Source organism: Mustela lutreola, chromosome 5 (genome assembly GCF_030435805.1).
Source record: "Mustela lutreola isolate mMusLut2 chromosome 5, mMusLut2.pri, whole genome shotgun sequence".
NCBI lineage: Eukaryota > Metazoa > Chordata > Mammalia > Carnivora > Mustelidae > Mustela > Mustela lutreola.
Window position 1 is genome coordinate 166,182,151 of NC_081294.1, and position 72,089 is coordinate 166,254,239.

General features: G+C 37.5%; 2 protein-coding genes across 2 annotated transcripts; both read left to right on the top strand.

Annotated features, from left to right (window-relative positions):
* Window positions 1-26,183: 26,183 nt before the first annotated feature.
* On the top strand, window positions 26,184-27,131 carry LOC131831280 (olfactory receptor 2W3-like). Its single transcript, XM_059173423.1, has one exon. It carries the CDS (start codon window positions 26,184-26,186, stop codon window positions 27,129-27,131), a length of 948 nt encoding a protein of 315 aa, XP_059029406.1.
* A 32,497-nt stretch (window positions 27,132-59,628) lies between these two features.
* LOC131832711 (olfactory receptor 2AK2-like) lies at window positions 59,629-60,513 on the top strand. Its single transcript, XM_059176072.1, has one exon. The coding sequence runs from the start codon at window positions 59,629-59,631 to the stop codon at window positions 60,511-60,513; it is 885 nt and encodes a 294-aa protein (XP_059032055.1).
* Window positions 60,514-72,089: the final 11,576 nt, after the last annotated feature.

Genomic DNA, 72,089 nt, shown 5'->3' on the forward strand with positions numbered 1-72,089 from the left:
TCTATTCTAATTGAGAAATTACTTGGGATATACATATAATGAACAGAGAAAGATTATTAGATATTTGAAGAGATGCATTTTCATGAAGAATATAAACCCAAATAATCAAAATAGTGAAACTGTGAAGAAATGTATATGGAGCGAGAAGAAAAATGAATCTTAGAGAAATGAATTGTAGACATATCAAAGAAAATATAAAGGGATATAATAGGATAATTGAATTATTAATTCATAATCAATATATATTCTTGCTAGTTAAAAATGTGATGATCAGGGGAGCCTGGGTGGCTCAGTGGGTTAAGCCTCTGCCTTCGGCTCAGATCATGATCTCAGGGTCCTATCATCAGGCTCTCTGCTCAGTGGGGAGCCTGCTTCCCCCACCTTTCTCTGCCTGCCTCTCTGCCTACTTGCAATCTCTCTCTCTCTCTCTCTGTGTCAATTAAATAAATAAATAAATCTTTTTAAAATGTGATGATCAATTTTAAAAATGTCAATAGAAGAGTTAAATGATCAAAATGAGGAAATATTTAGGATCATAGTATAAAAACACAAAATAATGAAATTTTTAAAATAGAAATTTAGTATAGGAAATCCAACACTGAGTAATAGCAGTTTTATAATTTGAGAACAGAAAAAGTAGAGGAAAGTTATAATTAATGAAATAAATAAAGAACATTTCTTCTAGCCAAAAGTCTTGTGTGATCACATTAAAGGATTTCCTGAAACCCTTCAGGTGAGTTGATGAAAGTATTATAGTATTTGGTATGCTCAAAACATATAACAAGTTCACAAGTTTCTCTGAAGTAAAAAAAAAAAAAAAAAAAAAAAAAAAAAAAAAAAAAAGTGTCATAATCCAGAATGACTTTCAGCTTCTCAATAACAAACCAAAAGAAAATTGAGCAATTTTCAAAATTGAGTATTATTGTTATCCACAACTTCATTCATGGAGACAGTTAAAACAAATCTATCTTCTGTCTCAATAATTTGATCTCTCAGCAAACTTTTTAAAAGAGTATATACTTCCCTAAAAATAAATTGTAAACAATGGAGGAAGAAGTTAAGAGTCATCGAAGACCCAAGACAACAAGTAAAGGTGGAGTTTGGAGTTCACTGACAACAGTTTTGCATCTGAAATGGAGAAAACCAGTTTGTATTGGAGCAGATCAACTCTCCCCAACCAGACACAGATGTCTCAAAGGTTCTATGCAAGATGGCTGTTGACTTATATCATACTTCGGGGCATATAAAAGTTGTTCAATATGTGTTTTCTAAATTTCTTGCAAGCAAGGCATGACTTTAGGAAAAATATGTTTGTCATAACTAATATGAGAATCTCATTTCTCTCTGTACTAAAATAACAAAATAATACATTCTCCACCATCATTATACAGGTTGGTTTACTTTTCTTTTTATTTTACTTTTTTTTTAAAGATAGAGTTTTAATATGCAATTGAAGGCAAGTTGTTATCAGTTTACAGTAGACTGTTTTTTCTATAATATGTTTTATGCAAGTCTTATGGTAACCACAAAGCTAAAACCTATTGTAGACACACAAAGATAGAAATGGGAATCAAAGAATGCTATTACAGAAAAATCATTAACAAATACAGAAAGATGGACACCTGGGTGGCTCAGTCAGTTGGGTGTCTGCCTCTTTTCTTTTTAATGTGTTTTTATTTATTTATTTATTTTTCATTTTATTTTAATTTTTTAAAGATTTTTAATTTATTTATTTGAGAAAGAGAGAGAGAGCAAAGCAGGGGATGGGCAAAAGGAGAGGGAGAATCAGACTCCCCACTGAGAAGGGAGCCCAATGCAGGGCTCAATCCCAGGACCATCAGGTCATGACCTGAGCTGTAGCAGATGCTTAACCAACTGAACCGCCTAAGTGTCCCTTTGTTGTTATATTTTCATTTTTGAATCCTCTATTTCATAAAATTCAATTCTCCATTTTTGCATATTCTGACCATTTCTTATTGATATTAATATTTATTTTATCTCTGATTTGAACTTTTATAAATTTTTTATTTATTTTTAATTCTTTTCAGTGTTCCAGAAATCATTGTTTATGTACCACACCCAGTGCTCCATGCAATATGTGCCCTCCATAATACCCACCACCAGGTTCAACCAACCTCCCAATCTTAATATATTTTATTAATATTGCTACCATTTTTCTATACCCTAACTTCAGTAGAAATGGAGATGGACTTTGGATTTTCCTAAATTATGCTGTAGCTCTTTGCTATCAAGTTTACCAAGGAAAATAAAATGGAATAGATCATTTACATGAGAAAAGGTGGAAATATTTGTAATATTTGTTTGAATTAAATAAAATAATCAATTACATTTCATTGTGGGAACTTTAGTCAACAGATATAAGGGTGGCCTGCTATGTGTGATCCTGTATGGGGAGAGTAAGTTAAGATTGTTTCTTTAAGGAGAGAATATGCTGAGCAAGTTTAGAAACTTGAATGGGCATGCTCCTGGGCAGAACTGCGAGCAGTGGGACTCATTAAAATATTCTGGCTTCGGGGCGGAGTCAAGATGGCGGAGAAGTAGCAGGCTGAGACTGCTTCAGCTAGCCAGAGATCAGCTAGATAGCTTATCTAAAGATTGCAAACACCTGAAAATCCATCAGCAGATCGAAGAGAAGAAGAACAGCAATTCTGGAAACAGAAAAACAACCACTTTCTGAAAGGTAGGACCAGCGGAGAAGTGAATCCAAAGCGACGGAAAGATAGACCCCAGGGGGAAGGGCCGGCTCCCAGCAAGTGGCGGAGCAATGGAGCACAAAATCAGGACTTTTAAAAGTCTGTTCCGCTGAGGGACATCGCTCCAGAGACTAAACTGGGGTGAAGCCCACGCGGGGTGGGCGTGGCCTCAGGTCCCACAGGGTCACAGAAAGATCGGGGGTGTCTGAGTGTCGCAGACTTGCGGGTATTGGAACAGGAAAGCCGGCTACAGAGACAGAGCCAACAGTAAGCTCACCGCTCGGTGTTACCTTGAACCGGTCGCAGGCTCGGTGAGCTCAGAGTGCGGCAGGAGGTCAGGCAGACGGGAGTAACTGGGCGCTGTTCTCTGAGGGCAAACTGAGGAGTGGGGCCCTGGGCTCTCGGCTCCTCCGGGCCAGAGACCAGGAGGCCGCCATTTGTATTCCCGTCCTCCGGAACTCTATGGAAAGCGCTCAGGGAACAAAGGCTCCTGAAAGCAAACCCCAGCGGATTACTCACCCCGCCCCAGGTAAGGGCGGTGCAATTCCACCTGGGGCAAAGACACTTGAGAATCACTACAACAGGCCCCTTCCCCAGAAGATCAACAAGAAATCCAGCTGAGACCAAGTTCACCTACCAAGGAGTGCGGTTTCAATACCAAGTAGAGCAGCAGAATTCCAGAGGAGGAGAAAGCAAAGCATGGAACTCGTGGATTTTTCCCTGTGATTTTTTTTTAATCTTGCAGTTAATTTGATTTTTTTCTTTTTCATTTTTTTGTTTTTTTTTTTCTATTTTCTCGCCTTCTGGTAAATTTTTTTTTAACTTTTAACTTTTTCTTTTTTAACGTTTTTTAACTAGTTGATCCAATATATATATTTTTTCTTTTTTATATTTTTCTTATTTGTTTTCTTTGTTTTAATTCTTTTCTTTTCTTTTTTTTTCTTTCTTCCTTTTTGAACCTCTTTTTATCCCCTTTCTACCCCCTCACGATTTGGGAACTCTTCTAATTTGGTTAAAGCATATTTTCCTGGGGTTGTTGCCACGCTTTTAGTATTTTACTTGCTCCTTCATATACTCTTATCTGGACAAAATGACAGGACGGAAAAATTCAACACAAAAAAAAAGAACAAGAGGCAGTACCGAAGGCTAGGGACCTAATCAATACAGACATTGGTAATATGTCAGATCTAGAGTTCAGAATGACAATTCTCAAGGTTCTAGCCGGGCTCGAAAAAGGCATCGAAGATATTAGATAAACCCTCTCAAGAGATATAAAAGCCCTTTCTGGAGAAATAAAAGAACTAAAATCTAACCAAGTTGAAATCAAAAATCTATTAATGAGGTGCATTAAAAAATGGAGGCTCTCACTGCGAGGATAAAGGAGGCAGAAGAAAGAATTAGTGATATAGAAGACCAAATGACAGAGAATAAAGAAGCTGAGCAAAAGAGGGACAAACAGCTACTGGACCACGAGGGGAGAATTCGAGAGATAAGTGACACCATAAGGCAAAACAACATTAGAATAATTGGGATTCCAGAAGAAGAAGAAAGAGAGAGGAGAGCAGAAGGTATACTGGAGAGAATTACTGGGGAGAATTTCCCCAATATGACAAAGGGAACGAACATCAAAATTCAAGAGGTTCAGAGAACGCCCCTCAATCTCAATAAGAATAGGCCCACACCCCGTAACCTAATAGTAAAATTTAGAAGTCTCAGTGACAAAGAGAAAATCCTGAAAGCAGCCCGGGAAAAGAAGTCTGTAACATACAATGGTAAAAAATATTAGATTGGCAGCTGACTTATCCACAGAGACCTGGCAGGCCAGAAAGAGCTGGCATGATATTTTCAGAGCACTAAACGAGAAAAACATGCAGCCAAGAATACTATATCCAGCTAGGCTATCATTGAAAATAGAAGGAGAGATTAAAAGCTTCCAGGACAAACAAAAACTGAAAGAATTTGCAAACACCAAACCAACTCTACCGGAAATCTTGAAAGGGGTCCTCTAAGCAAAGAGAGAGCTTACAAGTGGTAGATCAGAAAGGAACAGAGACCATATACAGTAACAGTCACCTTACAGGCAATACAATGGCACTAAATTCATATCTCTCAATAGTTACCCTGAATGTGAATGGGCTAAATGCCCCTGTCAAAAGACGCAGGGTATCAGAATGGATAAAAAAACAAAATCCATCTATATGTTGCCTCCAAGAAACTCATTTTAAGCCCGAAGACACCTCTAGATTTAAAGTGAGGGGATGGAAAAGAATTTACCATGCTAATGGACATCAGAAGAAAGCAGGAGTGGCAATCCTTATATCAGATCAATTCGATTTTAAGCCAAAGACTATAAGAGATGAGGAAGGACACTATGTCATACTCAAAGGGTGTGTCCAACAAGAAGATTTAACAATTTTAAATACTATGCCCCCAAGGTGGGAGCAGCCAACTATATAAACCAATTAATAGCAAAATCAAAGAAACACATCAACAATAATACAATAATAGTAGGGGACTTTAACACTCCCCTCACTGAAATGGACAGATCACCCAAGCAAAAGATCAGCAAGGAAATAAAGGCCTTAAATGACACACTGGACCAGATGGACATCACAGATATATTCAGAACATTTCATCCCAAAGCAACAGAATACACATTCTTCTCTAGTGCACATGGAACATTCTCCAGAATAGATCACATCCTTGGTCCTAAATCAGGACTCAACCGGTATCAAAAGATTGGGATCATTTCCTGCATATTTTCAGACCACAATGCTCTAAAGCTAGAACTCAACCACAAAAGGAGGTTTGAAAAGAACCCAAATACATGGAGACTAAACAGCATCCTTCTAAAGAATGAATGGGTCAACCAGGAAATTAAAGAAGAATTGAAAAAAATCATGGAAACAAATGAGAATGAAAATACAATGGTTCAAAATCTGTGGGACACAACAAAGGCATTCCTGAGAGGACAATATATAGTGGTACAAGCCTTTCTCAAGAAACAAGAAAGGTCTCAGGTACACAACCTAACCCTACACCTAAAGGATCTGGAGAAATAACAATAAACCCTAACCCAAGCAGGAGAAGAGAAATCATAAAGATCAGCAGAAATCAATGAAATAGAAAACAAAAAGACAATAGAGCAAATTAACGAAACTAGGAGCTCGTTCTTTGAAAGAATTAATAAAATTGATAAACCCCTGGCCTGACTTATCAAAAAGAAAAGAGAAAGGACCCAAATAAATAAAATCATGAATGAAAGAGGAGAGATCACAACTAACACCAAAGAAACAACAACTATTATAAGAACATACTATGAGCAACTCTACGCCAACAAATTTGACAATCTGGAAGAAATGGATGCATTTCTAGAAACATATAAACTACCACAACTGAACCAGGAAGAAATAGAAAGCCTGAACAGACCCATAACCAGTAAGGAGATTGAAACAGTCATTAAAAATCTCCAAACAAACAAAAGTCCAAGGCCAGACGGCTTCCCGGGGGAATTCTACCAAACATTTAAAGAAGAACTAATTCCTATTCTCCTGAAACTGTTCCAAAAAATAGAAATGGAAGAAAAACTTCCAAACTCATTTTATGAGGCCAGCATCACCTTGATCCCAAAACCAGACAAGGATCCCATCAAAAAAGAGAGCTATAGACCAATATCCTTGATGAACACAGATGCGAAAATACTCAACAAAATACTAGCCAATAGGATTCAACAGTACATTAAAAAGATTATTCACCACGACCAAGTGGGATTTATTCCAGGGCTGCAAGGTTGGTTCAACATCCGCAAATCAGTCAATGTGATACAACACATCAATAAAACAAAGAACAAGAACCATATGATACTCTCAGTAGATGCTGAAAAAGCATTTGACAAAGTACAGCATCCCTTCCTGATCAAAACTCTTCAAAGTGTAGGGATAGAGGGCACATACCTCAATATCATCAAAGCCATCTATGAAAAACCCACCGCAAATATCATTGTCAATGGAGAAAAACTGAAAGCTTTTCCGCTAAGGTCAGGAACACAGCAGGGACGTCCATTATCACCACTGCTATTCAACATACTACTAGAGGTCCTAGCCTCAGCAATCAGACAACAAAAGGAAAATAAAGGCATCCAAATCAGCAAAGAAGAAGTCAAATTATCACTCTTTGCAGATGATATGATACTATATGTGGAAAACCCAAAAGACTCCACTCCAAAACTGCTAGAACTTATACAGGAATTCAGTAGAGTGTCAGGATATAAAATCAATGCACAGAAATCAGTTGCATTTCTCTACACCAACAGCAAAACAGAAGAAAGAGAAATTAAGGAGTCAATCCCATTTACAATTGCACCCAAAACCATAAGATACCTAGGAATAATCCTAACCAAAGAGACACAGAATGTATACTCAGAAAACTATAAAGTACTCATGAAAGAAATTGAGGAAGACACAAAGAAATGGAAAAATGTTCCATGCTCCTGGATTGGAAGAATAAATATTGTGAAAATGTCTATGCTACCTAAGCAATCTACACATTTAATGCAATTCCTATCAAAGTACCATCCATCTTTTTCAAAGAAATCGAACAAATAATTCTAAAATTTATATGGAACCAAAAAGACCTTGAATAGTCAAAGGGATATTGGAAAAGAAAGCCAACGTTGGTGGCATCACAATTCCGGACTTCAAGCTCTATTTCAAAGCTGTCATCATCAAGACAGCATGGTACTGGCACAAAAACAGACACATAGATCAATGGAACAGAATAGAGAGCCCAGAAATAGACCCTCAACTCTACAGTCAACCAATCTTCGACAAAGCAGGAAAGAATGTCCAATGGAATAAAGACAGCCTCTTCAATAAATGGTGCTGGGATAATTGGACAACCACATGCAGAAAAATGAAATTGGACCATTTCCTTACACCACACACAAAAATAGACTCAAAATGGATGAAGGACCTCAATGTGAGAAAGGAATCCATCAAAATCCTTGAGGAGAACACAGGCAGCAACCTCTTCGACCTCAGCCGCAGCAACATCTTCCTAGGAACAACGCCAAAGGCAAGGGAAGCAAGGGCAAAAATGAACTATTGGGATTTCATCAAGATCAAAAGCTTTTGCACAGCAAAGGAAACAGTTCACAAAATCAAAAGACAACTGACAGAATGGGAGAAGATATTTGCAAACGACATATCAGATTAAGGACTAGTGTCCAGAATCTGTAAAGAACTTAGCAAACTCAACACCCAAAGAACAAATAATCCAATCAAGAAATGGGCAGAGGACATGAACAGACATTTCTGCAAAGAAGACATCCAGATAGCCAACAGACACATGAAAAAGTGCTCCATATCACTCGGCATCAGGGAAATACAAATCAAAACCTCAATGAGATATCACCTCACACCAGTTAGAATGGCTAAAATCAACAAGTCAGGAAATGACAGATGCTGGCAAGGATGCGGAGAAAGGGGAACCCTCCTCCACTGTTGGTGGGAATTCAAGCTGGTGCAGCCACTCTGGAAAACAGCATGGAGTTTCCTCAAAATGTTGAAAATAGAACTGCCCTATGACCCAGCAATTGCACTATTGAGTATTTACCCTAAAGATACAAACGTAGTGATCCAAAGGGGCACGTGCACCCGAATGTTTATAGCAGCAATGTCCACAATAGCCAAACTATGGAAAGAACCTAGATGTCCATCAACAGATGAATGGATCAAGAAGATGTGGTATATATACACAATGGAATACTATGCAGCCATCAAAAGAAATGAAATCTTGCCATTTGCAACAACATGGATGGAACTAGAGCGTATCATGCTTAGCGAAATAAGTCAAGCAGAGAAAGACAACTATCATATGATCTCCCTGATATGAGGAAGTGGTGATGCAACATGGGGGCTTAAGTGGGCAGAAGAAGAATCAATCAATGAAACAAAATGGAATTGGGAGGGAGACAAACCATAAGTGACTCTTAATCTCACAAAACAAACTGAGGGTTGCCGGGGGGAGGGGGTTTGGGAGAAGGGGTTGGGATTATGGACATTGGGGAGGGCATGTGATTTGGTGAGTGCTGTGAAGTGTGTAAACCTGGTGATTCACAGACCTGTACCCCTGGGGATAAAAATATATGTTTATAAAAAATAAAAAAAATAAATAAATAAATAAATAAAAATTAAAAAAAAAAAAAAAAAAGAAGATGTGGTATATATACACAATGGAATACTATGCAGCCATCAAAAGAAATGAAATCTTGCCATTTGCGACAACATGGATGGAACTAGAGCGTATCATGCTTAGTGAAATAAGTCAAGCAGAGAAAGACAACTATCAAATGATCTCCCTGATATGAGGAAGTGGTGATGCAACATGGGGGCTTAAGTGGGTAGGAGAAGAATAAATGAAACAAGATGGGATTGGGAGGGAGACAAACCATAAATGACTCTTAATCTCACAAAACAAACTGAGGGTTGCTGGGGGGAGGGGGTTTGGGAGAAGGTGGTGGGATTATGAACATTGGGGAGGGTATGTGCTTTGGTGAGTGCTGTGAAGTGTGTAAACCTGGTGATTCACAGACCTGTACCCCTGGGGATAAAAATATATGTTTATAAAAAATAAAAAATTAAAAATATATATATATTCTGGCTTCCCTTTGTCTCCATCAAATAATTTGTGTATTCCATCACTTATAGTAAAACCTTCCTTTTGTAGGAAGAGATGGAAGAAGGCATAGTATATTTTTATTTGCTTGAAAGCATGAGACTAACACAATGAATATTTTGAGGGATTGCTCTTTTTAGTTTTATTTAAGAAATGATTTGTTTATATTTGTGTGAATTTACTAGGTTGATGATATGCCACATTATCAAAAACACTATGTCTTGTTTTTAAAAACATAATTAGTAATATATTTGCATAATAAAATTTAATACCTAACAGGATAGGTTGCTAATTCAAATTTACTCCTGAGATTTTGGAGTTAAATCTTCAGTCATGTCTTTTCCAGAAGAAATTAAACTCAGTAATTAATTTTCTTTACTACAGTCTATGAAAATAGACTGCTATGTCATTTCCCATAAGCTACTCCATGGAAGAACTCCAGATGCCATTTGAGCCCTCATTCTACTGGTTTTGTAATAAAAGGGAAGAGAAGTGAAACATTGTTGTGCTGTAGCTTCTGCTATGGGGATGGTTATGTATTGCTTGGCTGTGATAATAAAATACTACTTGGAGAAGAGAGAACTAAATGGTTTATTGGATTTTGTAGAAATTATGAAATAATTTCATATTTTTGGCTAAAAGGAAGTTATAAGGGCATTTCCTTTCATGACAAGACAAAACAGAACAACAACAACAACAAAAAAAAAACCCTCAGATTTTATCATTTGTGTCATAGGTAGACAGAAATATATAGTTTAAGTTGTTATACTTCTTGTTTTATATATAGTTATAGTCATGATTGTTATAGATATGCCAAAGCACGGAAGTATGATTAATTTCCCATTTGACTTCTGCTTCTGAAGCTTCCAATTTACATGCTAATGATTCCTGGGAATTTGAAGTCCCCTGAGGCATCAAAATCCCTATTATTGTACATCTTCTCTGCACTGTCTCCCAAGCTTCTCTCCAGGGGTATTATCCTTCCCATGTCATCTCCATAAAAACCTTTCTACAGCGAAGTGGAAGTCCTTCAGAGTTAAATAGAAAAGGACGAAGGTCAGGAGTTATGTCCCTTATCTCTCCCTCCCATGGATGGCTCTCATGGTTTGTGAAATTGGAGAGAGTCATCTACAATCCACCAGCTTTAAGTTAGATCTCCTCTGGGGACATGATCAAGAGGATAAATGGCAGGTAGAAATCACAAATACAGAGTGATTTGCTGGAGTTAAATCATCTGATTCTTCTACTTCTGTAATCAGAGTTTAGCCACTTTGATTCTACCATTGGCAACATGCCACCAAAAATAGTGAGTAAGGATTTAGTCTGCATATTGTATTTCTTTGACACTTTTTTCACTTCTTAGAATGTCATTAGTTTGCTATCAACAATATTCCTTTAAATCCTTCAGAGGGTGCAAATACACACACACACACACACACACACACACACAAGAAACATCTTCTTAGAGAATTTAATTTAATAATGCAAGGACACACTTGGAAATTAACACATGGCACACATGGTCAATTCAAAGTTAAATAGACAGCAATATCATATAAATGGTATAATAATAATTTATTTCTATTGAACTTATCTAATCAAATACCCCATATAAAATAAATATTGAAGTATACTTCAAATAAAATAATAGGCATATGGAAAATCATACAAAATAGAAAGAGTAAAATATAACCATACCAAAGACCTATAAAGGATATTTTTAACGCACACTTTAATCAAAGAGAATAACCTGCATAAAAAATATAAATTATCACAGTCTTTTGGTATTGGTTGAGTCCTGATTTGTGACCCAGTATGTGGTCTATTATGGAGAAGGTTCCATGTGCACTTGAGAAGAATGAGTGTTTTGTTGTTTTAGGGTGGAATGTTCTGTATATATCTATGAGGTCCATCTGTTCCAATGTATCATTCAATGCTCTTGTTTCTTTATTGATTTTCTGCTTCTATGATCTGTCTATTTCTGAGAGAGGCGTGTTAAGATCTCCTACGATTAGTTCATTCATATCAATACGACTCTTCATCTTGATTAACAGTTTTCTTAAGTAATTGGCTGCTCCCATATTGGGAGCATAGATTATTTACAATTGTTAGATCATCTTGGTGGATAGTACCTTTAAGAATGATGTAGTGTCCTTCTGTATCTCTGACTACCGTCTTTAGTTTAAAGTCTAATTTACCTGACATGAGAATTACTACCCCAGCCTTCTCTTGAGGCCCATTGGCATGAAAGATGCTTCTCCATTCCTTCACTTTTAGTCTGGGTGTATCTTTAGGTTCAAAATGGGTCTCTTGTAGACAATATATGGATGGCAAAAATTGGGCAGAAGATATGAACAGATACTTCTCCAATCAAGACATACAAATGGCTATCAGACACATGAAAAAATGTTCATTATCACTAGCCCACAGGGAGATTCATATTAAAACCACATTGAGATATCACCTTACACCAGTTAGAATGGCCAAAATTAACAAAACAGGAAACAACACGTGTTGGAGAAGATGTGGAGAAAGCGGAGCCCTCTTCCACTGTAGGTGGGAATGCAAGTTGGTGCAGCGTCTTTGGAGAACAGTGTGGAGATTCCTCAAGAAATTAAAAATAGAATTTCCCTATGACCCTGCAATTGCACTCCTGAGTATTTACACCAAAGATACAAATGTCGTGAAAAGAAGTGCCATCTGTACCTCAATGTTTATAGCAGCAATGGCCATGGTCGTCAAAAACTGGAAAGAACCAAGATGCCCTTCAACGGACAAATGGATAAGGAAGATGTGGTCCATATACACTATGGAGTATTATGCCTCCATCAGAAAGGATGAATGCCCAACTTTTGTAGCAACATGGACGGGACTGGAAGAGATTATGCTGAGTGAAATAAGTCAAGCAGAGAGGGTCAAGTATCATATGGTTTCACTTATTTGTGGAGCATAACAAATATAGAGGACAAGGGGTGTTAGGAGAAGGGGGTAGGGGTAAATTGGAAGGGGAGGTGAATCATGAGAGACTATAGACTCTGAAAAACAGTCAGAGGAGTTTTAAGTGGAGGAGGCATGGGAGGTCGGGGTACCAGGTGGTGGGTATTATACAGGGCATGGATTGCATGGAGCACTGGGTGTGGTGAAAAAATAATGAATACTGTTTTTCTGAAAATAAATAAATAAATTTAATTATATATATATATATATATATATATATATATATATATATATATATACTTGAAATCAACTGATAGGTAAAGGTGTCAAGAGAAGATAGAAAGGCACTCACAGGTGATGGGAAATGTGAAAGAACAACAACAAAATGACAGGAACAACACAGACTAAATTAAAAAATTGAGGTGCTAAAAATTGAAGTTCTAGTAATATGAATGTGTAATCAAACATTCTATTGATATAGTGGGTAACCAGGAACCAGGAGTGCACTTCTATCACTGTGGCCAAACTAATTATATTCTACTAACATAGTGAAATATAGTATTTTTTTTGAAAAAGAGAAAGCGAGCAGGTATGCATGTGCATCAGTAGGGGAGGGGCATAGGGAGAGAAAGAAGGAGAATCCTTTTCTTTAATTTTTTCAATTTATTTATTTTCAGAAAAACAGTATTCATTATTTTTTCACCACACCCAGTGCTCCATGCAATCCGTGCCCTCTATAATACCCACCACCTGGTACCCCAAATTCCCACACCCCGCCACTTCAAACCCCTCAGATTGTTTTTCAGAGTCCATAGTCTCTCATGAATCACCTCTCCTTCCAATTTACCCCAACTCCCTTCTCCTATCTAACACCCCTTGTCCTCTGTGATATTTGTTATGCTCCACAAATAAGTGAAACCATATGATACTTGACACTCTCTGCTTGACTTATTTCACTCAGCATAATCTCTTCCAGTCCGGTCCATGTTGATACAAAAGTTTGGTATTCATCCTTTCTGATGGAGGCATAATACTCCATAGTGTATATGGACCACATCTTCTTTATCCATTTGTCCGTTGAAGGGCATCTTGGTTCTTTCCAGTTTTTGACGACCGTGGGCATTGCTGCTATAAACATTAGGGTACAGATGGCCCTTCTTTTCATGACATCTTTATCTTTGGGGTAAATACCCAGGAGTTCAATAGCAGGGTCATAGGGAAGCTCTATTTTTAATTTCTTGAGGAATCTCCACACTGTTCTCCAAAGAGGCTGCACCAACTTGCATTCCCACCAACAGTGGAAGAGGGTTCCCCTTTCTCCACATCCTCTCCAACACATGTTATTTCCTGTCTTACTAATTTTTGCCATTCTAACTGGTGTAAGGTGATATCTCAATGTGGTTTTAATTTTAATCTCCCTGAGGGCTAATGATGATGAACTTTTTTTCACATGTCTGACAGCCATTTGTATGTCTTGACTGGAGAAGTGTCTGTTCATATCTTCTTCCCATTTTTTATGTTTGCCTGTTTCGTGTGCATTGTATTTGAGGAGTTCATTATAGATTCTGTATATCAACCTTTTGTCTGTACTGTCATTGCAAATATCTTCTGTTTTCCGTGGGTTGCCTCTTTGTTTTTATGACTGTTTCCTTTGCTGTGCAGAAGCTTTTGATTTTGATGAAATCCCAAAATTTATTTTCGCTTTTATTTCCTTGCCTTGGAGACATATCTGGAAAGAAATTGCTGTCACAGATATTGAAGAGATTACTGCCTATGTTCTCCTCTAGGATTCTGATGGATTCCTGTCTCACATCGAGGTCCTTTATCCATTTTGAGTTTATCTTTGTGTACGGTGTAAGAGAATGGCCGAGTTTCATTCTTCTACATATAGCTGTCCAGTTTTCCCAGCAGACTTTATTAAAGAGACTGTCTTGTTTCCACTGTATATTTTTTCCTGTTTTGTCGAAGATTAATTGACCATGGAGTTGAGGGTCCATATCTGGGCTCTCTACTCTGTTCCACTGGTCTATGTGTCTGTTTTTATGCCAGTACCATGCTGTCTTGGTGATCACAGCTTTGTAATAAAGCTTGAAATCAGGTAATGTGATGCCCCCAGCTTTATTTTTGTTTTTCAACATTTCTTTAGCAATTTGGGGTCTCGTCTGATTCCATACAAATTTTTGGATTATTTGCTCCAGCTCTTTGAAGAATACCAGTGGAATTTCAATTGGAATGGCATTAAAGTATAGATTTCTCTGGGCAGTATAGACATTTTAACAATGTTTATTCTTCTGATCATGGAACATATAATTATCTTCCATCTTTTTGTGTCTTCTTCAATTTCTTTCATGAGTATTCTGTAGTTCCTCGAGTACAGATCCTTAACCTCTTTGGTTAGGTTTATTCCCAGGTATCTTATGGTTCTTGGTGCTATAGTAAATGGAATCAATTCTCTAATTTCCCTTTCGGTATTTTCATTGTTAGTGTATAAGAAAGCCACTGATTTCTGTACATAGACTTTGTATCCTGCCACGTTGCTGAATTGCTGTATGAGTTCTAGTAGATTGGGGGTGGAGTCTTTTGGGTTTTCCATATAAAGAATCATGTCATCTGCTAAGAGAGAGAGTTTGACTTCTTCATTACCAATTTGGATACCTTTTATTTCTCTTTGTTGTCTGATTGCTGTTGCTAGGACTTCTAATACTATGTTGAACAAGAGTGTTGAAAGTGGGGATCCTAGTCTCATTCCTGATCTCAATGGGAAGGCTGCAAGCTTTTTCCCATTGAGGATGATATTTGCTCTGGGTCTTTCATAAATAGATTTGATGAGGTTCAAGAATATTCCCTCTATCCCTATACTTTGAAGCATTTTAATTAGGAACGGATGCTGGATTTTGTCAAATGCTTTTTCTGCATCAATTGAAAGGACCACGAGGTTTTTCTCTCTTCTCATATTAATTTGTTGAATCACATTGATTGATTTGCGAATGCTGAACCGTCCTTGTAGCCCAGGGATGAATCCAACCTGGTCATGGTGGATAATCTTTTTAATGTGCTGATGGATCCTGTTGGCTAGGATCTTGATGATATTGTCATTTAGACCAATATCATCATTGATATTGGTCTAAAATTCTCCTTTTTGGTAGGTTCTTTGCTTGTTTGGGGATCAGGGTAATGCTGGCTTCATGGAAAGAGTCTGGAAGTTTTCCTCTCCTTCAATTATTTGAAACAGCTTTAGGAGAATAGGTGTTATTTCTTCTTTGAAGGTTTGATAGAATTCCCCCAGGGAATCCTTCAGGTCCTGTGCTCTTGTTTTTTGGGAGGTTATTGATCACTGCTTCAATCTCGTTCTTAGCTATTGGTCTATTCAGGTTGTCTATTTCTTCCTGGTTCAATTTTGGTAGTTTATATTTTTCCAGGAATGCATCCATTTCATCTAGGTTGCTAAGCTTATTGGCATATAACTGTTGATAATAACTTCTGATGATTGTTTCTATTTCCTTGGTGTTAGTTGTGATCTCTCCCTTTTCATTCATGATTTTATGAATTTGAGCTTTCTCTCTTTTCTCTTGGATTAGTGTGTCCAATGGTTTATTGATTCTTTCAAAAAACCAGCTTCTAGTTTCATTGATACGTTCTACTGTATCTCTGGTTTCTACCTCATTGATCTCAGCTCTAATCTTGATTATTTCCCTTCTTATGTGTGGAGTTGGTTTGATTTGTTGATGACTCTACAGTTCTTTCAGCTCTAGAGACAGCTGCTGTGTTGTGGATTTTTCAATTTTTCTGAGGGAGGCTTGGATGGCTATGTATTTCCCCCATAGGACCAAATTTGCTGTATCCCATAGGTTTTGAGCCGAAGTGTCTTCATTCTCATTCGATTCCATGAATTGTTTCAGTTCTTCTTTGATCTCCTGGTTGATCCAAGCATTCTTAAGCACGGTGGTCTTTATTTTTTTATTTTTTATAAACATATATTTTTATCCCCAGGGGTACAGGTCTGTGAATCACTAGGTTTACACACTTCACAGCACTCACCAAATCACATACCCTCCCCAGCACGGTGGTCTTTAGATTCCAGGTGTTTGAGTTCCTTCTGAACTTTTCCTTGTGATTGAGCTCCAGTTTCAAAGCATTGTGATTTGAGAATATGCAGGGAATAATCTCAGTCTTTTGGTATCATGTGAGTCCTGATATGTGACCCAGTATGTGGTCTATTCTGGAGAAGGTTCCGTGTGTACTTGAGAAGAATGAATATTCTGTTCTTTTAGGGTGGAATATTCTGTATATATCTATGAGGTCCATCTGGTCCAATGTGTCATTCAATGCTCTTGTTTCTGTTTTGATTTTCTGCTTCAATGATCTATTTCTGAGAGAGGTGTGTTAAGATCTCCTACGATTAGTGTTTTCATATCAATATGACCCATTATCCTGATTAACAGTTTTCTTAAGTAATTGGCTGCTCCCTTATTGGGAACAGAGATATTTACAATTGTTGGATCATCTTGGTGGATAGTCCCTTTAAGGATTATGTAGTGTCCTTCTCTATCTCTAACTACAGTCTTTAGTTTGAAGTCTAATTTATCTGATATGAGAATCGCTACCCCAGACTTCTTTTGAGGCCCATTGGCATGAAAGATGCTTCTCCATCCCTTCACTTTCAGTCTGGGTGTATCTTTAGGTTCAAAATGTGTCTCTTGTAGAAAACATATGGATGGATCCTGTCGTTTTATTCAATCTGCAACCCTGTGCCATTTTATGTGTGCATTTAGGCCATTCACATTGAGAGTGATTATTGATAGATACGTTTTTATTGACATCGAGTTACCTTTCATGTCTTTCTTTCTGTAGACTGTCTCTATATTTCTGTTCAATGCTCTTAGGATTTTTCCTCTTTTATAGAACCCCCCCCCCCTTAATATTTCCTGCAGTGTCAGCTTGGCGGTTGCATAGTCTTTTAAGCCTTGCCGGTCTTGAAAACACTTTATCTCTCCATCCATTTTGAATGTCACTCTTGCTGGATAAAGTATTCTTGGCTGCATTTTCTTCTCATTTAGTGCCCTGAATATATCTTGCCAGCCTCTTCTGGCTTGCCAGGTCTCTGTGGACAGGTCTGACGTTATTCTGATGGGCTTCCCTCTGTAAGTAAGGAACCTCTTTGCCCTGGAGGCTTTCAAGAGATTATTCCTATAATTATAATTCCTCAATTTGACTATCACGTGTCGTGATGTTTTTTTGGAATGTATAATCTTGGGTGGAGACCATTCAGCCTCTAGTACATGAACGCTAGTTCCATTCGTGAGATTGAGAAAATTTTCATGACGGACTTGTTCCACTATATCTTCTAGACTTCTTTCTTTCTCCTCCCCTTCAGGTATTTCAATAATTCTGACATTGGAACGCTTCATGGCATTATTTATTCCCAGATTCTGTTTTCATGGTTTCTAAACTGTTTGTTCCAGGCTTCCTCCTGATCCTTTCTCTCTATCTATTTGTCCTCCAGATCACTAATTCTATCTTCTGTCTCAGTTACTCTAGCTTTGAGAGAGTTTAGATTTGATTGGACCTCATTGAGAGCATTGTGAACCTCCTCCCTGGTAGCTTTCAGCTCAGCCCTAACATTGTGAACTTCCCGTCTGGTCACTTTCAGTTCAGCCCTAATCAATTCCATTTGGTCATACATGGCTTTCTCCAACCTAGCTATTGCCTGGGTAATTGTTAGCCTGAATTCTCTTTCCGACATATTGACTATGTTGATAGCTGTTAGCTCTGTTGCAGAAGGTCCATCCTCTGTATTTATCTTCTGTTGGGCATTCCTCCTCCTAGTCATTTTGTTGGGAGATGACTAAACAGATGTAGCTGGATATATCAACTGTTGTGCAGTCAAGGTGCACCCTGGAACACTTCTGAGCTATCAGGATTCCCCACCCAAACGAGAGACAAAAGAAAATAAAAATAAAAAAAAAAAAAAAGAAAAGAAGAAAGAAAAAGAGAGAGAGAGAGAAAGGAAAAAATGGAAGATGAAAAAGAAGGTTCAGCCCAGATGGGCCCCAAGGTAAGATTTATGAAGTAGACAAACAAAAAGAGATAAAAAGTCTGATACAAGTATATGACAAGAGAAAAAAATATATATATGTGCAAATTAAAAAAAGAACCTTGTCAAAAAGAACCCCAAGTGTAAAATTTATATGCTATCAGGACAAACACAAAAAGCATAGAAACACTAGTGGAAGAAGATGAGAGAGTTTTTATAAATTCTCACTTTGTGCAAGGAAGGTTGTTTTGAGTCTTCCTGGATGTATCTTGATATCTTTGTTAAAGGTCTCAACTTTCCTAAGATAAAGGGGATTAAATATTGGTTTACCTATAGGGGTAGTATTGACTGGGGAAAGGGGATTACTTTGAAGTTCAACTCTATATGAATATTAGAGGATAAAAATAAAATGAAGTAAACTAGACTAAATTAAACTAAAATTTAAAAAGAAGGAATCCAAAAAATAAAAATGCAGAAGAAAAACATAGGTGTATGTATCAAAAAGTTCAGGTTAGAAACGTATTATGGAATGTGATGTACTGTACAACTCGCTGTGTTGGTAAATAGGTTAAAAAAATTACCTATGTGTAAAAAAAAAAGATAATGAACTGGAATAGTGGGAACGAGTGAACAATACAAGTTTTCCTATGAAGTAGTGGTTGTTCTCTTGTAGTCCTTTTTTTCTCTCTCTCTCTCTCTCTTTTTTTTTTTTTTTTTTTCTTTCTTGGTTTGTTTTCTGGGGGAGGGGCCTGCCACGTGGCTTGTCAGTCAATGTTGTTTCCTGAGTTTAAGTCCTCCCACCCCCCTCAAGGGGGTGGGCTCTGAGGAAACTGGTGTTTTTCAGGCTTTTGTTCTCTGGCGGTTTTTATGCTTGTTCATTTTTTTTTTCTCTCACCTTAACCACCTTTGATGGTTTTTGTAGTTTTAGAGGAAAACAAACCGCACCCTCATCTTCCTCTCAGAGAGAAGCCTCAGTCTGGGTGTAGAGTCTAAATAAGTTCCCCCCTTGGCCGCTGGCAGTGCAGGTTCCAAGTTGCAGACCCCGGGTGTGCAGGATCTTTTGCTTGTACCCAAAGCCAAGGCAGTGGCAGCTGTCTGGGAGCTCCCCACTGCCAGAGAGGTTCGAAGCAGCAGTTTGCACACTGAGATTCTGCTGCTACCCTGGGCTGGGAGTGCCCGTCTTGTGTGCACCTCTTTCAGAGGCGGCTATGGGTCGCGTGCATGTCTCAGGCACTGAGAACGGGGCGCAGGTCCTTAAGCACCTGGCTGGGCTTTTGCGCACTTCTGTCAGGGGAGAGTTTGGGCTGCACGGCTTACACTTTGAAACAATGGCGCGGGTCAAAGAGCGCCAGCCAGGCCTTTGTAACTCAGGGGAGCATGAGGGACGTGCACACCTATCACAAGCTTTGTGGTAGGGCTTGCATGTACTGCCAACTGGCGTGGCTCCCATCCCCTCACAGGAACTAGAACCCAGGCATTCTCGGGTGCATTGGCGGCTTAGGGACCAAGACCTGGTTTCTCCACCGCACTCTCTCTGCCTCAGCGCCAGGATGGCTGTCCTGGGACTGGGGACTTAAGCCCCTGTCCCTAGCCACCCCGATTCCCACAATTTCCCCCCACGATCCTTTGCTCTTTTGGAGTGCTTTCAACCAGTCTCCAAGTTAATGCTGGTCCCCAGATGCAGGGCACTCTCGCTCCTATTGGGGTATTACTTTCCAACCAGTCGCCTCTGGTGGCTCCCTCCCCTTTTGTTTATCTTCAGATATCAGTCCGCAGTTCCCACTCCGCTTAACCTGCCCACTGGCATCTTCTGCCCCTGTAGAGATCCAGATGTGTATAACTCTGATCTCAGGCTGATTTCATGGCTGGTTTCATGGGTGATCGGAGTTCTTTGGTAGGTAATCAGCTCACTTTGGGTTACCGGCTGAAAAGGCGCCTCCTCCTATTCCCCAGCCATCTTGTCCCCCCTCCAGAAGGAGAATCTTAAGCAGGCTCCATGCTCATTGCAGAATCCGAGAAAGGTCTGATCACACAACCCTGAGATCATGACCAGAGCTGGTATCAAGAATTGGATGCTTAACTGCCTGAACTATCCAAACCTCCCTGAAATACAGAATTTTTAAAATTATATGTGTAAAGATAACTGTGATGCAAACAATGTAGGCCAAAGAATTAGGTTTCTTGGCACAAAGTGACATATTACTATAATATAATAATATATAAATGGGAATTCACAAAAGATGATTGAATCTTGAAAAACATATATGGCAAAATTGTCCAGTAGTAACAGACAGATAATGAATGATAAGCAGACATAACAGCATACATGACACAGAGTTTGAACAATGTTTAGCTCCAGAGAGTAATAACTCCAGAGAGTAATAACTGTAAGATATCTAGGATATTGGTAACTAAATTTAAAAGTAAACTAGTGAAAATTGTAGGGCTTTTGAAAACCAGGCTATATCTGTAGAGTGTTCAAAAGATAATTCAGGAAGATATTCAAATATTTTGGGGAGAAGGGGTAATTCAGAAGACTGAATAGACATCACTAACAAAGGTAAGGACATATTAAGAATAGAAAGAGTTGGAGAAGGAAAAAAGATGAGTGGGATGGCAGTGGACATAAAACTGAGGCCAGGGTCAAGTGCATGAGTAGACAGAGTCAACAATTATACACACTATTATTACACAGGAAATTAGATGAGATTCCTCAGTAAAAATTACTAACTGATCTGTTACTCTTCTACTATATAATTTTATTCTTTAGAAATGAAATATTTTGATTTCAAGTCTTTTCTTGTTAAATATTAAAGATATGGGGTTTAATCCCATTTTATATAAAAAACATGAGATTATATTATTTATATTTAATTTAATTTTTTTCAGTGTTCCAAGATTCATTGTTTATGTACCACAGCCAGTGCTCCATGTAATACATGCCCTCCTTAATACCTACCACCCGTTACCCCCAAAACCCTTAGTTTTTTCTCAGAGTCCACAGTGTCTCATGTTTTGTTTCTCCCTTCGATTTCCCCAAATTCACTTTTCCTTTCCTTCCCCTAATATCCACCATAGTTATTCCCTATACTCCCTATAATAGTTATTCCCTATACTCCTCAAGTAAGTGAAACATATGATAATTTACTTTATTTGCTTGACTTATTTCACTCAGCATAATCTCCTCCAGTCCCATCCATGTTGATACAAAAGTTGGGTATTCATCCTTTCTGATGGAGGCATAACATTCCATTGTCTATATGGACCATATCTTCTTTATCCATTTGTCTGTTGAAAGCATCTTGGCTCTTTCCCCAGTTTGGCAACTGTGGCCATTGCTGCTATGAACATTGGGGTACAAATGGCCCTTCTTTTAAATACATCTGTATCTTTGGGATAAATACCCAGTAGTGCAATTGCTGGGTCATAGGGTAGCTCTATTTTTAATTTCTTAATGAATCTCCACTTTCCAAAGTGGCTGTACCAACTTGCATTCCTATAAAGAGTGTAAGAGCAGCATTTGTTGTTTCCTGCCTTGTTAAACTTTGCCATTCTAACTGGTATAAGGTGGTATCTCAATGTGGTTTTGATTTGAATTTCCGTGATGGCTAGTGATGATGAACATTTTTTCATGTGTCTGTTAGCCATTTGTATATCTTCTTTGGAGAAGTGTCTGTTCATGTGTTCTGCCCATTTTTGACGTGATTATCTGTTTTTTTGGTGTTGAGTTTCAGGAGTTGGTTATAGATCTTGGATATCAGCCCTTTGTCTGCACTGTCATTTGAAAGTATCTTCTTCCATGGGTTTCCTCTTTGTTTTGTTGACTGTTTCCTTTGCTGTGCAGAAGCTTTTGCTCTTGAAGAAGTCCCAAAAGTTCATTTTCACTTTTGTTTCCTTTGCCTTTGGAGATATATCTTGAAAGAAGTTGCTGTGGTTGATATTGAAGAGGTTACTTCGTATATTCTCCTCTAGGATTTTGATAGATGTTTGCCTCACATTAATGTCTTTTATCCATTTTGAGTTTATCTTTGTGTATGGTGTAAGAGAATGGTCTAGTTTCATTCTTCTCTACATAGCTGTCCAATTTCCCCAGCAGCATTTATTGGAGAGACTGTCTTTTTTTCCATTGGATATTTTTTTCCTGCTTTGTCAAAGATTATTTGACCATAGAGTTGAGGGTCCATATCTGGGCTCTCTACTCTGTTCCACTGGTCTATGTGACTGTTTTTGTGTCAGTACCATGCTGTCTCAGTGATCACAGCTTTGTAGTAAAGCTTAAAATCAGACAACGGGATGCCCCCAGTTTTCTTTTCCTTTTCTACATTTCCTTAGCAATTTCTTCCATACAAATTTTAGGATTGTTTGTTCCAGCACTTTGAAAAATGCCAGTGGAATTTTGACCAGGATAGCATTGAAATGGTGGTATAGATATTTTAACAATATTTATTCTTCTGATTCACAAGCATGGAATTTTTCCATCTTTTTGTGTCTTCTTCAATTTATTTCATGAGTGTTCTGTAGTTCCTTGAGTACAGATCCTTTATTGTTAGGTTTATTCCCAGGTATCTTATGGTTCTTCAGGCTATGGTAAACAGAGTCAATTCTCTGATTACCCTTTCTGTATTTTCATTGTTAGTGTATAAGAAAGCAACTGATTTCTGTACATTGATTTTGTATCCTGCAACATTACTGAATTCTTGTATGAGTTCTAGTTGTTTAGGGGTGGAGAATTTTGGATTTTCCACATAAAGTATTATGTCATCTGTGAAGAGAGACAGTTTGACTTCTCCATTGCCAATCTTAATGCCTTTTATTTCCCTTTGTTGTCTGATTGCTGTTGATAGGACTTCTAAATCTATGTTTAACAAGAGTGGTGAGAGTGGGCAGCTTTGTTGTGTTCCTGATATGAAAGGGAAGGCTGTCAGATTTTCTTCATTGAGGATGATATTTGCTGTGTTGTTTTCATAGATAGATTTCATGAATTTGAGGAATATTCCCTGTATTCCTATACTTTGAGGCGTTTTAATCAGGAAAGGATGCTGTATCTTCTCAAATGCTTCTACATCAATTGAGAGGACCATGTGGTTCTTCTCTCTTTTCTTATTGATTTGTTCTATCACATTGATTTCTGAATGTTCAACCACACTTGCAATCCAGGGATAAATCCCACCTGGTGATGGTGGATAATCTTTTTAATGTACTGTTGGATCTTATTAGTTAGATCTTGTTGAGAATCTTGGCATCTGTATTCCTCAGGGATATTGGTCTGAAACTCTTTTTGGTGGAGTATTTGCCTGGTTTGGAGATCAGGGTAATGCTGTCTTCATAAAAGGAGTCTGGAAGTTTTCCTTGTGCTTCAATTTTTTGAAACGGCTTCCAGAGTACAGGTATTATTTCTTCTTGAAATTTTTGGTGGAATCACCCCAGAAATCCATCACGTCTTGGGCTCTAGGTTTTTTGTTTTGTTTTGTTTTGTTTTTTGTTTGCTTGTTTTGTTTAGTTGTTGCTTTGTTTTGTTTTGTTTTTAAAGATTTTATTTATTTATTTGACACAGAGAGAGAGAACAGAAGCAGGCTGAGTGAGAGGCAGAAGGGGAGAGAGAAGCAGCCTCCCTGCCAAGCAAGGAACCTGATGTTGCACTTTATCCCAGGATCCTGGGATCATGATCAGAGCTGAAGGCAGCCACTTAACCTTGAGCCACCCAGGCGTCCCTCCTGGGCTCTTATTTTGATTCAGATTTTTTAAAAATGAAAATTTTTTAAAAAACTTTAACCTATATGAGATTTAGATATAGTGTTTTAGTTAACTGAAGTCTGATCTACTACCACTTTGACAAATGGTCAAGTCTTAGGAAAAAACTTTTTGTAACCAAATGGAAGAAGCAATGGGAAACCAAAAAACAAACAATAAAAACCAAAGATTCCCCCAATGTGGAGAAAATTGAGTGATAAGAAAAGTGCAAAAGAGCAATTTTTTTATTTTTGTGGAAATTCAAGGACTAAGCTTTTCATTTTACTCAGATATACAAAACAACAACAACAACAACAAGGAAGACATAAAAGGTATATTTTAATAATTATTTCACTTTGTCATGATTTTGTATAATAACATTTTATTGAACTTCCCAAATTTTATTTTATTTCATTTTTAAAGATTTATTTATTTATTTTATAGAGATACCACATGAGAGGAGGGAGGGATAAAAGGAAGGACAAAACCCTCAAGCTAACACTGTACTGACTGTAGAGCTCCATGTGGTGTTAATCCCATGCCCCTGAAATCATGATCTGAGCCAAAGCCAAGAGTCAGACACTCAACCAATGAGCTACCCAGCTACCCCTGGCTTCTCCCAAATTTCAAAAATGGGCTTTAAAAAATCCTCTAGAGTTGAGGTGCCTGGGTGGCTGATTGGACTAAAGTCTCTGCCTTCAGCTCAGGTCATGGTCCCAGGGTCCTGGGATTGAGCTCTGCACCGGACTCTCTGTTCAGTGGGGAACCTGCTTCCTCCATTCTCTTTCTACCTGCCTCTCTGCCTACTTGTGATCTCTGTGTGTCAAATAAATAAATAAAAATCTTTTAAAAAACCCTCCAGAGTCATAGAGAAATTAATAAACTATTGCAAAAATTAGTTAAGTGAATCATTATGGTTCTTCTACTGAAAACAGGGCAAATATCAGGGATTGGAGTTTTTAGATGAATGTTGACTATAGTAATTTACATCTTCAAAAACTGTATTTGGAATGAAGAGTGGGGCAATTCAAGTGAGGTAAATACACAAGGCAACATATTACCATGTGGAAAGTATGATCTATAAAAGTGATTATGTTAGGTATTCGGTTTCCAAAAGAGAGATCATGGAGGAAAACTGATATCATGACTAGTGGTAGTATCTACCAGGTAGATCACTTCACATATGGTCCTGGTAATGAAAGATCACAAAAACCAGAGAACCCAAAATATGTTCTCTCAAACCTGAGATTTTTGGGAGAAGTTTGGGAAAAATTGGACTTTCAAAGGAATTACTAAATGCCAATAGTTATCAAGCACTCCTAACCAGCTTCAGGAACATTCAGAAGATGTATTCACAGAGAAGGAGAGAAAATTAATTTATATTAGGATGATGTCCCAACTTTCTCCCTACAGTGAGGTGCAGTACAAATGGACACATTTTGCTTGTTCACATGTAGCCTTGTTCAGGGGATTTAAGACCTAAAGGAAAAATATACAAACTTTCTATCAAAGACAAAGCAAAATTATTTTCTTAAAATGTTGCAAGATATTTACATATTCTAAACATTTCTTCCATTTTTTAGGAAAATGTCTCCAGTATATTGCCAGTTTACTATTTTTTTATCTTATTAAATATATTTTATTTAGGGGTGCTTGATTGGTGCAATTAATTAAGAACCAATGTGGTTTTTGCTCAGGTCTTGATCTTGGGGTCTTGAGATTGAGCCTGGCTTCATGCTTAGTACAGAGTCTGCTTAAAACTCTTTTTCACTCTCTCTCCTGCCCCTCCCACCTGCTCTCTCTCTCTCTCTAAGATAAATATAAAATCTAAAACAAAAAAATTAATTTGCACCAAAAATTTTGTTCTTTTTAAAATAATATTCAGGTTTTATATTTTGTTTTCAGTAGATTTCTATAACAAATTATAAAATTTTCCATCCAATTGTCTCTATTTTTAAAGTTTTAAGCTATGTACACAGAAATACACATACATTGTTATTCAAAGTTTCAAATAGTGTTAGTATGACAGACATACAGAATGATTCGTGGCTGCAAATTACTTTTTTTTTCCCATGCTCCTGAAGACAGTAGAGATGGATTGGACCAATGAGAGCACCCAGGGAAATTTCATCCTTTTGGGGTTTTCTGACCGCCCCCATCTGGAGAGGATCCTCTTTGTGGTCATCTTGATTGCATATCTCCTGACCCTTGTGGGCAACACCACCATCATCCTGGTGTCCCGGTTGGACCCCAAACTCCACACTCCTATGTACTTCTTCCTCACCCACTTATCCTTCCTGGACCTCAGTTTCACCACCAGCTCCATCCCTCAGCTGCTCTATAACCTGAATGGGCATGACAAGACCATCAGCTACACAGGCTGTGCCATCCAGCTCTTCCTGTTTCTGGGCCTGGGTGGTGTAGAGTGCCTGCTCCTGGCGGTCATGGCGTATGACCGGTTTGTTGCAGTCTGCAAGCCCCTTCACTACATGGTGATCATGAATCCACAACTCTGCTTAGGCTTGGTGTCAATAGCCTGGGGCTGTGGAGTGGTCAACTCTTTGATCATGTCTCCAATGACTCTGTGGCTGCCCGGCTGTGGGTACTACAAAGTCGACCACTTCCTGTGTGAAATGCCTGCTCTGATCCGGATGGCCTGTGTCAATACAGCTGCTGTTGAAGGCATTGCCTTTATTTTGGCCGTGGGCATTGTTCTGTCACCCTTGGTGTTCATCCTGGTCTCCTATGGCTACATTGTGAGAGCTGTATTAAGTATCCAGTCATCCTCAGGGAGGCACAAAGTCTTCAACACCTGTGGCTCCCATCTCACAGTGGTCTCCCTCTTTTACGGGAACATCATTTACATGTACATGCAACCAGGAACCAGCTCCTCCAAAGACCAAGGAAAGTTTCTCACTCTTTTCTACAACATTGTCACACCACTCCTGAATCCCCTAATCTACACACTCAGAAACAAAGAGGTGAAGGGGGCATTAAGAAGATTGGTTTTGGGAAATCTAGGTTTAAAGAAGAGAGTTTAAGAAAACACAATGGTAGCAATTATTCCTTGTTAAAATTCTACAAAACATGTGTATCCATTATCTTGCATGACTACTAGTTTCCAGAGTTTGGGCATATTTCATCACAGGGTTTATGACCCAACTTCAGTTTTCCTTTGTGCAAGTCCTGCAGGAGTACATAAATTATGATATCAAAAACAATAGTTCTCAAAAGAGTATTTATTAATCATTGCTGATACACAAATATCTAGATGTTTCACATACTGTGCTAAAAGTTAGGGACAGTGAATAGGGCCATGTTTTCTAGAAAGGAAAGAGAGAAAATAAAAATAAAATTTATTTTACCCAATCTTCCTGAAATATTTAACCATTAAAACATACGGAATAGGGACGCCTGAGTGGCTCAGTGGGTTAAGCCTCTGCCTTCAGATCAGGTCATGATCTCAGGGTCCTGGGATCGAGTCCCGCATCGGGCTCTCTGCTCGGAAGCAGGGAACCTGCTTTCCCCTCTGTCTCTCTGCCTGCCTCTCTGCCTACTTGTCATCCCTCTCTCTGTCAAAAAAAAAAAAAAAAAAAAAAAAAAAAAAAACTTAAAAAACATACGGATATTTTATACTAATTATTCACTTTTATAAATCTTGATAAGATCTGTCAGCATGGACAAGAATTTATATTCCACTTTCATTTTCTTACAACAAAACCAACAAAAACAACACTTCCATAGCAAAATGTGGCTCTTATTCCTTTTTATCTATTTATTCGTTCAACAGCAATTAGTGAATGACAAATCTCTTGCAGGCACTGTTCTGGATGCTGGGATTAAACTTCTGATCAAGAGTGACAAAGCCCCTGATTTTGTGAAATTTACCTATTAATGTGTATGTTGGTGACAATGAATAACAAAGAATAAAACTATCATTTAGTGATAAATGTAGATAAAATTTAAATATATATATGTGTGTGTGTGTGTACATATATATTTATATATTGACAAATATTGATATTTTGGGAAGTAACCATGATGTTGAGAATGATGGATTCTCCTTGAAGGTCCTTTACCTGCACCCAGATGATGAAAAGGAAGACCTGCCAAAGTCACACCAGGAGAAGGATGTTAAATTTAAATTTTGTCAGGTAAGAGTAAGCTTGGCATGCTTTGATCAGCACGGGAGTTTTGACCTGCTCCTTTTCCGACCTGGGTGGGTTCAACCCTCCTTAGCGAACCTGGTGGTCCCACACTCCTGGGAGGTCACCATATTGATGCCAAACTTAATGCGGACACCCGATCCGCATAGCGCACTACAGCCCAGAACTCCTGGACTCAAGGGATCCTCCTGCCTCTAGCCTCCCGAGTAGTTGGGACTATAGGCATGTGCCACTGCGCCTGGCTTGGCATGCTTTGAGATCAGAAGAATGCCCATTTTTCATAGGGTGGGGTTCTAGAGAGATAATAATGGAGAGAGAATCAAAGAGGTAGAAAAGGCCAGAGCATGGAGAATCTCAATGTTACAGACTAAGAAGTTTACCTGCAGCACACGAAATTGTTGAGAAAGTAAATGATATGATTTTCAGTTTTCCAGGTCCACTCCATCGGTTCTGCAGGAAATGGATATTTTGGGACAAAAGCAAAAGCGAAAAGACTACTGCAGTAAACGAGACAACAGTAGCTAATGGTTTGCAATGAACATTATCAGTGGAAAAAGTAAGTTTACAATCAGATGTATTTTAGAGATCAAGTGAAGCGTATTTTCTAATGGAACTTGTGGACTGATAAATAGGAATTGAGAGACTTTTAATCTCAGGAAACAAACTGAGGGTTGCCAGGGGGAGGGGCATAGGGATAGGGTGGTTGGCTTATGGACATTGGGGAGGGTATATGATATGGTGAATGCTGTGAAATGTATAAGCCTGATGATTCACAGACCTGTACTCCTGGGGCAAATAATAATTATATGTTAATTAAAATAATTTTTAAAAAATAATGTAATTTGCAATTTTAATAAATAGGTGGTTTATTGTAACATTTTCTGGAATGGAAGTGACTGAAGTAAAAGCAGATATGCCATTGGGGTAGCAATTAAAATGTTCTGCTTTAGACAAATTATGTTTGAAATAAATAATAAATAGTCAAACAAGGGTATAGTGTGGTGGTTATATAAAATTTCAGAAGCTCAGGTTAGAAAGGCAGGTTTGGAAATATTAATTGGAATACACCAGTTATGGATGTTATTTAAATGTCTCAGATTTTATTGTCCATTTGCGGGGTAGAAATAGACAAGGTAACTGAAGTAAACAAGTTAAAGGAACTAAATCCTAAAATGAATTAATGTTTAGAAATCAGGCTGAGGAGAAGAGACCAGCAAAACAGTATTGGGCAGAGTGGTCAATGGCAAAATTCCAAAAATGACTATTACTGGCAACTCCATCCTACACATGTCTGTAGGCCCCTCCATCCACAGATGAACCCTTCAATACGGTCTGGTCATGTGACTCACTTTGGTCAACAAAGTTTGGGAATTATATTCTTGTACCCATCCTGGGCCCAGTTCATGAGAGGCCTGGCTGCTACGTTTTTCCTTAGGATCTACATTCCATGTAAATTGAGCTCAGACCACACCGCTGAATGCTGACAGGCAATATGAATAGATAGGTCCTGTTGGAATGAGCCAGCCATTCCAGTAGCCAGCACTGTGAATGAGGTCATCTGACTGAGCCAGACATCCAGAAAATACAGCTTTGTAAATGGTCTATACAGCAAGGACATAGAACAAAGATGAACCATTCCTGCTAAGCCCTGTCAAGACTTCTGATGCATAAATGACAACAATAATAATGTAGTTTCCACTAGGTTTGAAGATGGTTTGGTTGGCAGAAATAAATGATGACCAGCAACTGAAAGGAAAATAAGTAGTGGGGTTTTGTTTGTTTCTTTGTTTTTGTTTTTGTTTTTTGAAACTAACTCTAAATGGGGTCATCAAATGTTTGGAATACTGCTAAAAAATCTTGAAAGAGAAAGCATGTAAGTGATCCAAAAAGAGATGTTGGTGATCTTGACAATGGTTTGAGAGGATCAGTTGAGTACGAAATCCCATTTGGAGTGTAGTGAAGAAAGAAAGAAAGATGAAAAAGTGAAAGTTTTGCTAGAATACTCTGTGGTACAGAAAACAAAACACTTAAGTGAGGCAATGCCTCATGGAATGATTTTATTCATTTAAAAATAGGATATACTAAATGGTTTTATAAATTGAAGTGAATATGTAAATACAGAAGAAGGATATATAGATTCCAGAAGGTGTACTTAGTATGAGAATAGGTCTTTAAAAAATGGCAAATCTTGGTGAATTCAAGGCTTTCAATAAGAACCAGTACATTTCAGTTTTTATAGGGTAGAATATAGTGTATATATAAACAGAAGCAAGAGTATGTATTATTTATGGAGATAATGTGCAGAGTTATTCACTCTTTTTCCTCATTACAAGTTGAAGCATAGTGAGAGGTTGAATGATGGCAGGGAATGTAAGTTGATAGAGGAGTGGAAAGAAGGTAAAATGTAGTTTTGAACTGGAAAATTGAAATAGTGTTGTAGACATAACCTAAAACGTCTTGCTATGCTTTCTTGTTGTCATTTTTGGAAAAGCGCTTTAAATAAAACAAAGTAGGGGTGCCTGGGTACCTTGGTCATTAAGTGTCTGCCTTTGGTTCATGTTATGATCCCAGGGCCCTGGGATCAAGCCCCATATCAGGCTCCCTGGTCAGCGTGAAGCCTGTTTCTCCTACTTATACTCCTCCTGTTTGTATTCCCTCTCTCACTGTCTCTCTCCCTGCCAAATAAATAAATAAAATCTTTTTTAAAAATTTTAAGTTTAAAAAAATAAACCTGGTGATTCACAGACCTGTACCCCTGGGGATAAAAATATATGTTTATAAAAAATAAATAAATAAATAATTTTAAAAAAAATAAAATAAAATAAAACAAATTAGCACAATTTGAAAATTATTGTACAAAGGTATGAAGGTTTTCAAATACTGGTGAACTATTATTAGCAGACCGTGGAGTTCTTCCATATGTGAAGGTGACTCTTGTAGGCAGCATGTAGGTGGGTCTTTTTTTTCCCTTTATCCAGTCCAGCACCCTATGGCTTTTGATTGGAACATTTATGTCATTTATACTTAAAGTAATTATTGATAAATATGTAGTTATTTTCATTTGGCTATATGTTTTTTGGTTGTTTTTGTAGTTCTATCCTTTCTTCTTTTGTTCTCTTTCCTTGTGATTGATGAGTTTCTTCAACATTATGTTAGTGTTTCTTTCTTTGTTGTGTGTGTGGTTTTTTTTTTGTTGTTGTTACCATGAGGTTGATATTCAACATCTTATGTGTATAGCAGTCTATATTAATTTTGCCAGTCCTTCAACATAAAATATCTTCCTAAAAAGCACTCTCTTTCACTTTCTCTTACATTTTAATGTATCAGCTGATATAGTTTACAACTTTTTTTATTCATAGTTCTCTTACACCAAATTATGACCATTACTTTTCTACTTGAAATCACCTTAATATTTCTTATAATGCTCATCTAGTGATAAACTCCTTTAATTTTTGTATCTCTAGGAAACATTATCTCTACTTCAATTCTGGATGATAATCTTGCCATGTAGAATATTTTTGGTTGTAGTTTTTCTTTTTCTTCCTTTCAACATTTTGAATACATCATGCCCCTCTCTTCTGGTCTGAAAAGTTTCTAATACCAGCTGATAAATAAATAATTTCTACAAGACTACCAGCTAAAAAGTTAGCTGGTAGTCTCATAGAGTTTCCCCTACATATAGCTTTGTGTGTCTGTCTTGCTACTTTTAACATTTTCTTTTTGCCTTTAACTTCTGTCATTTTAGTTATTGTCAAGAGTGTCAGGTATGGACCCCCTTGGGTTCATTCTATTTGAAACTCTCTGTGTGCTTCTTGAATCAGAACATCTATTTTCTTTCCTAGATTAGGAATTTTTTTAGCTATTATTTCTTCATTTATGTTTTGTGCCCTTTGTTTTCTTCTCCTTGTTCTGGGGTCCCTATATTGTAAATGTTTGTTGGTTTGATGTTGTCCAAAAGATCCTTTAACTTACCCTTATTATTTTTTCTGTATTCCTTTCAATTTTTGCTATGCAGCTTCTGTGCTTTCATTACCCTGTGCTCCAAATTGCTGATATGTTCTTCTGTATCTTCTACTCTATTGTTGATTCCTTGTAGAGTACTTTTATTTAGTTATTGTATGTGTCAACTCTGATTTTTCCTTTTACATATGTAAATATATGTGGTATGTAATTATATTACAATATTTTACTGAAGTTCTCACTGAGTCCTTCTACTCTTCTATCTAGCTCACCTTCATGATTATTACTTTAAATTTTTTTCAAACATTTTGCTTATTTCTGTTGAATTTAGTTCTTTTCCTGAGGTTTGTCTTGTTCTTTCTTTGGAGCACTTACTTGCTTTTTCTAAACTTGAAAGAATGGTCTTATGTATGTTCATTCCCAGTGTACACTCTGTGTGTTGGTGACTCTTGCAGTCTGGCTGGAGCTGGGGCTGGTAATGGCTGGGGGTCCTGGGGTTCTCCACATAGTGTCTACTCTGGCAGGATAGCTAAGGCTATACAGGGTGCAAGCCAGAGTGCCCCAAGTCTCCATATTCAGGGGACACCTTGTCAGAATAGTGGAATCTGAAGAGGATGCTATCTATGTTTTCTCAGGGATTTCTGTGTGCACAGGGTTCCCTGGCACTGTGGCTGGAGTTGAGATGGGTTGCAGACCAGAAGGTCCAAAGTCTTTCAGCATAGCAGGCATCATGGGAGGACAGCTAAAGCTGAAATGGGGGCAGGTCATAGATTCTGGCACTCTATTAAGCATGGCACTATAAGCATATGTCAGGACATATGAAGCTGATGGTGGGTGCCACACAGGGAATCCTGTGGCTCTCCAGAAAACTGCCACTGTTTCAGAACAGCTAAAGCTGAAGTCAGTACAGGCCAGTATGTCCTGGAGTTCCATGCAGTGAGGTACCGTGGCTTGACAGCTGAAGCTCAAATGGGTATGAGTTGGGTTATGCTGGGTGTTCTGTGCAGGAGATGCCCTAATGGGGCAGCTAGAGCTGAGGGAGGCGATGTGCAAGCTGGGAGGTCCCTGGGTTGTCTTCACAGAAAGTGAACTGTCAGAATAGCTGAAACTAAAGTGGGTACAAACAGGGGGGAGCTATATACAGTAAGGCACGTTGGCAGGAGTGCTGAAGTAGATATAAACTTGAGCATTATAAGACTTTGCACAAAGGGTGCCCTAGAGTTTGTCTGGAGCTGAGGTGCGGTATAGGCTGGAAGGTTCTGGGGCACCCCTATTCAGTGGGTACCCTGCCAAGAAAGCTAAATTTAATGTGGGCATGAATTGGTGTAGTCCCCAGGCTCTCCATGCAGTGTGTGCCCTCAAAGGACAGCTGAAGATGAGTTGTCATCTTCAAAAAGACAAACCTGGGTGTGTCCAGGTGCTCAGGGCAGAAGTGCCTTGGCTGGGTGACTGGAGTCAATGTAGGCACAAGCCAGGGGTTCACAGGTCACTATGCACAGGAGCACACAAGAAAAGTGGCTGGGTCTGAAGTAGACATCATCCAGACATTCCAGAGGGCTCTGTGCTAAGGGTGCCCTAGCAAGCCATCTGAAGCCAAAGGTGGTATGAGCCTAGAGGGTTCTGGGCCTTCTGTCCACTTTTGTCACTTTGACACAAAGGCTAGAATTATAATTTATGTTAACCAGGATGTCCCATTGTGCACTACCCTGTGGCCACCTCAGTGTGATGGCTGGAGCTGATATAGGCTAAGGATGCTGGGCTCACTGAGGTGCAGGTCAGTCGGGATGTCCCAACTGTGCACTGGTCTGCACTTTCAAAGTGAGGGAAGTATGTCAACTTTGTCTCCAGCAGCTGCCTCACCTTTTGGGAGTGTTCTAGGTCTGTCTCTTTATGGGTTAATTGTTTTTTACAACCTGAGCTCTTTCATTGTGCCCCAGTGCTGGTGTAAACTATCAGATACAGGACTTGTGGAAGTAGCAACCTGGCTATGGGGTCCAGACCCTGCTCTGGTCTGCACTTTCAAGGTGGAGGGGGAACATAAACCGTCTCACTCTCCATTCACTCTGACCCAGAGAGGGTTCTAATAATCCCTTTGCCATTTGGAGGAGTTCTAGGGCTGGCTGTTTTATTCACTAGTTGCTTTTTTCAACTGGGGGTACTTTTCTGTGCCAAAAGAAAGTTAAATCTGATCCTATTTCCTAAGGAGTATCCCTCCCCACTGAAGTTCAAAGCGTCAGGGGTGGATGTTCATTCGCTACTGTGTCTCTCTCTTGCTATTCATCCTTATTTAGTGTTCATTCCTTTGGCCGGTACTTTGTTGTGCAGAAGTTGATCAGTCAGTCTTCAGTTTTTCAGGAGAATTGCTCTAAAATAGGTGTAACTTGGTGTGTTCTGTGGAGGATATGAGTTCAGGGTCTTCTTATGTCACCATCTTGTACCAGAACTCTCCTCTAGTGTTTTTGTTGTTGTTGTTTTTAATTTCAGTTGTTGAATTTTTCATCTCTGACACTTCTGTTTTGATATTTTCTATGTCTTTGTTGAAGTTCTCATTGAGCACATTCACTTTTTTCCTCTAGGTCCAGTGAGTATCTTAATGACCATTACTTTGAATTCCTTATCAGGCATGTTGCTTACCTTCATTTCATTTAACTCTTTTGCTGTGATTTTGTCTGTTCTTTCATCTGGGAGATATTCCTCTGCCTTTTCATTTTATCTATATCTCTGTGTCTGTTTCTATGTTTTAGGAAGTTTTGTTACCCCTCTTTGTCTTGAAATTAGTGGCATTGTGTATGAGGGTTCCTATGATTCTCTGTAGCACAATGCACCTCGTGACAAGGAACCAGGTGCACAGGTTTTGTCTCCTGTGTGTTCTGTGTATGCTCTGTTGTTCTGGTTAAATCACATTTTGCCTCCCTTTGCTTGTTGTGGGTACACTGGGTGGGGTTTGTTTCTTGCACTGTTAAGTTGCCTATGTAGAGGGCTCATAGATGGGTAGGGTTAGCTGTCAGACTACAAGTCTGCAGTCAGTCTCTCTGCTCCAGGTATGGAAGACCTGTTGGTCAAGGGAAAAGCTTGCCCTGTTGAAACTGCTTGTGTGCTTTTGTGTGGGATTATCTCCACTCTTCCCAGGGCAGGGGTCACTTGGGAGTGGTGGTGGTCCCTGCTAGGGCTACTTTCAGGGTGGAAAGGTGGGAGCTGTTTTGGAGAGATGCCTGTCGAGACAGGCAGATTGGATCTGGTGAGTCTGCAAGAAAACATGAGTTTGGGAAACATGGTATTATTAAGGTGGGTGGAGAGTGTTAGCTTTGATTCCCATTAAGTATCTGGCTATCTAATCTGGTAGAGAGGAAGAGAAATGGTATCCATTAGTACTTTTGCTCTTAGAGAAGTCTGCTGTATATTCTTACCTCTCCAGTGCATATTCTGAGACTAGCAAATAGATCTACACCTACACACCAGATGCTTTTCAAATGGTTACTTCTGTGCTGTATCTCAAACAGGGTTATTTATCGGTCTGGATCTTTAAGGATGGGAACTCAGTTTCATATCTCACTTTGCTCTCACACAGTTAAGCCCTCTTGATGCTTAAAGTGTTCAGGGTTAGACTCTGCTGATTTTCTAAGCTCTTGATTTAAGCCCCATTGATTTTCAAAGCTTGATGTTATGGGGACTCATCTCCCAGGACAGGTATCCTGTGCCTAAGATGCCTGGAATGGGGTCTAAATTGTTCACTTCTACTCACTTGTGGTGTCCTTCCTGTTCCTTCTTAATCTTGCCAAGGAGAGATTCATTCCCAATGTCTCTGCCCCTTCCACCCTTTAGGATGTGGCCTCGTCTCTAGTGTTAACTGTGGAAGTTCTGTTCTGTCAGTCTTCTGGAGTTTTCAGTTACTTTTACAGATGTAGCTGCTACTCAGTGTACCTGTGGCCCAAGGTGACCTGAGAATCCTCCTGCTTTACCATCTTCCTCCTGTTTTCACCCTTTATTTCTTCTTTATTTCCAAATTTCTCTGGCTGTAACTTCTTATATTGTATCATTAGACATGTTGGAAGGGGTCATCTTTGTCTTTTTCCCAAACACGGAAAATCTTACATTTTTATACCACTGAGTGTAATGTAAGTTGTGGTATTCTGATATACGACCTTTATTATGAGGTAGTAAGTTTTTATTTCTAGTTTATTTTAGTATTTTTATAATGAAAGTCTTTGATCATTTGGGTTTTTTTTCCTGCATTAGTTGAGATAACTATTTTTTATTCCTTTATTCTGTCAGTGTAGTATAGTACACTATTGATTATTGTACAGTGAATTATCCTCAAATCATAAGAATAAATAATATTTTCATGTTGTATGATAACTTTAGTAAGTTGCTATATTGGTTTCTTAGTAGTTTCATGATAATTTGTGTATTTGTATTCAACAAATATGTTGTTACTTAGGATTTTATTCTTTGAGTACTTTTCTTTGGATTTTGTATTAGGTAAATGTTACCTTCACAGAATGAAAAAGAAAGTGTTTCCTCTCCTTGAACTTTTATGAAGAGCTTCAAAAGATTATTGTTCATGTAGTTTTATATATTTACAAAAATATCCTAGTAAAGACATTTGATTCTGAACTGCGTTTTGTTGGGATGTTGTGATTAAAGTTCAATATTCTGTTGTTGTATTAGTCTTCTTTAATTAATTATTATTTTTACTTTTATTTTTTAATTAAATTATTATTTTCAGAAAAACAGTATTCATTATTTTTTCACCACACTCAGTGCTCCATGCAATCTGTGCCCTCTATAATACCCACCACCTGTTACCCCAACCTCCCACCTGTTACCCCAACCTCCCACCCCCCCACTTCAAACCCCTCAGTTGTTTTTCAGAGTCCATAGTCTCTCATGATTTACCACCCCTTCCAATAGTCTTCTTTAATTTAAATTCTATTTTGTCTGATATTGGTATAGCCATCTTAATTCTCTTTAGAATATTGTGGGCATATTGATTTTTTCCTTCAAATTGTTTGTGTACTTGGATCTATAGTGAGTGTTACCTAGACACTATTTAGTTGGATCTTCTGTTTAAAACATTTGGCAATATATGCTTTTTGATTACACAATTAAACCAGTATTTAAAAAAATATTTTCTGTTATCACACAGTGTACATACTGTATAATACTAATTTAATACTAATATTTATTACTAATTTAATACTAATACTAATTACTAATACTAATACTAATTTGTAAAATGCAATGATTCAACACTTACATACAACATGCTTATCACAAAAAAATGTACCCCTTAATCCCGATCACCTATTTAACCCACCCACCCCCAAACTCTCCTCTGGTAAACATCAATTTGTTCTCTGTAGTGAAGAGTCTGTTTCTTGGTTTGCCTCTCATTTTTTCCCTTTATTCATTTATTTTGCTTCCTAAATTCCACATATGAGTGAAATCCTATAGCACTTGTCTTTCTTCAACTGACTTTTATCAGTTAGCATAATTCTCTCTAGCTCCATTTATGTCATTGCAAATGACAAGATTTCATTTGTTCTTAAATCTGAGTAATGTTTCATCTTACACACATGTGTGCATGCGCGTGCACGCGCGCACGTGCACACATACACACACACACACACACATTTTCTTTATCCATTCATCAGTCGATAGACACTAGGGCTGTTTCCATAATTCATGTAGATAATGTTGCCATAAACATCAGGGTGAATGTATCCCTTTGAATGAGTATTTTTGCAGTATTTTGGTAAACACCTAGTAGTGGAATTCCTGGATAAGAGATAGCTCTATTTTTAACTTTTTGAGGAAATTCTATATTGTATTCACAGTGGCCACAGCAGTTCACATTCCCACCAACAGGGTAAAGAGTTAACTACTCTCCCCATCTTTGCCAACACCTGTTTTTTCTTAGGTTGTTTTGTTTTGTTTTTGCCATCTGACAGGTATAGGGTGATATCTCAATATAGTTTTTGTTTGTTTGTTTTTTTAATATTTTTATTTATTTATTTGACACACAGAGAGAGAGAGAACTCAAACAGGGGGAACAGCAGGCAGAGGGAGAGGGAGCAGAAGGCTCCCTACAGAGCAGGGAGTCCAATGTGGGGCTCAATCTCAGGACCCTGGGATCATGACCTGAGCCAAAGGCAGAGGCTTAACACACTGAGCCACCCAGATGCCCCTCAATATAGTTTTGATTTACATTTCCCTGGTGATAAGTGATAGCATTTTTTCATGTGTCTGCTGACCATGTGTATGCTCTCTTTTGAGAAATGTCTGTTCATGTCTTCTGCCCATGTTTAATTAGGTTACTCATTTTTGGAGCATGGAGCATTAGAAGATTTTTATATATTATGGAAGATAATGCTTTATCAGACATCTTTTGCAAATATCTTGTGTGATTCCACAGGTTGCTGTTTGGTTTTGTTAACTGTTTCCTTCACTATGTAATCACGGTTTACTTTTAATAAAGTCCCAATAGTTTATTTTTGCATCCCTTGCTTCAGGAGATAAATCTAGAAAAATGTTGCCTACAATTGAATTCAAAGAAGTTACTGCCTGAGTTCTCCTTTAAGATATTTATGGTTTCATATCTCAAACTGAGGTCTTTAATCGTTTTAAATTTATTTTTGTGTATGGTGTAAGAATAAAATCTTTCTATTACATGTCGCTATCCAGTTCTCCCAATACAATTTGTTGAAGAGACTTATCTTTTTCCCACTGGTTATTCTTTCCTGTTTTGTCAAAGACTAGCTAAGCATATAGCTGTGGGATCATTTCTGTTTCCTATTCTGTTCCCTGATCTGTATGTCTCTTTTGTGCCAATACCATACTCTTCTGATCCCTAAATCTTTGTAATATAACTTGAAGTCCAGAATTGTGATACCTACAGCTTTGATTTTCTTTTTCAAGGTTGCTTTGACTATTTAGGTCTTTTGTATTCTCATATAAGTTTTAGGATTTTTTTTCTTTTAGCTCTCTGGAATATGCTGTTGCTATTTATGGTATTTTGGTAGAGACTGCATTAAATGTGTAGGTTGCTTGTAGTATAGATACTTTAACAATGCTTGTTCTTCCAATCCACAGGCATGGTATGTCTCCTAAATTTTTGTCATCAGTATTTCAGAATACAGGTCTTTCTCCTCTTTGGTTAGGTTAATTCTTTTGTATCTTTTGGGTTCAGGAGCAATTGTAAATGGGATTGTTTCCTTAACTTCTCTTTCTGGTGCATTATTGGTGTATATAACAGCAAGAGAGTTCTGTATTTTTTTTTTATCCTGCAACTTTACTGAATTCATTTATTAGTTCTAGTATTCTGTGGGTGGAATCTTTCAGGGTTTCTATATAGAGTACCATGTTATTTGCAAATAGTGCAAGTTTTACTTCTGCCTTGATGATCTGGATGCTTTTTATTTATTTTTGTTTTCTGATTGATGTAACTATGACTTCTACTTTTATGTTAAATAACAGTGATGAGTGTGGATCCTGACTATAGGAGAAAAGCTCTCAGTTTTCCTCCCCACTGAGGATGATATTTGATTTTTCAGGTAAGGCTTTTATTATGTTGAGGCATATTCCCTCTAATCCTACTTTTTGAGGTTTTCTTATCATGAGTGCATGTTGAAATTTTTCTAATGCTTTTTCTGCATCTTTTGAAATTCTGTTATGTATTTTCTTTTTGTTTATCAATGTTGTGTAATAGTTTGATAGACTTGCAAATATTGAACCAGTCTTGCAAACTCATGAATAAATTTCACTAGATTGTGGTTAATGATTTTTTAATGCCCTGTTGGATTCAGTTTGCTAATATTTTATTGATAATTTTTGCATCCATGTTCATCAGAGATAGTGACCTATAGTTCCCTTTTCTAGTGGTGTCTTTATCTGGTTTTGGTATTGGGTACTATTGGCCTCGTAGAATGAATTTGCAAATTTTTCTTCCTAGTCTATTTTTTTAATAGTTTGAGAAGAATAGGTATTAATTCTTCTTTAAATGTTTGATACAATTTGCCTGTGAAGCCATCTGGTCATTGACTTTTGTTTTGGGGGAATTTTTATTTTTATTTTTATTTTTTTATTTTTTTTTAAGATTCTATTTATTTATTTGACAGAGAGAAATCACAAGTAGTCGGAGAGGCAGGCAGAGAGAGAGAGAGGGAAGCAGGCTCCCCGCTGAGCAGAGAGCCCGACGTGGGACTCGATCCCAGGACCCCGAGATCATGACCTGAGCCAAAGGCAGCGGCCCAACCCACTGAGCCACCCAGGCACCCCATGTTTTTTGGGAATTTTTAAATTACTGAATCAATTTCTTTGCAGGTTATTGTCCTGTTTCCCATTTATTCCTGTTTCAGGTTTTTTTGTTTTGTTTTGTTTATTTTTATTTTGTTTTTTGTTTTGTTTGTTTGTTTGTTTTGAGACAAAGAGAGAGAGTGAGATGGAGAAAATGCATGCACACCTGAGGTGGGGTGGGGGAGGTGTGGAAGCAGACTTCTCCTGAGCCAGACTCAGGCCTGGGATCATGTCCTGAGCCAAAGGCAGCCCCTTAACCTAATGAGTCACCCAGGTCACCCAGGCTTCCCTCCTGTTTCTGTTCTGGTAGTTTATATGTTTCTGGTAATTTATCCATTTCTTCCAGATTACCTAATTTGTTGGCATATAGTTGTTTATAATAGACTTTTTAAAATTGTTTGTATTTCTGTGCTGGTTTTCTTCTCTCTCATTTCTAATTTTATTTATTTAATTACTTTGTATTATCTTTCTGATAAGTCTGGCTAAAAACTATCAATTTGGTTATATTTTTCAAACAACCAGCTCCTGGTTTTATTGATGTCCCTTTTTTATTTTTTAAGTTTCTATGTCATTGATTTATTCTTTAATCTTTATTATTCTTTTCTTCTGGCATTGGGCTTTGTTTTTTGTTCTTTTTTTAGCTCCTTTAGGTGTAAGATTAGGTTGTTTATTTGAGATTTTTCTTGCTTCTTTACATAAGCCCGTATTGCTATATACTTTCGTCCTTGGGACCACTTTTGCTGCATTCCTAATGTTTTCAACTATTCTATTCTCATTTTTATTTTATTGCATGTATATTTAATTTCTTTCTGATTTCCTGGTTGAACCATTTTTCTTTTTTTTAATAACATGTTGTTTAACCTCCCTGTATTTGTGGTCTTTCCAGATTTTTTCTAGAGGTTGACTTCTAGGTTCATAGTGCTATGGTCAGAGAAATTGTGTGGCATGACTTCAGTATTTTTCTGTGTTGAGGACTGATTTGGGATCTAACTCATGATCCTTTCTGGAGAGTATCCCATGTGCACTTAAAAAGAAAGTCTATTCTGCTGTTTTAGGATGGAAGGCTTTGAATATATCTGTTAAATCCATCTGGTCCAATGTGTCATTCAATGCCATTGCTTTGTCATTTATTTTCTTTTTACATGATCTGTTCATTGATATAAGTGGGGTATCAAAGTTCTCTACTTTATTTTATTGTAATCAATTAGTAGCTTTATGCTTATTATTAATTTTTTTTATATATTTGGGTGCTTCCAGTGTGGTTGTATAGATATTTTCAATTGTTTTATCTTTTGTGGGATTGTCCCGTTTTTTGGTGATATACTTTTGTCTCTTGTTACCATCTTTGTTTTAAAGTCTAGTTTGTCTGATATTGGTGTTGTTAATCCAACTTTCTTTTATCATCTATTTCTGTGATAAATGACCCTCCATCCCCTCATTTTCAATCTGCAAGTGTCTTTACGTCTAAAATAAGTCTCTTGTAGGCAAAAGGTAGATGGGTCTTGGTTTTGTTCTTGTTGTTGTTGTTGCTGTTGTTGTGTGTTTGTTTTTGTTTTTGATTTGTTTTGTTTTGTTTCCCATTCTGACACTCTATATCTTTTGACTGGAACAATTAGTTTATTTACATTCAGAATAATTATTGATAGATATGTATTTATTGTCATCTTATTACTTGTTTTGTCATTGTTTCTAGAGATTTTCTGCTTTCCTTTCTTGTTCTTTTCACTTTGGGTCTCTCCTTTTCATTCAGTGTATCCTTTTTAATATTTCTCTAAGTGTTGTTTTAGTGGTCACGAACTACTTTCATTTTTGTTTGGTTAGGAAGCTCTTTACTTCTCCTTTTATTCTGAATGACAACCTTGCTGAGAAGTATTCTTGGTTGCAGATTTTTCTCTTCAGCACATTGAATATGTGATACCACTCTTCTGGCTTGCCAATTTTCTGTTGAGTAATCACCAACCAGCCTTATAGATCTTCCATTGTAAGTGAAGGATTTCTTTTCTCTTGTCACTTTTGAGTTTTTTTGTCTTTATTATTATATTTTGCAAATTTAATTACAATATGTTTTGGTATTAACTTGTTTTTGTTGATTTTGCTGAGAGTTCTCTGGGCTCTTGGATCTGGATGTCTGTTTCCTGCCCAAGTTAGGGAATTTTTGAGCTATTATGTCCTCAAATAAATTTCTTCACACTTTTCTCTCTCTTCTTCTGGGACTCCTATAATGCAAATGTTATTACTCTTGATGGAGTCATAGAGTTCCCTAGATCTATTCTCATGTTCCATAATACTTCTTTCTCACTTTAATTCAGCTTCATTATTTTCCATTATTTTCTCTTCTTTTTTTTCCTTAAGATTTTATTTATTCATTTGAAAGAAAAAGGGAGAGAGCAATAGAGCTCAAGCAGGTGGAGGAGCTGAGGGAGAGGGACAAGTAGATACCCTGGTTACCAGGGAGCCTGATGTGGGGTTCGATCCCAGGACTCCAGAAGCATGATCTAAGCTGAAAACAGATGCTTTACTGATTGAGCCACCCAGGCATCTCCATCATTTTGTCTTCTATATCACTTATTTCTTCCTCTGCTTCTCCTAGTCTTATGTTCATTACATCAAGCTTTTTTCCATTTACAGTTTTTGAATTTGTCATTTCTGACTGATTCCTTTTATTCAATTCTTTTATCTCTGAAGTAAGGGCCTTACTATTTCTCTGTCTCTATCTTTCTCTCTTTTATTAACTAAATCCCAGCATGTATCATTATGATTGCGGCTTTAAATTCTCCATCAGCTGTATTACTTATATCTGTTTTGGTTAGTTCTCTGTTGTGGGCCTTATATTATTCTTCAGTTTGGGACTATTTCCTCCATGTTGGCATTTTGTTTAAGTCTCTGCCTTCTTTTACGTGTAGAAAAGTCCTTTATGTCTCTTGTTCATAAGAGAAAACTCTATGAAGAAGAGGTCATGTATTATTTAAAGGCTTCCTCCTCAGGAAATGTGTATGCATGTGTTGCATGTTCTCTGCTTTTATGTTTGGCTGCCATATCCTTCATCCAATCATGAGATGAGGTTATCCTTGCCTGCAGTAGCTAGTGTTTGGTCCTTGGCCAGAATGTGGTGAGTTTTAACTAGGTATGCTCTGGCCTGCTTATTAAATAAGACAAGATATTACTTGCAGTAGAACTGAAGGCTTGCAGAAATCTCTGGTTCTCAAGGACATACTTCAAGACTATTGATTAAGACTCCAAGATTACTAAATCAACTTCATTGCTAATAATCACAATTCTCAAAATTTATTTTTCTTGCTCATTTAGTTTTGGAAGTCTATATGCTATAAGAAATAATCCATATTGGGGTACCTAGGTGGCTGAGTCAGTTGAGCATCTGTCCTCACTGTAGGTCATGACCAAGGATCCTGAGATTGAGCCCCACATCAGGCTACCTACTTGGTAGGAATTCTGCTTCTCCATCTCTTTCAGCTTACTCATTCTCTCTCTCAAATAAATAAATAAATAAATAAATTTATTTTAAGATTTATTTTTTATTTATTTTTGGCATAGCAGTATTCATTATTTTTTCACCAACCCAGTGCTCCATGCAATCTGCGCCCTCAATAATACACCCAACCTCCAACCCACCCGCCAATTCAAACCCCTCAGATTGTTTGTCAGAGTCCATAGTCTCTCATGGTTCACCTCCCCTTCCAATTTCCCCCAACTCCCTTCTCTCTAACTCCCCATGTCCTCCATGCTATTTGTTATGCTCCACAAATAAGTGAAACTATATGATAATTGACTCTCTCTGCTTGACTTATTTCACTCAGCATAATCTCTTCCAGTCGCGTCTGTATTACTACAAGAGTTGGGTATTCATCCTTTCTGATGGAGTCATAATACTCCAGAGTGTATATGGACCACATCTTCCTTATCCATTCGTCCGTTGAAGGGCATTCTGGTTCTTTCCACAGTTTGGCGATCATGGCCATTGCTGCTATAAACATTGGGGTACACATGGCCCTTCTTTTCACTACATCTGTATCTTTGCAATAAATACACAGGAGTGCAATTGCAGAGTCATACGAAATATCTATTTTTAAATTGTTGGGGAATCTCCACACTGTTTTCCAAAGAGGCTGCACCAACTTCTATTCCCACCAACAGTGGAAGAGGGTTCCCCTTTCTCCACATCCCCTCCAACACATGTTCTTTCCTGTCTTGCTAATCTTGGCCATTCTAAGTGATGTAAGGTGATATCTCAATGTGGTTTTAATTTGAATCTCCCTGAGGGCTAGTGATGATGAACATTTTTTCATGTATCTGATAGCCATTTGCATGTCTTCATTGGAAAAGTATATGTTCATATCTTCTGCCATGTTTTGATATGATTGTCTGTTTTGAGTGTGTTGGGTTTGAGGAGTTCTTGATAGATCCTGGATACCAAACTTTTGTCTTTACTGTCATTTGCAAATATCCTCTCCTATTCCATGGGTTGCCTCTTTGTTTTCTTGACTGTTTCCCTGGCTGTGCAGAAGCTTTTGATTTTGATGAAGTCCCAAAAGTTCATTTTTGCTTTTGTTTCCTTTGCCTTTGGAGACATATCTTGAAAGAAGTTGCTGTGGCTGATATTGAAGAGATTATTGCCTATGCTCTCCTTTAGGATTCTGAAGGATTCCTGTCTCATGTTGAGGTCTTTTATCCATTTTGAGTTTATCTTTGTGTATGGTGTAAAAGAATGGTTGAGTTTCATTCTTCTACATAGAGCGGCCCAGTTTTCCCAGCACCATTTATTGAAGAGACTTTTTTCCACTGTATATTTTTTCCTGTTTTGTCGAAGATTAATTGACCATAGAGTTGAGGGTACATATCTGGGCTCTCTACTCTGTTCAACTGGTCCATGTGTCTGTTTATGACAGTACCATGCTTTCATGGTGATCACAGCTTTGTAGTAAAGCTTGAAATCAGGTAGCATGATGCATCCAGTTTTATTTTTGTTTTTCAACTTTTCCTTAGCAATTTGGGGTCTCTTCTGATTCCATACAAATTTTTGGATTATTTGCTCCAGCTCTTTGAAAAATACCAGTGGAATTTTGACTGGAATGTCATTAAAAGTATTGATTGCTCTAGGCAGTATAGACATTTTAGCAATGTTTATTATTCCGATCCAAGAGCATGGAATGGTCTTCCATCTTTTTGTGTCTTCTTCAATTTCTTTCATGAGTGTTCTGTAGTTCCTCGAGTACAAATCCTTTACCTCTTTGGTTAAGTTTATTCCCAGGTATCTTAGGGCTCTTGGTGGTATAGTAAATTGAATTGATTCTCTAATTTCCCTTTCTGTATTTTCATTGTTAGTGTATAAGAAAGCCACTGATCTCTGCACATTGACTTTGTATCCTGCCACGTACTGAATTGCTGTATGAGTTCTAGTAGTTTGGGGGTGGAGTTTTTCAGGTTTCCATATAAAGAATCATGTCATCTGTGAAGAGAGAGAGTTTGACTTCTTCATTGCCAATTCGGATACCTTCTATTTCTCTTTGTTGTCTGATTGCAGTTGTTAGGATTTCTAATACTATGTTGAACAGGAGTGGTGAGAGTGGGCATCCTTGTCGTGTTCCTGATCTCAATGGGAAGGACGCAAGCTTTTTCCCACTGAGGATGATATTTGAGGTGGGTCTTTCATAGATAGATTTGATTAAGTTCAGGAATGTACTCTCTATCCCTATACTTTGAAGCGTTTTAATCAGGAACAGATGCTAAGTTTTGTCAAATGCTTTTTCTGCATCAATTGAGAGGACCATGTGGTTCTTCTCTCTTCTCATATTAATTTGTTCTATCACATTGATTGATTTGCGAATGTTCAACCATCCTTGTAGCCCAGGGATGAAACCCACCTGGTTATGGTGGATAATCTTTTTTTTTTTTTTTTTAAGAGTTTATTTATTTGACACAGAGAGAGAGATCACAAGTAGGCAGAGAGGTAGGCAGAGAGAGGTGGGGAAAACGGCTCCCTGCTGAGCAGACAGCCCCATGCGGGGCTCGATCCCAGGACCCTGAGTTCATGACCTGACCCGAAGGCAGAGGCTTTAACTCACTGACCCACCCAGGCGCCCCTTGGATAATCTTTTTAATGTGCTGTTGGATCCTGTTGGCTAGGATCTTGTTGAAAATCTTAGCATCCATATTCATCAGTGATATTGGTCTGAAATTCTTTTTTTGGTAGGGTCTTTGCCTGGTTTAGGGATCAGGGTAATGCTGGCTTCATAGAAAGTTAGGAAGTTTTCCTCCTGCTTCAATTTTTTGAAACAGCTTCGGGAGAATAGGTGTTATTTCTTCTTTGAAAGTTTGGGGGAATTCCCCAGGGAATCTGTCAGGTCCTGGGCTCTTGTTTTTTGGGAGGTTTTTGATCACTGCTTCAATCTCCTTACTAGATATAGGTCTATTCAGGTTGTCAATATCTTCCTGGTTCAATTTTGGGAATTTATAGTTTTCCAGGAATGCATCCATTTCATCTATGTTGCTTAGCTTATTGGCATATAACTGTTGATAATAACTTCTGATGATTGTTTCTACTTCCTCGGCGTTCGTTGTGAACTCTTCCTTTTCATTCCTAATTTTATGAATTTGGCCTTTCTCTCTTTTCTTTTGGATTAGTGTGGCCAATGGTTTATCAATCTTATTGATTCTTTCAAAAAACTAGCTTCTAGTTTCATTGATGCGTTCTACTGTATCTCTGGGTTTTAACTCTTTGATCTCAGCTCTAATCTTAATGATTTCCCTTCTTATGTGCATAGTTGGTTTGATTTGTTGTTGATTCTCCAGTTCTTTAAGGCATAGAGACAGCTGGTGTGTTCTGGATTTTTCTATTTTTTTGAGGGAGGCTTGGATGGCTATGTATTTCACCCTTAGGACCACCTTTGCTGTATCCCATAGGTTTTGGACCAAAGTATCTTCATTCTCTTTTGGTTTCCATGAATTGTTTCAGTTCTTCTTTGATCTCCTGTTGATCAAAGCATTCTTAAGCAAGGTGGCCTTTAGCTTCCACGTGTTTGAGTTCCTTCGGAACTTTTCCTTGTGATTGAGCTCCAGTTTCAAGGCATTGTGATCTGAGAATATGTAGGGAATCATCTCAGTCTTTTGGTATCAGTTGAGTCCTGATTTGTGACCCAGTATGTGGTCTGTTCTTGAGAAGATTCCATGTGCACTTGAGAGAATGAGTATTCTGTTGTTTTAGGGTGGAATGTTCTGTATATATCTGTGAGGTCCATCTGGTCCAATGTGTCATTCAATGCTCTTGTTTCTTTATCGATTTTCTGCTTTGATGATCTATTTCTGAGAGAGGCATGTTAAGATCTTCTACTATTAATGTATTCATATCAATATGACTCTTTATCTTGATTAACAGTTTTCTTATGTAATTGGCTGCTCCCATATTGGGGGCGTAGATATTTACAATTGTTTGATCATCTTGGTGGATAGTCCCTTTAAGAATGATGTACTGTCCTTCTGTATCTCTGACTACTGTCTTTAGTTTCAAATCTAATTTATCTGATATGAGAATCACTACCCCAGCCTTCTTTTGAGGCCCATTGTCATGAAAGATTCTTCTCCATCCCTTTACTTTAAGTCTGGGTGTGTCTTTAGGTTCATAATGGGTCTCCTGTAGACACTGTATGGATGGGTCCTGTCTTTTTATCCACTCTGCAACCCTGTGCCATTTTATGGGTGCATTTAGGCCATTCACATTGAGAGTGATTATTGATAGATATGTTTTAATTGACATCGTGTCACCTTTGAAGTCTTTCTTTCTGTAGATTGTCTCTATATTTCTGTTCAATGCTATTCTTAGGATTTTTCCTCTTTTATAGAAACCCCCTTAATATTTCCTGCAGTGTCGGCTTGGTGGTTGCATAGTCTTTTAAGCCTTGCCAGTCTTGAAAACTCTTTATCTCTCCATCCATTTTGAATATCAGTCTTGGCTGGATGAAGTATTCTTCGCTACAAGTTCTTCTCATTTAATGCCCTGAATATGTCTTGCCAGCCCTTTCTGGCTTGCCAGGTCTCTGTGACAGGTGTGACGTTGTTCTGATGGGCTTTCCTCTGTAAGTAAGGAGCCTCTTTTCCCTAGTGGCTTTCAAGAGATTATACCTACAATTATGATTCATCAATTTGCCTATCAGGTGCCTTGATTTTTTTTGGAATGTATAATCTTGGTTGGAGACCGTTCAGCCTCTAGTACATTAATGATGCTTCCATTCACGAGTTTGGGAAAATTTTCATGAAGAACTTGTTCCACTATATCTTCTAGACTTCTTTCTTTCTCCTCCCCTTCAGGGATTCCAATCATTTTGACATTGGAACGTTTCATGGCATCATTTATTTCCCAGATAAAATTTTCGTGGTTTCTAAGCTGTTTGTTCCAGGCTTCCTCCTGGTCCTTTCTCTCTATCTGTTTGCCCTCCAGATCACTAATTCTATCTTCTGTCTCAGTTACCCTAGCTTTGAGAGAATTTAGATTAGATTGGAACTCATTGAGATAATTGTGAAGCTCATCCCTGGTAGCTTTCAGCTCCGCCCTAACATTGTGAACATCCTGTCTAGTCGCTTTCAGCTCGGCCCTAATCAATTCTGTTTGGTCACCCATGGCTTTCTCAAACCTAGCTATTGCTTGGGTAATTGTTAGCCTGAATTCTCTTTCCGACATATTGACTATGTTGATAGCCATTAGCTCTGTTGCAGAAGGTCCATCCTCTGTATTTATCTTTTGTTGGGCATTCCTCCTTCTATTCATTTTGTTGGGAGATGACTGAACAGATGTAGCTTGATTTATTGACCGTGGTGCAGTCAAGGTGCACCCTGGAACACTTCTGAGCAATCAGGATTTCCCACCCAAATGAGAGACAAAAAAAAGAAAGAGAAAAAAAGAGAGAGAGAGAGAGAGGAAGGAAAGGGAAGATGAAAGAGAGGCTTCAGCCCAAATGGGCCCCAAGGTAACATTTATGAAGTAGACAAACAAAAACAGACAAACAAAAAAACTGATAAATTATATGACAGGAAATATATATATATATATATATATATATATATATATATATATGCAAATAAAGGAAGAACCTCATCAAAAAGTACCCAAGTGTAAGATTTATATACTATCAGGACAAACACAAAAACAGAGAAACACTGGTGGAGAAAAAGATGGGGGAGTGGTTTTAAATTCTCAGTGTGGGCGAGGAAGGTTGTTTTGATTCTTCTTGGATGTATCTTGATATCTTTGTTAAGGACTCAACTTTCCTAAGATTAAGGGGGATTAAAAATTGGTTTACCTATTGGGGTAGTATTGATTGGGCAGAAAGGATTACTTTGAAGTTTAACTCTATTTGAATATTAGAAAATAAAAATAAAAAGGAATAAACTAGACTAAACTAAAATTAAAAAAAAAAGAAATTCTCCAATAAAGACATAAAAATAGCTATCAGACATGTGAAAAAATGTTCATTATCACTAGTCATCAGGGAGATTCAAATTAAAACTACATTGAGATATCACCTTACACCAGTTAGAATGGCCAAAATTAACAAGACAGGAAACAACATGTGTTGGATAGGATGTGGAGAAAGAGGAGCCCTCTTACACTCTTGGTGGGAATGCAAGTTGGTGCAGCCTCTTTGGAGAACAGTGTGGAGATTCCTCAAGAAATTAAAAATAGAACTTCCCTATGACCCTGCAATTGTACTCCTGGGTATTTACCCCAAAGATACAGATGTAATGAAAAGAATGGCCATCTGTATCCCAATGTTTATAGCAGCAATGGCCACGGTCGCCAAACTGTGAAAAGAACCAAGATGCCATTCAACGGATGAATGGATAAGAAAGATGTGGTCCATATACACTATGGAGTATTATGCCTCCATCAGAAAGGATGAATAACCCAACTTCTGTAGCAACATGGATGGGACTGGAAGAGATTATGCTGAGTGAAATAAGTCAAGCAGAGAGAGTCAATTATCATATGGTTTCACTTATTTGTGGAGCATAACAAAAAGCATGGAGGACATGGGGAGTTATAGAGAATGGGGTTGGGGTAAATTGGAAGGGGAGGTGATTCATGAGAGACTATGGACTCTGAAAAACAATCTGAGGTGTTTGAAGTGGCAGGGGGTGGGAGGTTGGGGTACCAGGTGGTGGGTATTATAGAGGACATGGATTGCATGCAGCACTGGGTGTGGTGAAAAAATAATAATACTGTTATGCTGAAAATATATAAATTTAAATAAAGAAATTCAAAAAATAGAAATGCAAATTAAAAACATAGGTGTATGTATCAAAAAGTTCAGGTTAGAAGGTCATTATGGAATTTGATGTACTGGACAGCTCACTGTGATGGTAAATAGGTTAAAAAATTATCTATATTAAAAAAATGAACCAGAATTGTGGGAATGTGTAAAAATAAAAGTTGTCCTATGAAGTAGTGGTGGTTGTTCTCTTGTCGCCTTTTTTTTCTTTTCCTCTCTTGGTTTTTTTCTGGGGGAGTGGCCTGCCACGTGGGTTTTCAGTCAATGATGTTCTCTGAGTTAAGTCCTCCCACCACTCTCAAGGGGTGGGTTCTGAGGAAACTCGGTTTTTTTCAGGCTTTTGTTCTCTGGTGGGTTTTTATGTTTGTTTACTTTTTTTTTTCTCTCTCACCTTGACCACTTTTGATGTTTTTTGTAGTTTTAGAGGAAAACAAACTGCATCCTGACCTCACTCTCAGAGAGAAACCTCAGTCTGGCTGCAGAGACCAAATAAGTTCCCCCTTGGCTGCTGGCAGAGCAGGTTCCGAATCATGGTCCCTGGGGATGCAGTAACTTTTGCTTGTACTCAAAGCCACGGCAGTGGCAGATGTCTGGGCAGCTCCAGACTGCCAGAGAGGTTCCAAGCAGCTATCGCACACTGAGATTTTCCCGCTGACCAGGGCTGGGAATGCCTGGTCTTTCTAGGTCTAAGTGCACCTGGCTTGCGTGCACCTCTTTCAGGGGAGGCTATTGGTCACTCATGCATCTCAGGCACTGAGAATGGGGTGCAGGTCTGAAAGCACCAGGCTGGACTTTTGCATACCTCTGTCAGGGAAGAGATTGGGGCGTGCGTCTTAGGCTCTGAAACAATGGATAGGGTCAAAGAGCACTGGCTGGGCCTTTGTACCTCTCTTAGGGGAGGATGAGGGGCGCGCATGTCTCAGGCTTTGTAGCAAGGCTCACATGTTCTGGCATCTGGCGTGGCTCCCATCCCCTCACAGGAGCCAGAACCCATGCATTCTCGGGTGCATTGGCGGCTTAGGGACCAAGACCTGGTTTCTCCACCACACTCTCTCTGGCTCAGTGCCAGGGGAGGCTGTCCTGGGACTGGGAACTTAATCCCCTGTCCCTAGCCGCCCCGATTCCCACAATTTCCCACCCATGATCCTTTGTTCTTTTGGAGTGCTTTCAACCTGTCTCTAAGTTAATGCTGGTCCCCAGATGCAGGGCACTCTCATTCGTATTGGGGGTATTACTTTCCAGCTGGTCACCTCTGGGGGCTCCCTCCCCCTTTTCTTTATCTTCTGATACCAGTCCACCATTCCCACACCGCTTTACCTGCCCACTGGCATCTTCTGCCCCTGTAGAGATCCAGACGTGTATAATTCTGATCTCAGGCTGACTTCATGGGTGATTGGAGTTCTTTGGTAGGTATTCAGCTCACTTTAGGGTACAGGTTGAAAAGGCGCCTCCTCCTACTTCCCTGCCATATTGTCCCCCATCAGTGTTCTTTTGTTAAGTGTTTCCTTGATATAGCTCTTGCTGTCTTTCATTACATTTTTTAATGCCTTCATTTTCATTTTGTTGTTGTTGGCTTTTTTTTTAATAAGAATTTTTATATACTTCTTATTTCCCTTTGCCTATAGTTTATTGATATTTTCTTTGTCATTATCATAGGGGTTTTGTTTGCTAAAACTGCCATATCCAAGTATCACAGCTTGGGTTATAATTAATAATAGAAATTAATTTCCTCTTTTCTGGAGGCTACAAGATGGAATCAAGGGGTTGGCAGAGTTGAATTTTTGGGGGGAACCCTTTCCTTGGCTTGTAGACATCCATCTTTTCTCTCTGTTTTTTCATGGCTGTAACTCTCAAAGTGTTCTCCCTTAAACTCTGCTTATATGAAATCATACATATTGGATGAAGGTGACCCATATGATCCATGTTGACTTAATTGTCTATTTGAGGTACTATTTCCAAATACAGACACTATAAAATAGTGGAGATTAGGATTTCAACATATGAATTAAGAAGGGACACTCTTCAGTCCACAACAATTGCATAAAAGACTACCACTACAACACAGTGTGTTACTGATGTCATGGATAAGACTTTTACATATGTGGGCCAATTAATATATATGTACATTAATTTTTAGTTTTTGTCTTTCAAATCTTATAAAAGTAAAGGTGGACTTCTGTGTGTTTTGGTCCAGTTCCCTACATACATGACACTTTTTTATTTCCTTAGAGTTTTGTCCCTGTATATTTGTTTTGTTTTGTTTATGTTTTTTTTTTTTTTTTCCTAGAAGTATTGCTATTGCACTACTGGGTATTTACCCCAAAGATATAGTTGTAATAAAAAGAATGTGGAAATATCCTAGATGCCCTTCAACAGATGGATAAAGAAGATATGGTCCATATATACAATGGAATATTATGCTTCATCAGAAAGGACTGGAGGAGTGAAAAGTGAAATAAGTCAAGCAGAGAAAGTCAATTATCATATGGTTTCACTTACTTGTGGATCATAAGGAATAACACGGAGGATATTGAGTGAAGGAGAGAAGTGAGTTGGGATAAATCAGAGAGGGAGATGAATCATGAAATACTGTGGACTCTGAGAAACAAATTGAAGGTTTTAGAGGAGAGGGGGTTGGTGAATGGGGGATACTGGTGGTGGGTATTAAGGTAGGCATGTATTTCATGGAACATTGGGTGTGGTCCATAAACAATGAATATTGGAACACTGAAAAAGTAAAATAATTTTTTAAAGGAAACCTTGGATTTATATTAAATGTCTCTTTGCTAATTTCTTGCTTCCCACCACAAATCATAGCTCACTGGTGCTCAAATTTTCCACTGCAAATGCCACTGCTGTCAGAGGCTTCCAAACTATGCCATTTCCCCCATCAGGGTCCTGAGCCAGGTGAGACAGACACAATCACTTGGGCAATACTTTCACAAATCATAACCTTATAAACAAGTGGAGTCCTTTTGTCTAAAGGATAGAACTCAGAATTAAAAAGTGTCCTCCTGACTAAACCACATTGCTCAGATGGGGAATATAGCAGGGGGAGGCAAAATGCCACAAAATTTCCTGACACTTTGAGTCAGGGAATTTTGTTGGTTGAGTATTCACTTGGTTTTTGCATCTTTTTAACTGGTTGCTGGAATTCTGACAAAACTGTGTTTGTCCATATATTGCTTTTCATGGAGTGTCTGTGAGAAATGAGGGCTGGAACATTCTAGCCCATTGTCCTGATGTTCTTCCAGGATTCAAGGGACAGATATGTCACAAGGTGTAGTATGCCTTAAAGAATGTCAAGATATGCTGATTTATCTAATCTGTTCTCCTCATGATACATCTGCTCTTACTCTCTTCCTAGGACTTGATCAAAGGAAATCGGATACTGCTCCATGTCTCTATAGTCATTACTTAATTAATTTAAATATGTAATGAAATTAAATTTAATGAATTCAAAGGGCCATCTGTATCCAAAGTGATATCCTATCTTGATACAATATTGGGGCTCAGACACCATATGTATGGATTCAGATTGTGCCTCATGTGGTGGAAAAACAAGCATTTTTTAAGTGAGGTTGGGAGTCTACCTTCCAACTGGGAGGCAGTCAGTCATGAACAGCGGCCATGTGATTACATTGGGCTGGGTATGTAATTGGAGAATTTTGCTGTATTGCAGGTTTATGATAAATTACTCTGAATAGTTTGTTCATTTTTTGCTTCTGGGTCTTTAATTGAACAACTAATAAAGTATACACAATAGAGGAATACAATAAAGGACATGCATCTGTTTTGAATCCATCTTAGTTTATATAGAATGACAATTTAAAAAAGAAGAAGAACAGTAAAATCAATAGTCAAAACAAAAATTCGTATATATTGGGTGTTTGCTGTGTGTCAGGCAATATTGTGAATTGCTTGCCTGTATTTACAAATTAATTACTAATCAATTACCTTCAGCTTTATGTGCAAAAACCATTCACTAGAAAAATATGAGTAAACTTAAGAGTAAAGAAATCTAACAGTAAGTCTGATTATCTTATTTATGCAGAGTAAGCTATCCTCCCCTAGCTCCATTCCTTCAGTACACTGCACTTAAACCCTGATGCTGAATGTTGGGAAATTAAGAGCATACCGTCACTTTTATATTACAAACATTTTTGTATGGGATTACTAACTTCTTTTGTAACTATCCTAAGTAGCTTACATGTGGTGGCCCATAATACATTTAAAACTTTTTCACACAATGTCAACTGAAAATAAAACAACAACAACAACAACAGTTTTAACCATTATCATGAAGTATTAGACCTAAATTCAGAGGCTGATCTACCTTGAAGGTAAAGAAGTTAACCTTAGGGTCTCTCCCTTGCACAGGCCCTTCAAATGCCATATTTTCATTGTGTATCACACTTTTTTTCTTAAGGTAACCTCTTAAGATTGTGCATGTCAAGTTATCAAAATTGTAGGTCTTTCCCATGATAGGCTAAAATTATTTCCATCAGTGGCTAACTGTGAGGAAAGTGTTGATTACTTATGGGACTCAAACTTTATTTAAAATCAGAGATCTGGATTCCATACTCCTATTTTCCCCTTTGCTGACTGGCATTCATTGATTGATGTTGCACTATTCTTTGTGGAGAAATTCTTTCCAAAACTAAGGTACTTTATAGAAAAGAAAACTAAATTTTATACGTAAAATGATTCGGAGAAATAAAGATAAAAAATGTACGCATTTTATTTTAACTTACTGATGTATTCAAGTTACATAAAGTATAATGTAGATCTCTGTATATTCCCTGTGAACTCTAAAGTATGTTACCTTGACCTTCAAGATCTACAGTTCTTTCCTTTTCCTTTACTTTGTGGTTCTTGGTGTTTTTGTTTTCTTTTTTCAAATCTGTGTAGAATAATTGCTTTGTTTTATCCCATAAAGTTAGTTAAGGGGATTAATGGTTTAAACTCAAAGTCCCCTTAATTTCTAAAAATTCAATAAATATTATTGATATAGAAAATGATTAAATTAATATCATGTTATTTAAATTATTCTCCCTGAATTTAGGCATAATTTTCCCACTTTGGAACTTAAGAAACCCCTGAATTCTATTTTAAAACCATACCAATGCTTTTTAATATTTTTCCATTTTATTTTATTTTATTTATTTTCAGAGTCCCAGAATTCATTGCTTATGCACCACACCCAATGCCCCATGCAATATGTGCCCTCCATAATACCCACCACCAGGCTCACCCAACCTCCCACTCCCATCCCCTTCAAATCCCTCAGTTTATTTTTCAGAGTCCACAGTCTCTCATGGTTTGTATCCCCCTCTGATTTCCCCCAACTCACTTCTTAAATTTGTTTATTTTTCAGAGAAAGAGAGCACAGGCAGGGAAAGTGACAGGCCAAGGGAGAAGCAGGCTACCTGCTGAGCAAGGAGCCTGAGGACTGACTTGATCACCAAAACCCTGTGATCATTACCTGAGCCCAAAGCAGACAGTTAAGCAAGTGAGCCATCCAGGCATCTGCATAGCAAGATTTTTATGATTGTTGTACAAAGGCAATGAACTATATGACTAGACCATTTGCAATGTCATGTAATTCCTCAGAAATTGTTAGCTGTTTTTGTACACAAAAAACCTGTACATCAATCAGTTATTAATTATGCAGAATCCAAATCCATATACATATTTTAGTTAAGTAGTACTTTTTAAAGTATTTGGTGATGTGATTGTTTCTCACTTTGATGAATATATGAGAGAATTGGCCAAAATTCTAGGTTATTTTTTTTTCCCTTTTGGAACACTGACAGCTTTTCTAATGAAGCATCATGTGCAGTGTATAATATTGCTTAATTGTGGACTAGAGACCAAGTTTTCCCAAAAGGGCTGTTGAAACCAAAATATGAATTTCCAACAAGAGAGATTAAAAATCTTACAAAAAGGGAAGAAAATGACTGTACATTTAAATTATATTTTCTGCTGAGTTTGTTATGCTAAATGCTTGAAGACATATTTCCTAAGGATAAAATTAAAGTCACTAAGACCTACAGAATTTTAGTACATTAACAGCTCTTAAAAAGCTTTTCAAATTAGAGATTTTAATACTTTTTGATTACTCTTAGAATTTGTTGTTTTTGCTTCTCTACAGGTGTGTCATGTTAAGTAGTTTGATTATTCAAAATATATGTAACTATTCATATATATGACCATCAAATACTATTATTTTATATTAAAAATTATTAAATAATTAAAATTTTAATTAAGATTTTAAAAATTATTAAAGAATAAATTGTTGTAACTGTAATCACTACCACTATATGGGTGTTAGGATTCCTTTCTATATATACTATGCAGATACATCTTCCATTCTTCTTTTTAATGTTTTAAGAAAAAATAATTCTAGAAGAATGAAACACAGCTCAATATAAGAGGCTATATGCCTCAAAGGAAATGCCCTTTACATTAATAATTTTATAAAATTAAAGAAAATTTCTGTGTCTACTCATCTTGAAAAAGATACAGTGTTTCAAGGAAATATCATCATCATTTTTAGTCTCTAAGACTTGGTTTAGTGGAGGGAAAGGAATATTTATAGTAAGTAAGTATCTATCAGTAACAATCAGTCCTCTGAAGGACATGAAAAGAAATTACAATGCCTTGATGAGTTTCCTACAACTTATATTGAAAAGGAAAATATGCAGTTAGTCTTAGACATACTATTTTTAAAAATGCATTTCATTTGATCATTATGTAGTGTGAATTTTATTATGCATCTGACATGTGCATATTCTCAATCAACATAGTTGACTATGTTATCAACATATCACTTAAGTGACTTTTGTGAAAATAATATAGAGTTAAGTATTTGAGATTTGTTTGGTCTTATATTGAATATGAATCATCCCAGCTTTAAAGGACAAAGGGGATGAAGACCAACTTGTCACAGGGAGATACGACCAGAGTTTGGTAGCCATGTGCAAGACACCATGACGCTAGAGCATCCTTGTATTCTTGATGGGACTACTGAACATCTTTGTTTCTTTCTTTGCTAAACCATAATGTTTTGGATTCTGTAAAGGACAAATTTATATCCAACAATATTTTTTTAAATAATGAAAATATTTAAAACAGATGAAATATTTCAGGAAACTAAAAAAAAATACATGGTGAGAATTCTATGCAGTTTCATTAAAGGGAAATATATTCTAAGTCATATTATTCCATACAAGTCCTGATTATTATTAATAATTTCATTTTATATTTATTTACCTTATTACTGACTGAAAATATGAAGGACCTGACACATTTTCTGTATGTATGACTTCCATTTCTTTTATTTCTATCTTCTGACATCAGTTGCCTAATACCTTTACCTTAAATAAAATTTACACCAAAAATTTTGGTGTAATTCAAGGGAAATGTGGAAAGAAATAGTGCAAACATGTGTGTGGACTATAAGAATAATGAGGTCTTATTATGATGAAAATAACTATATATAATTGCTTATTTTATAATAATTTTTTAGGTAGAAATTGTTGACTTTCAGTTTGTGGATCTAATAACATATAACATGTTCTGAAATCAAGCATGGTAAATATAAACTTTAATAATGCTTCTTTTCTCTGATAAACCAGTTTGACTTTAAAACAAACTTTAAGATGATGTTATTTTAATTTTTTTTCCTTCAACTCGAAATTCCAAGACATTACTTAGTGCACCAGAGCTACATGATAATTAGAGTTGTTTTAAGATTGGGAGTCGTAATTTTTAAATTACATTGGTGAACATATCATAAAGGTTGTCAGTCCTTAGTAGTCATATTTATTTTATATTAATGTGAATGGAACTCACATTTAGAATTTCTTCTATAACTAGAAATGATTTTGGATGTTGGAGGAGGTGTCTATGTCTCTAGAAATTAGAGAATTTCTTTTGGGGGGAAAGAAGATGCATATCTTTTAGGTGCTTCTCACCTTAACATGAACTTTCATACTTCTTCCTCATATATCAAATGATTTTTTATTTATAACACATTAATGTGGCATAGCCTAAAATTAATTTCCTGAGCTTTATGAAAATATTTTATAACATTTGATTCTTTTTAAATTTTTTTAAAGCTTTTATTTCTTTGTCAGAGACAGAAATGCAGAGAGAGCACAAGAAGGGGGAGCAACAGATACAGGGAGAAACAGGCTCCCCACAGAACAATGAGTCCAATGTGGACTCCATCCCAGGACCCTGGGATCATGACCTGAGCCAAAGGCAGCTGTTTAACTGACTGAGCTACCCAGGTGTCCCATTCAATGTTTGTAATACTAGAGTATTACCTTTTAGAATCAGAGGTGAGGAAAAATGATTAGATAACTTTGTATATGCTTTAAAAACCTCAGAATTCTGTATTTAAAGGGAAAAAAGAGGATAAAACATGTATTTTTCAAACTGTACAGAAATTTAGGGTGCTTTTAATACTGCCACAAATTCATTGGGTAATTGAGTGTGAGTAATACATTTGATGATAAATAAATATAGAGATGATGGAAATTAAATACACATACATTCTCTAACAGTTGTCTTATGTGTAAAGAGATTGGTTAAGTTCTGATTATCCAGTGTTTATTCTCTGAAAGTTACTGGAATATGATAAATTGTTTTCCACTCATTTTGCAAAGAAAATGAAAGCAGTATTAAGTCTGTATATTTTACTTGGCTAGGGAAATGGTGTGGAGCCAATTCAAGGCACTTAATAGTCATCATTTTCTTTTCTCTTGAAGTGTGGTCATTGATTTTTCATGGAATATTCAGATAATATGTGCTGTGATATTTGAAATTAAACTATGAAGACAGGAAATCAAAGCATCAAAATGGATTTTATACTCTCTGGTATTTTCCAGTTTGGTCAAAAGGATGATTTCCTCTTTGTTGCCATTGTAATTCTTTTTGCAGTGGCTCTGATAGGGAATATCATACTGATTCTTCTCATTCAACTGGACACCAGACTCCACACTCCAATGTACTTTCTACTCAGTCAACTCTCCTTCATGGATATAATGAACATTTCCACCACAGTGCCCAAGATGACCACTAACTTTCTGTCAAATAGTAAGACCATTACTTTTTTAGGCTGTGTGATTCAAACATTTGTGTTCATAGTCCTTGGTGGGACTGAAGCCCTTCTTCTTGGTTTCATGTCTTATGACCGATATGTAGCCATCTGTCACCCTTTACACTATCCCATACTCATGAGCAAGAAGATCTGTTGGTTCATGGTTACATGTGCATGGACCAGCTGTTCTATCAATGCTTTAGTACATACATTGTATGTATTTCATCTTCCATTTTGTAGATCACGGCTCATCAACCATTTTTTCTGTGAACTTCCATCTCTATTACAACTGGTATGTCAGGACACATCCCAGTATGAGCATACAGTCCTCCTGAGTGGGCTTATTATTCTGCTGCTACCATTCATGGCTATTCTAGTTTCCTATGCCCGTGTCCTTACTGTGGTGTTCCAGATGATCTCAGGCAAAGGACAGACAAAAGCTATCTCTACTTGCTCCTCTCACTTGATAGTGGCAAGCTTATTCTATGTGACTGCTCTATCCACCTATACAAGGCCACACTCCTTGCATTCCCAAGGACAGGATAAGGCAGTGGCAGTGTTTTACACCATCATCACACCCCTTCTGAACCCATTTAATCTACAGCCTAAGGAATAAAGAGGTTATTGGGGCCATGAGAAGACTGTTGGTATAATGGATATTTGTACAGGAAATAGTCATTTTGGAAACCTCTTATTGATTGATACTGAACAACACAGATCACTTTGTTTGGGATACTGTTTTGAAATATGTAAGCTCCCAGAAATATTTATGAAATTGATAAATTGATGATAAATATCTTTAATCCTGCTTGTTTCAGAATAGCTTAAAGTTATATATTTTTAAAAATTTTATGTTATTCACTATACAGTACCTCATACTTTTTGATGTAGTGTTCCATAATTCATTGTCTGCTTACAACACCCAATGCTCCACATTTTTGAAATTGGATCCATTTCCAATCTGTAAGCTGGAAAAATTGTGTTATTATCAATATTATTTAGCTTCTAAAGTAATATATCTTACCCCGTCTACTCAGTGCTTGCATGTCATAACAAATATATTGTAATATCCTCCTTAATATCTGAAACACAATGAAAAGGAGATATAATCTATTCCAACACACAATATTAAAAGGATCTACAGTCCCATCCATGTTGATACAAAAGTTGGGTATTCATCCTTTCTGATAGCCGAGTAATATCCCATTGCAATATCTTCCTTATCCATTTATCTGTGAAGGGCATATTGACTCTTTCCACAGTTTGGTAACTGTGGCCATTTCTGCTATGAACATTGGGATACAGATGACCCTTCTTTTCATTACATCTTTATCTATGGGGTAAATACCCAGTAGTGCAATTGCAGAGTGATAAGATAGCTCTATTTTTAATTTCTTAAGGAATCTCCACACTGTTCTCCAAAGAGGCTGCACCAACTTGCATTCCCACCAACAGTGTAAGAGGGTTCCCCTTTCTCCACATCCTCTCCAACACTTGTTGTTTACTGTCTTGTTAATTTTGGTCACTCTAACTGGTGTAAGGTGGTATCTCAATGTGGTTTTGATTTTAATCTCCCTGATGACTAGATATGATGAACATTTTTTCATATGTCTGTTAGCATTTGTATGTCTTCTTTGGAGAAGTGTCTGTTCATGTCTTCTGCCCATCTTTTGACACAATTATTTGTTTTGTGAGTGTTGAGTTTGAGGAGTTCTTTATAGAACTTGAACATCATCCCTTTTTCTGTAGTGTCACTTGCGAATATCTTTTCCCATTCTGTGCATTGCCTCTTCATTTTTTTTGACTGCTTCCATTGCTGTACAGAAGCTTTTGATCTTGATGATATCCCAAAAGTTCATTTTTCACTTTTGTTTCTTTTACCTTTGGAGACATGTCTTGAAAGAAGTTGCTATGGCTGTTGTTGAAAATGTTACTGCACATTCTCTCCTCTAGGATTTTGATAGATTCCTGCCTCACGTTGAGATCTTTCATCCATTTCAAGTTTATCTTCTTGTATGGTGTGAGAGAATGGTCGAGTTTCATTCTTCTACACACAGCTGTCCAATTTTCCCAGCACCATTTATGGAAAAGACTCTCTTTTTTCCACTGGATATTTTTTCCTATTTGTTGAATATTATTTGACCATAGAGTTGAGGGTCCATATCTGGGTTCTATACTCTGTTCCACTGGTCTATGTTTCTACTTTTGTGCCAGTACCATGGCTTTTCCCAACCTAGCTATTGCCTGGATAATTGTTAGCCTGAATTCCCTTTCCAACATACTGTCTATACACATATCCAATAGCTCTGATGGAAAGGGCCTTGTCTCTAAACTTTTATTCTGTTGGGCATTCCTCTTCCTAGTCATTTTGGTGAGATATGGCTGAACAAATGCATAGCTGAATGTATTGACCATGGTACTGGCAAGGTGCACCCAGGAAGGCTTCTGAGCAATCAAGAGTCCTCACCAAAAAGAAAGAACAAAGAAGAAGAAAAAAAAAGAGAGAGAGACAGGAAAAAAAAGAAAGATAAAATAAAAGAGAAGGCCCAGCCCAAATGGGCCCCAAGGTAAGATTTATGCAGTATACAAACAAAAACAGACAAACAAAAAGATGGACAAAAGTAGATGGAAATAGAAAAATAAATAAATTAAATAAATAAAAAGAACCTCATCAAAAATAACCCCAAGTAAAAGATTTATATACTCCCAGAACAAAAACAAACACACAGAAACACTGAGAGAAGAAAAAGGTGGGAGAGTGATAATAAATTCTCAGAGTGGGCAATGAAGTTTATTTTGAATCTTCCTGGATGTATCTTGATATCTTTGTTAAAAGACTCAACTTTCCTGGGGTAAAGGGGGATTAAAACTGGTTTACCTATAGGGTTAGCACTGATTGGGGAAAGGGGATTACCTTGAAGCTTATCTCTATATGAATATAAAAATAAAGAAAAAGTATAAATTAAAAAAATAGAAAAGCAAAAGAAAAACACAGGTATATGTTTCAAAAAGTTTAGGTTAAAAGGTAATTATGGAATTTGATGTACTGGACATCTCACTGTGATGGTAAATAGGTTGCAAATTTATATATTAAAAAATGAACCAGAATTGTGGGAATGAATTAAAAATAAAAGTTGTATCTATGAAATAGTGGTGCTTGTCCTCTTGTCTTTTTTTTTTTTTTTTTTTTTGGCTGGATTTCTGGGGGAGGGCTTTGCCCTGCATGTTTTCAGGAAGTGTTCCTTGAGTTAAGCCCTCCTGTCCCCATCAAAGGGGTGGGTTCTGAGAAAACCGGTTTTTCAGGCTTTTGCTCTCTGGAGTTTTGCTTGTTTGTTTATTCATTTGTTTTCTCTCCCCTTGGTGGCTTTTGGCGGCTTTTGGAGGTTTAGAGGAAAGCAAACTGTAGCCAGACCTCCCTCTCAGAGAGCAGCCTCAGTTTCTTCCCCTCTGGGTGCTCCAGAGCACAGAAATTCCCCCCCTCTGCTGCTGGCAGAGCACATTCCTAGTCATAGTCTCTGGGGTCACAGGAACTCCCCTTTGTACCCAAAACCATGAGAAGTACTAAAGTACTAGCCTCGGGCTGTCTGTTGGCAGGTCCAGAGGAACAGAGAGATCCTAAGCAGAGATAGCACACTGAAATTTTCACTCAGGCCTAGGCTGAGAGTTCTCAGACTCCCCAGGTCCAAGAGAGTGCCAGCTGGCTGGCGCCTGCACACACCTCTCTTAGGGGAGGGTATAGGGTGCAACTCAGACTGGTTGCTCAGCTCCCACTTATGTGCATAGAGAGTGCAAAAGGTTGTGGTTCTGCTGGCTGGTGAGGCTCCCTCATCCTCATGGGCGGTGCCACCCAGACACTCTTAGGTTTGCCAGGGGCTCAGGGAGCATGACCTGGCTTCTTTGCTGCACTGTCTCTGGCTCAGGGCCAGCAGTGACTCTCCTGGGTTGGTGGGCTTAAGCCCCTGCTCCTAACCACCATTCCCCCAGCTTCCCCCTATGATCCTTTGCTCCTTTTGAGTGCTTTCAACCAGACTCCAAGTTAATGCTGGTCCCCAATCACAGGGCACTCTTGTATTGAGATATCACTTTCCAATGGGTCACTTCTGATGGCTCCCTCCCCCTTTTGTTTATCTTCCAATAGCAGTCTGAAATACTCTGCTTTACCTGCCCACTGGTGTCTTCTGCCCTGGTAAAGATCCAGAAGTGTATAATTCTAATATCAGGCTGATTTCATGGGTGATCAGAGTTCTTTGGTAAGTAATCAGCTCCCTTTAGGGGACAGGTTGAAACAGCACCTCCTCCTACTTCTCTGCCATCTTGTCTCCTCTGGCCTCCAAGGTTTCTGCTGAAAAATTCATGGATGCTATAATAGGGTTTCTTTTGTAAATAACTGTTTTCTTCTGCTGCTTCCAAAATTATCTCTATTGTTATATTTTGCCATTTTTTAAATTTTTATCTATTTTTTTAATTTTGTTTCAGTGTTCCAGAATTAATTGATTATGCACCCCACCCAGTGCTCCATGCAATACATGGCCTCCATAATACCCACCACCAACTCAACCAACTTCTCAACCCCTCCCAAACCCTCAGATTGTTTTTCAGAGTCCATGGTTTCTCATGGTTCATCTCTCCCTCCAATTTCCCCCAACTGTTTTCTGCCCTCAATCTCCCCATGTCCTCTGTTATTTCTTATGCTCCACACATTAGTGAAACCATATGATAATTGACTCTCTCTGCTTGACTTATTTCACTCAGCATAATCTCTTCCAGTCCCATCGATGTTGACACAAAACTTGGGTATTCACCCTTTCTGATGGAGGCATAATACTTCATTGTATGTATGGACCACATCTTCTTATCCACTCATCTGTTAAAGGGCATCTTGGTTCTTTCCACAGTTTGGCAACTATGGCCATTGCTGCTATGAACAATGGGATACAAATATTCCTTCTTTTCATATTTTGCCATTTTAATTCATATTTGTTTTAGTGTAGATCCCTTTAGGTTGATTCTCTTGGGAGATCCTTTTGATGCTTGGATCTGTATTTCTGTTTCATTCTTCAGATTCAGGAAATATTCAACTATTATTTCTTCATATAAATTGTCTACCCCCTTTTCTTTCTCTTCTCCTTCAGTGATACCAATAATGTGAATTTTATTATCCTTAATGGTGTTTCTGTGTTCTCGAAGCTATTATGTTTGCATTTTTTTTTCTCACCTGTTCATCCTGATTATCTTCCATGTCTCTGCCTTCCAGTTTGCTGATTTATTTCTTTCTCTAGCCTGCTGATTCTTCTATATAATGCATTTTTATTTAATTTATTGTGCTAATCATTCTGATTGTTTCCTTTTTTATCTCTTTGTTAAGGATCTCACTGATGTCATCCAATCTTTTTTTCAAGTCCATTGAGTATTTCTTGATCCTTACTTTAAATTCCCTTCCAGAACTGAGGGTTGCTGGGGGGTGGGGGTTATGAAGAGGATGGCTGTGTTGTGGACATCGGGGAGGGTGTGTCATATGGTGAGTGGTGTGAAATGTGTAAGCCTGGCGATTCACAGATCTGTACCCCTGGCACAAATAATGAATCATATGTTAATATAAATAATTAATAAAAAAATACCAAAAGTTAAAAAAGAAAAATCCCTACCAGGCTGACTAAAAGAAACATGAAAAGATACTCGATTACTTATCAGGGAAATACAAATAAAGTCTACACTGAGTTATCATTTCATCCCAGAGAGAATGGCTAAAATCAACAACACAGGAAAAAGAAATGATAGTAAGGATGTGGAGAAAAGAGAACACTCTTACACTTTTGGTGGGAATGCAAACGGGTGCATTCACTCTGGGAAACAGTATGGAGGTTCCTCAGAAAGTTAACTATGCATTTATACAAAAGGTACAGAAATAGTGATTCAAAGAGATAGATACACGCACTTTCTAGCAGCATTATCAAGTATAGTCAAATTATGTAAAGCCCATATGTCTGATGAATGGATAAAGAATATATATTTTGTATATAATTGTGGAGTCTGAATGGAGTTATATTTAATATTCTTTTCTGAGAGAGATATATACATATAGGAATATATAGAGATAAATATTCTATTTATATCTGTATATAAGTGAGTATCTATATATCCTACAGACATATATCCTAGATAGATAGAGAAATAGATTCTCTAAGATGTATAGATCTATCTTTTATATATATATATAAAGTATACATAATACATAAATATAAATATACGGTGTAAGAGAACAGTCGAGTTTCATTCTTCTACATATAGCTGCCCAGTTTTCCCAGCACCATTTATTGAAGAGACTGTCTTTTTTCCACTGTAAATTTTTTCCTGTTTTGTTGAAGATTATTTTAACATACACTTGAGGGTCCATATCTGGGATCTCTACTCTCTTCGACTGGTCTATGTGTCTGTTTTTATGCCAGTACCATGCTGTCTTGGTGATCACAGCTTTGCAGTAAAGCTTGAAATCAGGTATGTGATGCATACCTGATTTATTTTATTTTTTGTTTTTCAACATTTCTGTAGCGATTTGGGGTCTCTTCTGATTCCATACAAACATTAGGATTATTTGCTCCAGCTCTTTGAAGAATACTGGTGGCATTTTAATCAGAATGACATTAAAAGTATAGATTGCTCTAGGCAGTATAGACATTTTTTTTTCAACTTATTTATTTCAGAAAAGCAGTATTCATTATTTTTTCACCAGACCCACTGCTCCATGCAATCCATGCCCTCTATAATAACCACCACCTGGTACCACAACCTCCCACACTCCCGCCACTTCAAACCCCTCAGATTGTTTTTCAGAGTCCATAGTCTCTCATGATTCACCTCCCCTTCCAATTTACCCCAACTCCCTTCTCCTCTCTAACACCCCTTGTCCTCCATGACATTTGTTATGCTCCACAAATAAGTGAAACCATATGATAATTGACTCTCTCTGCTTGACTTATTTCACTCAGCATAATCTCTTCCAGTCCTGTCCATGTTGATACAAAAGTTGGGTATTCATCCTTTCTGATGGAGGCATAATACTCCATAGTGTATATGGACCACATCTTCCTTATCCATTCATCGTTGAAGGGCATCTTGGTTCTTTCCATAGTTTGGCGACTGTGGCCATTGCTGCTATAAACATTGGGATACAGATGGCCCTTCTTTTCACTACATCTGTATATTTGGGGTAAATACCCAGGAGTGCAATAGCAGGGTCATAGGGAAGTTCTATTTTTAATTTCTTGAGGAATCTCCATACTGTTCTCCAAAGAGGCTGCACCAACTTGCATTCCCACCAACAGTGGAAGAGGGTTCCCCTTTCTCCACATCCTCTCCAACACATGTTGTTTCCTGTCTTGCTAATTTTGGCCATTCTAACTGGTATAAGGTGATATCTCAATGTGGTTTTAATTTGAATCTCCCCGAGGGCTAGTGATGATGAACATTTTTTTATGTGTCTGATAGCCATTTGTATGTCTTCATTGGAGAAGTGTCTGTTCATATCTTCTACCCATTTTTTGATATGATTGTCTGTTTTGTGTGTGTTGAGTTTGAGGAGGTCATTATAGATCCTGGATATCAACCTAGTGTCTGTACTGTCATTTGCAAATATCTTCTCCCATTCCGTGGGTTGCCTCTTTGTTTTCTTGACTGTTTCCTTGGCAATGCAGAAGCTTTTGATTTTGATGAAGTCCCAAAAGTTCATTTGCGCTTTTGTTTCCTTTGCCTTTGGAGACATATCTTGAAAGAAGTTGCTGTGGCTGATATCGAAGAGATTAATGCCTATGTTCTCCTCTAGGATTCTGATGGATTCCTGTCTCACATTGAGGTCTTTTTATCCATTTTGAGTTTATCTTTGTGTCCAGTGTAAGAGAATGGTCGAGTTTCATTCTTCTACATATAGCTGTCCAGTTTTCCCAGCACCATTTATTGAAGAGACTGTCTTTTTTCCACTCTATATTTTTTCCTGCTTTCTTGAAGATTATTTGACCATAGAGTTGAGGGTCCATATCTGTGCTCTCTACTCTGTTCCACTGGTCTATGTGTCTGTTTTTATGCCAGTACCATGCTGTCTTGGTGATCACAGCTTTGTAGTAAAGCTTGAAATCAGATAACGTGATGCCCCCCGTTTTATTTTTGTCTTTCAACATTTCCTTAGTGATTCGGGGTCTCTTCTGATTCCATAAAAAATAAATTTAAAAAAAAAGGAATATATGTGGCTGGGGGTGCCTGGATGGCCCAGTCAGTTAAGAATACACCTTCGGTTTCAGCTCAGGTCATGATCTTAGGGTTTTGAGATGGAGTGCTCCATTGGGCTCTGAGCTCAGTGTGCAGACTGCTTAAATCTCTCCCTGTTGGGTGCCTGGATAGCTCAGTTCATTAAGCAACTACATTTGGCTCATATGATATGGGGTCCCAGAATAAAGTCATATATCAGGTTCCCTGCTCAGCGGGGAGTCTGCTTCTCCCTCTGACCTGCCCTATTCTTGTGCTCTCTCAGTCTCTCAAATAAATAAATAAAACATTTAGATACAAAGCAAAACAAAAATTCTCCCTCTTTCTCTACCCCCTATGCTCATACACTTCATTTTTTCCTCTATATAGTAAATGAATATATCTTAAAACAATATATATATATATGTATATGTATATGTATACACACACACACACACACTCATACACACACAGTTCTTTCTATATAACTCTGATATAGGTGATCCTCAAGTAATATAGTTTTATTAAAAATATATTCAAACAGGAAATTGTGACTTTCTTATTATACACTAAAATGGTAGCAGGAAATCATTTTTATATATAATTTTGCATATCCATTTTCCATTCCTTGATTAATGTTTCATTTCAAGTAAAATACCGTAGAACAGACTTTAAATAAGGCAATATATCTCAGTGGAAATGAATTTGAAATGTTTTATATAATGAAATACAATTTATTTGTCTGTTCTTCTGGTGGAAAATATGCTTTAAAGGCTAGATCTTTATTTTTTCTCAGTATCAAAGACATGGTTTCATGAAGGCAAAGAACTAACCATTCTCAGAAGAACACTTAAGCTACCTAATATCTGTTTAGCTTGCTGATTCTATTGAAGTAAGTTAGAAGAAATCGCTTTGATAAGAAGTGCCTTGATAAGCTTATAACAACTCACATTTAGAAGGAAAACCTGCCACTAGTTTCAGATATTGTATGTAAAAGAGTGTTTAATTTCAATGATTATGTAGATGAAAATTGTATTATTTTTATATGAAAAAACTGAGCTATTTATGAACTAACTAGGTTATAGTAATATTACTTAAGGGATTTCTGCAAAAAGAATATAGAAGCATGCATTTGAGATTTTTAAAAAATTATTTGTTTATTTACTTGACAGACAGACATCACAAGTAAGCATAGAGGCAAGCAGAGAGGAGGAAGCAGACTTCCTGCTGAGCAGAGAGCCCAATGCAAGGCTCGATCCCAGGACCATGGGATCATGACCTGAGCTCAAGGCAGAGGCTTTAACCCACTGAGGCACCCAGGCGCCCCGAGATTTATTTTTTTTTATATTGACTTTTAATCATCTCAAGTTTATAAGGACAAAGGTGTTGTAAATCTTCTTGGCAAAGTAACAGAATCAGTATTAGATAGATAGCCAAGTGTGTCCTCTCCCTAAGAGAGCATGGCCTCCAGTATCCCTATATTCCATTTTTTAAAGATTTTATTTATTTGAGAAGGAAAGAGCAGAAGGAGGGAGGGGCAAAGGGGGAGGGGATCCTGGGCAGGGGCCAACTCAGTGTTCAATTCCAGCACCCTAAGTCAGACACTTAATCAACAGAGCCGTGAAAGCACCCCAGAATCCTGTATTCCTAACTGGAATAGGAAACATGCACATTTCTTCTCTCATTTTATCATCAAAATTTTACAGTACACTTAGCAATAATCATATTTAATGATACATTTATAATGATCAAAGGTTGTAAATTAGATAAGATACTTCAAAAAATACAAATACATGGTAGTAAATCTATTCATTTCTATTAAAATAAAATATTTAAGGGCACCTGGGTGGCTCAGTCAGTTAAGTGCCTGACTCTTCATTTTGGCCCAGGTCATGATCTCATGTGTTGGGCTTCATGCTCATCATGGATTCTCTCTTTCTCCCTCTGACTCTCTCTCTCTGAAAAAGAAAAAAAAATAAAAATTAAATTAAATTAATATTTCATAAGTTCTACAACTCCACAACAGTGATGGCAATTTAAAATTTGATTTTTAATTTTTATTTTTAGAGTTATTTATTTATTTATTTATTTGATAGAGAGAGAGAGCACACAAACACAGGGAGCAGCAGAGAGGAAGAAGTAGGCTCCCCACTCAGTGGGGAGCCCAGTTCAAGTCTTTATCCTAGGACCCTGGGATCATGACCCAACCAAAGACAGATGCTTAATCAACACACATCCAGGCATTCCAACAATTTTATTTTTTAAAACATTATTTCATTGTTTCCTGATAATATTAAGAATATATCATGTATTTTATATTCAGTGATTTCAGTTATATTTCTCTAAATCTCATCTCTTGAAATGAGTTACTTAATGTCTTTAAATCAAATCTACCACTTTTTTTTAAATAAAGGTGAACTCAGAATTCAAAAGAAAATCAGAAAGCAACAAGGCAAAAATATTTGTGGATGATGAAAAGAATCAGAAGAGGCTTTCTGTAACAGATAGAATTGCAAATTATTTTCTTATTTGACAATTTGTTTAAGGAGAAATTTGTGAATTTCAATTTATGGATCTGAGAATAGTATACTAGTTCCCAAATCTACCATGGTTGTGAATAAACATGTAAATAGTGTTTCTTTCCTTGCTCACAAATGTTATGGTTTGGGCATAAAACACACTTTAAGTGCATATGATTTTAATTTTTACTCAACTACTACTGAACACCATCATCATTAATGCACTGAAACTGCATTTACTTCAACTTCATTAGGATTAGAATTGGATTTGTTTATATATATTGGTGAATATAGTACCATAAACTTTGTTAATACTAAATATATTTATTTCTTATTGATGTCAGTTTAACTTTCCTTTAGGATTTCACCAAAACCAGAGAACTGACTATGAATATTTGAGGGGAAGAGGGACAGGGGGAGGAGGGGAAGAGAGAGGAGGAGGAGGCTGGTTAGAAGGAAATTCTTACCTTTTGTAGAAAGGAGATTCAGGATGTCTTTTAGGTGTTTCTAAACTAAACAGTCATTTTTGTTCTTTTCTGACATCTTTCAAGTAAATATTATTATTTATGTACTCACAATACATTATAGGTGACATACCCTAAAATGAGTACTTGAAATTTATTTTAAAAATTAACAGCATTTAATCTCATTGTGATTTAACAGAGTATTATCTTTTGGAATCAGAGGAAAGAGAAAAACTGATTATTTTGTATATGTTTTAAAAACGTCGTAAGAACTATGTCATTTTTGTAAAGAAAAGTATATATTATTACATGTATATTAAAACTTATTTGTCAATTTGATGGATATTTTTTAAAATATTTTATTTATTCATTTGAGAGAGAGAGAGAGGCAGAGCACAAACAGGAAAGCCATTGGCAGGGATAGAGGGAGAAACAGGTTCCCTGCTAAGCTAGGAGCCCAGTGTGGGTCTCAATCCCAGGACTCTGAGATCATGACTAAGACCTGAAGCATTCATTTGACCTGAGATCATTACCTGAGACCTAAAGCAGATGTTTAACCATCTGAGTCATCCAGGTGCCCCAATTTGACAGAAATTTAAAATATATTTAATACTGCCAGGACTTCATGGGCAATCAAGTGTGGTTGACATGTCTGATGAGCAAAGACAAGTCAGAGTTAAAAGAAGGTGAGTTGCTGAATAACCACATTCCAAAAGTTGTATCATACATAAGATATAATTAGATTCAGGTTATATCTAAAAGATTCAGATTATATCCAGAACATCAAGGTACTAGTCTCTAGATAAAGACGTTTCATAATTAAAATTTCAAAATTGGGGGAGGGAGAAGATGGTGGGGAAGTAGGAGGAGGCGCCCTTTCAACCTGTACCCTAAAATGAGCTGATTTTCTTCAAAGAACTCTGATCACCCATGAAATCAGCCTAAGATCAGAATTATACACGTCTGGATCTTTA

Coding starts and splice junctions, on each gene's coding strand:
- LOC131831280 (XM_059173423.1), top strand. CDS start 26,184: ATGGATTGGACCAATGAGAGCACCCAGGGAAATTTCATCCTTTTGGGG.
- LOC131832711 (XM_059176072.1), top strand. CDS start 59,629: ATGAAGACAGGAAATCAAAGCATCAAAATGGATTTTATACTCTCTGGT.